General features: G+C 35.8%; 4 protein-coding genes and 2 non-coding genes across 6 annotated transcripts in view; 3 read left to right on the forward strand and 3 right to left on the reverse strand.

The window, feature by feature from the left end:
• LOC115975365 overlaps nt 1-3,243 on the forward strand; it is a 4,294-nt gene extending 1,051 nt beyond the window's left edge. The window contains 2 exon segments of the mRNA XM_031096120.1: nt 474-2,707; nt 2,709-3,243. Coding sequence (XP_030951980.1) covers nt 770-2,707; nt 2,709-2,762 — 1,992 coding nt within the window. The 5' untranslated portion in view covers nt 474-769 and the 3' untranslated portion in view covers nt 2,763-3,243.
• A 2,161-nt stretch (nt 3,244-5,404) lies between these two features.
• LOC115975366 (aluminum-activated malate transporter 9-like) lies at nt 5,405-11,764 on the reverse strand. Its single transcript, XM_031096121.1, has 6 exons — nt 11,275-11,764; nt 10,751-10,891; nt 10,400-10,669; nt 9,700-9,839; nt 9,442-9,588; nt 5,405-6,124 (listed from the first exon to the last, which is right to left on the reverse strand). Exons 1-6 carry the CDS (start codon nt 11,558-11,560, stop codon nt 5,486-5,488), a joined length of 1,623 nt encoding a protein of 540 aa, XP_030951981.1. The 5' UTR covers nt 11,561-11,764; the 3' UTR covers nt 5,405-5,485.
• A 3,459-nt stretch (nt 11,765-15,223) lies between these two features.
• TRNAG-UCC lies at nt 15,224-15,295 on the forward strand. The gene has a single exon. It is a non-coding gene; the product is annotated as a tRNA-Gly (tRNA).
• Nucleotides 15,296-27,568: 12,273 nt separating this feature from the next.
• On the reverse strand, nt 27,569-28,521 carry LOC115975287. Its single transcript, XM_031096011.1, has 3 exons — nt 28,093-28,521; nt 27,901-28,007; nt 27,569-27,827 (listed from the first exon to the last, which is right to left on the reverse strand). The coding sequence occupies exons 1-3, from the start codon at nt 28,331-28,333 to the stop codon at nt 27,792-27,794; spliced, it is 384 nt and encodes a 127-aa protein (XP_030951871.1). The 5' UTR covers nt 28,334-28,521; the 3' UTR covers nt 27,569-27,791.
• Nucleotides 28,522-46,829: 18,308 nt separating this feature from the next.
• LOC115975367 (calcium-dependent protein kinase 1-like) lies at nt 46,830-53,776 on the forward strand. Its single transcript, XM_031096123.1, has 8 exons — nt 46,830-47,660; nt 49,095-49,238; nt 49,526-49,678; nt 50,661-50,776; nt 51,195-51,362; nt 52,372-52,499; nt 52,613-52,712; nt 53,178-53,776. Exons 1-8 carry the CDS (start codon nt 46,988-46,990, stop codon nt 53,259-53,261), a joined length of 1,566 nt encoding a protein of 521 aa, XP_030951983.1. The 5' UTR covers nt 46,830-46,987; the 3' UTR covers nt 53,262-53,776.
• Nucleotides 53,777-57,446: 3,670 nt separating this feature from the next.
• On the reverse strand, nt 57,447-57,554 carry LOC115978443. Its single transcript, XR_004088728.1, has one exon. It is a non-coding gene; the product is annotated as a small nucleolar RNA Z279/snoR105/snoR108 (small nucleolar RNA).
• Nucleotides 57,555-72,089: the final 14,535 nt, after the last annotated feature.

Genomic DNA, 72,089 nt, shown 5'->3' on the forward strand with positions numbered 1-72,089 from the left:
GGCAAAATAGATTATGAGTAATGAGCAACTCAGCCTACTGAGTCTAATGCCTGTATTTATTCTGGGATTTAGGTAATGATGCTTATATGATTTGAAAATTTAGGATTTTTTTTTGGGTTATATTTTTTTTATCAACCAGAAAGAGTTTGAACATATTAGTTTCTGTTGAGATGTTTGTTTTTGGGGTTCTCCTTGGATTTGCGGAGATTCAAGTTAAATGCAGTGTATTCAATACATGTGTTATGATAATTTACTTAGATTTTGTTGGTCGTTTTAAGGAATCTGAAGTTCTCTGATTTTGCTTCCCCTTGAAGTTCTCTGATTTTTTCTTTTAATTATATGGAATTGTAGAATGTTCAGAATTTGACTATCTGAGCCTGGGGAAGGCCAGATTGTATCCTTAAGTAACTGATGTTTATGATAGTGACAATCAGTTACAATTTCTTGAGCTAACAGTTTGATCTAATTTTCAGGATGCTTGACTACCAAAATGTTATTGTGAAGAAGTCAAATATAATCGAATTCACCTTCACTTGTTCCAACTGATCAGTTAATTTCGGGTTATATTTCTACTTCAGGAAATGGATCGGCACGACACATCAGGATTTGTTAGCGGGGGTGGGATGGACTCATTTCGAGACATCTAACCCTAGTTTATCCTAGTTTTGTAGTTAATTTTCTTCATCCCAGAAGACAGGCAGACTGTTCTGTTGCAACTAATATTAGGTTTGGTAGCATTGACTCATTGTAAATATCCATCTATTATTTCATGGCCAGGTTCCAGAACTTAGGGTTCAATTATACTTCAAATGCATTCAAGATTTTGGGAAACCCAGTGCAAGTTGGGGGAGCTGGAGCTGAATATAGTACGGATACCGTTTTACGGCTTGATTTCCCTGGTTCTTCTATTTCTGACATGTCCGCAGCAAAAGGAGTCAAAAGGAAGTGGGGTTTGATGGATGGATCCATGGGCCAGCAAGTTGGCTCTTCATTGTCTCTTGGTCTTGGCCATGCAACAAGTTCCTCAGACAGTAAGGGGAGTTCAGCAACTGCTTGCACCACAATGTCTTCAGCAAAAGAAACAGATGAGGAGTCCTCAATGGATATTGAATTGGACTTCTCACTCCATCTTGGTGGTGAGAAGGTACCCAGTCCAAAAAAACCTTCCACTTCAACTTCAAAAGCTCTGGAATTGCCACTCAAGGTTGACTTAGAGTTAAGTCTCTCCACTGGGCTATCTGAATCCGACATAACTACTGTCTCTCCAGGTTCAACTCCATTTCAAAGGGGCATTGAGATGCCACCAATTGTTGATTTGGCCCAAAATGCGGATGAAGGATCAACATCATGTCGTTGGAAACATGGGCTTATCTTGCCGCCATTGCAGACTTCAATGAACACAGGGGTTAGCTTCTCTATCAACCAGGCTCCCCAAAAAATTGATCCAACTCCTATTCTTCAAGACTTCTCATCTAGTGTATTAACAACACCAAAAAGCTCAGTCACCTGTACTTCTGGGATAACACAGCAGCAACAGCCACAACATCGTAGCAGTAGTTCTAAGACATGTCAAGTTGAGGGATGTGGAAAGGGAGCCCGAGGTGCTTCTGGGCGTTGTATATCTCATGGTGGTGGTAGGAGGTGCCAGCGAGCTGGCTGCCCCAAGGGGGCTGAGGGTCGGACCGTTTACTGCAAGGCTCATGGGGGTGGTCGACGATGTGAACACCTTGGGTGCACAAAGAGCGCTGAAGGGCGCACGGATTTCTGTATTGCCCATGGTGGTGGCCGGAGATGCAGTCGTGACGGGTGCACTCGAGCTGCCAGGGGGAAATCAGGATTGTGCATACGGCATGGTGGTGGCAAGAGATGTCAAAAAGAAAATTGCACAAAAAGTGCAGAAGGCCTCTCAGGTCTTTGCATCTCACATGGAGGTGGCCGCCGATGCCAAGCTACAGGATGCACAAAAGGGGCTCAAGGGAGCACAATGTTTTGCAAGGCACATGGTGGAGGGAAACGGTGTACGTTTCCAGGGTGCACCAAGGGCGCTGAGGGGAGCACGTCTTTCTGTAAGGGCCATGGTGGAGGGAAAAGGTGTGCATTCCAAGGTGGTGGAGTTTGTACAAAGAGTGTGCATGGAGGGACCAACTTCTGTGTGGCACATGGGGGTGGTAAGAGGTGTGCTGTGCCTGAGTGCACGAAGAGTGCAAGGGGAAGGACAGATTATTGTGTTCGTCATGGTGGTGGAAAGAGATGCAAGTTTGAAGGGTGTGGCAAAAGTGCACAAGGCAGTACTGATTTTTGCAAGGCACATGGTGGTGGAAAGAGGTGTTCTTGGGGCCATCCTGGAACAGAATTTGGGAACCAACCTGGTGGTCCTTGTAACTCATTTGCCAGGGGGAAGACAGGTCTCTGTGCTCTTCACAGTGGCCTGGTGCAGGATAAGAGGGTTCATGGAGGTATTAACCTGGGACTTATGGTTCAGGATCCTAAGCTTAGCCAACCAGAGAAGATGAAAGAGGTCATCACTGAGGATATGAATGTCGATGTTGTGAAGATGGGGAGCAGTGTTGTGACTTCGGCAGGGAGAACTGATTTGAATATACCAGCGCCAGTATTTCTTCCAGAAGGTAGGGTGCATGGGGGAAGCCTGATGGCAATGCTGACAGGCAGTTCTGGGATTGGCTCAAGCAGCAGTAAAGGTGTAAGTCGGTGCTTCATCTGAGCCAACGAAAACTTACATGATGCCTCATGGATGGATGTAAGGCCATTTCTCTCCGTCCTCAATATGGTCTTTGGTCATTGGTCAGAGTTGCTCCAGTATATGTCCTTTGCTTTTAGTTTGTTCAGTGGTTTGATAATTAGAAGTAGTTCTCATTCATTGGTTCAAATGGAGAGAACCCGTAAAATGCTTTGACATCCTTCTGTAACAGTTGGGGATATCAAGTTGGGAGATAGTTGGCATTTCGAGTCAGGTCTTTGGTGTTCTTTCCTGTAAATATTTATATTTTCATCTGTCCAGCAGGTTTTGTGAATACAGGTTACTACCTGTAAGTTTGGTCAGTTTGTCAGATGTGGTTGTAATAAAGCTTTTACTGGGATCATATTTCCTGTTGCAGCACTTCTTGGTGGTTTAGTCCAATTGAATTAATTAGCGGTCGGATGCTGCATTGATCCAGCAAGAAGTAGACATCTGAAAATTAGTGTTGGTGCCCCCTAATGTTATTGTTGGTCTGTTTCAATGAAGTCCTTTGATCTGTGCATTTAAATAAAAAATAAAATTTGTTTCTGTATTGCCAATAACTCTTGCATTCAAGGGCAATCCTTGTCCAGCAGGAAGAATTCATTGAGACCTTAAGCTGAATTGTGAGGGTTTAGGTAAATAAATAATATGATACCCTAGTGTTGGTAAAGCCAGAATCGAAATTGCAACAACAAAGGCTACTTATGTTGTGAGAAAAGGGTAAGAACCAAATCATAAGTAATGATTAAAATTGGGGGAATAGTTTTTAAAACCTCACATTTTCTCACTAGTACAAGTATACTTTAGCACTAGTAATAAACTTACAAATATACTTTAGCACAAGTTAAAAACTAAGTAAGTTTAGCAACACGTTTTAAGTGTATGTTTGGATTGCACTGAAAACAGCAGACGTGCGTGTTTGCGTCTTTTTGTGTGGGTCCCGTATACTGTTCATTAGACCAACAAGTACAGATTTCAACAAATTTTTCTTTAAAACTAGATCTCAGGGTACTATTCACACATTTAAAAATTATTTTGCTATAGTGTTTTTAATTTTCAGCAATAAGCAGTATCTAAACAGAACCAATTAAAAAGTTAAATAAGTTGATGACAAACGCACACTAACATCTATGTATATCCCGTATATATGAGGATCTTTCTTTGTCTTTACAAAATTTAATTACATATATATTAAAGAAACGTAACTCAACTCAAACTTGTTAACTTTTCCCCACCTTTTTTGTGAACTTTTAACATGTTACTAAGGACATTTCTTGCTGTAGAATATGTAGAAAACAATGAACGTTACATGTCGGCCAGATTTGTGAGTTGATTTTTATATTGCTTTTTGCATCAAATCACGGGATTTTTTTTCCCTGTACCCTTTTGCGTCAGAACTGCAGTCGTATTAGGAAGGTGACCCTTTTTTTTTTTGATGACCCTTTTTTTTTTTTTATGAACCAGGAAGGTGACCCTTCGGGATGCCCAATGGGCACTAAATGATGAGTATAATTTAGATAAATAATTCTCAAGTAATCTCGAAATACGAAGAATAGTGTATCTTCTTTTGGCATTTATAATGGAGTCTATTTATTAAATTTATGATAAAATTCACCAAATACTTAAGAATTTTCCCATTTACACATAGCCTTCCATAAGTACTCAAGAGTTGGAAGACTTAATATAAGTTAAAACTCAACATTCAGAGGTTCAAATTGTTTCTAAAGATTTCGGCTTTTGCTCAAATTACTGATTACTATCTTGACCTCACATGTTTGTATTGTGTACGGCTTTGCCTTTGGCCCATAATGTTGTGTTTGCCATAATTGTCTTTTGTGCTAGGTGGGCGGCAGTGCACACAAAAACAGATCACATATTCGAGCTAGAGCTCTATGCCTATTACATTACCCAAGTCTAGTTTTTTTTTTTTTTTTGGCAAAGAATTGTAAAATGAGTATTATAGTTAGAGACAAAATAGCTCTATTAATAGTTGGACACAAAATTTCAACTTTTTTCATACGAGCATCAAATTACAATATGCTGTCACAAAACATGTTAAAAAGGAGCTACAGGTTCTTTATAATTTCTGGGCTTTGGTTTGAAAATTTGGAATAAAGCCCAGTGACATACTTATATTTGGGCTTGGGAATATTGAGTTGGTTAAAGGTTCCCAGCTCAAGTCTAAAGGGGCCCATTTTTTTCCACTTGCTCTTATGGTGCTTTTAAGTGTGTGTGTTTTTTTTTATACAAGAATTTAAGTATATATGTGTGTGAAACTCCCTTCTATAGACTTGAATCCTGACCCTTGCCCCCCACACTTCACAAGTACTTATACTTGTAGAGTAACCATCACACCAAGGATATGCGGTGGTAAATGTGTATCTATATATATATATATATATTTTTTTTTTTTTCCGTTGTTGATAAGTTGGATAATTACAATGAGATTTAAATCATATTTTCTCCATTAAAAACATTATGAAATATTAATTGTGGTAATTTAAGTAATGTTATGTTTCATCACTTTAGCTAAATGTTGCATATGAATATCTGATTCCTAAAGAACATAGAATAAATTTAGAACTTTATTTACGGCTCAAGACAATCAAAACACCTTTTTTTTTTTGGAGTCCAAACTCTCTTATCCTGTAAGGGGATTTAATCTTTTTTTTTTTTTTTCATTAGGTTTGTTACATTATTCCCATCCATATCAAAATCTGTATATGTAGACCCCTCTCCATTAATCTACGACACTTCATGCTTGAACTTGGCCATCTTAGAAAGCTTATCAACAACCTCAACCAAGTGATCAACCCTAGCCACAAACTCAATAAGCAAGGAAGTAAAGGTGGCTAGTGACAATGCTGCAGTGCTCTCCAATGCAGCCATCCTGGGCAATAGGTCTGTATTCGAACTTCCCTCTTCTTCAAAAGCATCAACCTCTCTAGATGGCCATGAATGCAGCCTTCTTGAATGCTTCCTCATTGTTTCATGATAAGACTCAGTCCTTGGCAGTGGGAGAGTCCCTAGGGGAATGTTTTGGGTTGTGGGATTTGAATCTTTTTCTTGGTTGTTGCTGTCAAGATTGGCCAACTGGCTTGAGAAGTCATAGGGTGTGGATGACAAACTCAAAGAGAGCTTACTAGGTAATGATGGCCTGGAAAAAGTATCTGGTGTCTCACTAATGGATGTGAGGAGGTAAGAGTGAGTATCTATGGCTCGTTGGAGTTTCTCTGTTGAGCTGTGAACTTTTTTTATTAAAGGGTTTTTTTGGCTTCGTTTCATGACTCGTATGTCTTCGCCTAAGCTCTTTACCAGTTTTGCAGCCTGGTTTGCGGCCTCTCGGATTTCAGACCCGAATGTGCTTCGGAGATTGTACGGTGCCTGAAACCCATGAAGAAGGTGTCTTAATTTTATTAAATAAGACATAATTGACACAAATGTTAGTACAGTTTTGAGCTTTATTAGTGACTACTAACTACAGTCCTTCTTCTTCCTCAAAAAAAAAAACTACAGTCCTTCTGGTTTATTCTCTTCAATGAATAACAACAACAATCAAGTTTTAGTTCCAAAATTTTAAGATTGACTATGAATCTTCAACAAACTAATCAGAGTTCGTCATATCTATTTTTTTTGTCATCTAATTTGTTCTCTTCAGTTTGGAGACAATTAAATAATTTCATGATTATACACATTAGGATGTTTTAATTGGGATTATAATGAACAGTTTCCTCCTAAATTCTGTTATAGGCCTGGCCATTTACTCAACTTGGCTAAGATTGGCTATACTAGAATGCATAGTCAAAAGGTGGTGAACTTTTCACTTTTTAGCAAATTTTTCCATTAATTGAATAGTATGTAATTATGAGATATAGCACAGCATGGCCTTACAACTATGAAGCTTTATATTTCTTTCTTTTTAATGGCCCTTGCATTATATATATAAAACATACATACATACAGATGCGCCCTAGACAATATGTTGGCTCTAACAATCTCTCATGTTTCCTATATCGACCCAATCGACTACCATTTTGAGCTGAAAATTTTGTTCTGGACTCTGTTCTGTTAGAATTCTTTGTCCAAGCAATGCATATATATAGCTACTGTGTCTTTTACAACCACCTATGTGGCAGATCTAGACATTTCTGAGATTATACGGGAGTTCTGCAAATATAATCATGCTAATTTTGTTAATACTCCTACTCCTAGTACGAGTAGTCCTTACATTGCTTGGGTTTCTTCTTCTTTTTTATCATATATATATATATATATATATACACACACACACTTCATAGCCCTCATTATTATTTATTTATTTATTTTCATAATTTAGACATAAATACATTATGTGCACACTATTTATGAAGTTAAAAGAGAATCCTTCATATGTAACTATCCTATATGTTAGCAAAGCCGCCTACGAAGAATATGATAAAAATGTGTTAATAATAGTTTGGTTTGAGGTAATCTTCTAAAATTATGAATCTGGACAGGATTCCTAAACATTCTGATCATGTGTCATTGCAAATAAGTCAAGGGAATTCAGATGAATCCAAATTGTCATAGGCTATTGGATTCCTATTTTGAGGTTAGTGAATTCTATCAAGGTGGGTATCAATATTTCCGTCACTCAAGAAAGTTATTTCTTTTAAAGTGATAACTATACCCGTGTTTAATGCCATACGAACTAAACAAATCCCTAAACGAACTAGTTGGAGGCATATATTCTTGGTATCTATGTTCCCATGCCTACATTTCTAGGAATCGAGGTTTCAAATGCATATTAGATTCTCTAAATCAAACACTGCATTACTTACTTATCTATAACTAAGCAAAAAGAATGATTAAATTTCTGTTTAGTATTATAGTATAAAGATACCAAGGTTACAGTATTAACAAAAAAACCTTGGTAATTTTTTATACCATAGTCATATTTTATTTTGTAATGAACCATGATAAAAATTTGAAAGATAAAATTAAATAATATTTTCAATAATAGATTGAAAAAAAGGAAAAGATAATAGAGAGAGAGAGAGAGAGAGAGAGAGAGATTAAAAATTATTACAACATTTATTCAAAAGGGTGTATGAAGCTTTTGGGTTAAATAAAATTAATTGGAACTCTTTGCTTATACCAAGTTTGAGATGAATTTGATATAATTAGTGAGATTGTTAAAACTATTACTTCATAATTCGGAATAAAAAAAAAATCTCCAAAATAGTTCTGCAAAGCTAGCATAGCTCATGTGGCCTAATATGAGCTATTAAACTATCTCTATTTCCGTTTCTGTATTTAATTTGTATATTTATCCTTCTATATTTTATATAGATATAAATACAGAGATAAATAGATACATATAATTAATTTTTTATTCTTTTGATAAAGGAACTTGCTATGAACCAGGTCATAGGAATCTTCATAGGTATGCATGTTATGTTATGTGGCAATAGTGCAATTGGTATTGAGATTTGAGATTTGAGAACAAAGAATAAATGCCTACTATAATCTTTAAAAAAAAATGGTTTTCCTGGAATGAATAAACGAATAGATTATTCTCTTTTGGCACTTACCCAACGACCCATTATTCCTGTATTCTCTTCCCCTAAAATGAACACCAATTCTTAGAGAACAAACACATCGTATAATTCCAAACTGTTTGATTCCCTGACGTTACCTTCTCCATATCCCTTTGAACTATTCGCTTGCTCTGAAATTCTATATCAATATCTTTGATTTTGCATAGATTCCTTATTTTCTAGAATTTATATATACAAAGTTGTTGAAAAGGTTTTGATTCTGTTGAGTGGTATGTGGATATTCGTATAATTATTGTTGTGATAAAGAATATAGGTCAATTTCTGCCTTTTGCTTTTTCAATTTTATGTAATTTTCAAAATATATATATAGAATTTTGCATTTTATTTCTTTATTTTTAGTTGTTTTAGGATTTTATAGTCAAAACCTAATCTTGGAGGGGCCCAAACTTAATTATGTTAGGTTCAAGTGCTTGCAGTGTAACCAACTTTTCCATATGTATACTTTATTATAGTATTAGAGCTGCCGCTTTTAAAACTGAAAAAGAATGATTATAGTTAATTGAGTAATGCTATGAATAGTATAAATTTTATTATATAAACCTTACAAATTAATTTGTTACAAATCACAAAAAAGTAATTGAATAATACTTATTTATTATATTGTTAAAATGACGTTAATTACATTCATTTTCATGTCAATTTGTAAGTTTTTATAGCAAGATCTATAATAATTTTATCATTTTTTTTAAATTTTTCTAATACTTAGAAATTAATAAAGCCTATAAATAGGCATGTAATTGTAAAACCAAAATAACAATTCTCAATTAAATGAAATTAATTTGGGTTTTTTTTTAAAAAAAAAATTTATATGGTGGAATCTAGAATTTATTCCTAATAATGGATTAAAAAAGTCTTTACTAGTGAACCCAAGAACTCGATGTACTTAAAAAATAAGAAAGTAAAATACAATTGTATTTAAATAAAAATTAAACTTTAAAATATTGCCAAATAATCTGAAAATAAACTCTTTTAAAAAAGAGAGCACTTGCATGCAAATAAGCAGGAATATTTGCACATAATTAACTTAATTTGCATATATATAAATATGCACATTCGATTCTGCACAAGTTTGCTTGCATGCACAGGGAGAGGCAGGAATACCTGAATTTCAGAGTGTAGAACACCATGGAGAGCCATAACCTCATAAGCACAGTATCGTAAAACTGCTCCAACTTTCACGTACTCTGACCATGGATAGAAGAAGTGTCTGAACCTCCCATGTGGTGGCTCCCATTTTGCTGCACCAGCCTTGTAATTGCAACATGCAATAATCATAATTGTTGTTAATACTTGAATTTGATTGAAACTATTTGAAAGAAGGTTAAGAAAATCATGTATTAATTTAAAAATAATTAGTACCAAGGACTCTAGTTTTGCTGCGGAGTTCAGGGTGGTTCTGCATTTCTTGTAAGCAGGTTCATCTGGAAAGTCATCCATTACATTTTTTGTGAATTCTGGATGCTCTGATTCCTCATCTTCTAAATATTTCTTCACACATTCTGAGATAGATGACAATTTTATATCATTTTTATGAATATAAATTACACACATGTTTGAAAATCATGTTGGAAATAAAGGAAGCCGAGTCCAAACCCATTTGGGTTGATATTTGAAATTGCAAGCTTTAAACTTCCACGTATTATTTGATTAGCGTTTTAATTAATTTGTTTTGCACTACAATTCAAAATTCTAAGAGAATCCATGTTGGAAACATGCATGTGGTCGGTGACACTCTCCTAAATTCGTATTTTGTGTAAAGAGAGGAAAAAATATAAATTTTTATTAAAAAAATATAAATATGAATGTCCTAATTTTTTAAAAGAATTATCATTTCCATGTATCCCATGTCATCCTATTGGTATCCATGCTTCCAAGGTTTTGTATTTATAAGGATTCTCATATTAGGGTCTTTATATATACTTTTACACTCGTATTTTTACAATTGTTTATTTATGCTTATTTTCATGTTTTTAAGTGTGGGCAACTGTGGATATTAATGTAAAATAGTGGAGAAAAACGATTATTAGAGAATATTTATGCAGTACTATTACGGTATTACCTTCAAGTGAGTCAGCCACTGCATTGAAACCTTTGACTAGCTCCTGGTGTAACTGCTCTCCTGCCCACATAGGAAAAACAAGCACATTCACAAACACAGCTACAAACCCTCCAATGGCTATTGAGTAGAGGCGATCCATGGAAGTCTTAATTGGGTTTCCCACGCGGTAACCAGAAACGATGATCAAGCAGAAGGTGAAAAGTACGACCCTGAATCCGTACTCATATGGCACAAATGATGGCCATTGTTTTATGAATGATGTAAGAGTCCCTGCATGAAAGTTTAGTTAAAATATTTATTAACAAAGCATTTAATTTTATTAGGTTTGAAGAATTTGGAGAGAATATATACCAATCAGAAAAATGCTGGCGCCAATTATAAAAGGCTCAGCAATCCGGCCAGCACGTATGGCAAACTGAGCAACAATAATAGCCAAAATTCCAGCAAGCAAGCTTCCAAGTGCCCGGTTGAATCCTCGATTGAATGTTGCACCTTAACAAATTCACAACCATACAATAAGCAATGAAAGATTAATTTGTTAAATTACTTTGTGCCTAGAATGACCATTTTTGATCAATTCCTTTTTCTGTTGTTAACGTAGAATTCTTTTTCTTTATCATCAATCATATCACTGTCCGAGACCTAGAATTCTCTTTTATCATCAATCTAATCATGTTTGTTTTATTCCTTTTTCTATTACCAATAATATTTGAAATAAAAATACAGAAATTTTCTTCATACTTTCATAACCAATGTGTTTAGCCAAAAATACATATATTGATGCATGCATGGGTGCATGTAACTTAGGCTTTTCAAAAACTAAGTAGTTTGTTAATGGAAAAAAAACATAGATGTGTATACATGCATATACATACCGACTGTATATTCGAACATGATGGCAACCGTAAGGATAGACCAGATGATGTTGGTGCCAAATACTACATAAGGTGCTTCGAATAGTATAAGCAAAGATACAAGAAGAACAGCTAGGCCAACTTTGAATGAGAATAGCACCCTGTTGCTGTCTTCTTTGCAAAACTCCCATACATCCCAAATCCAGGCCTTACATGAGAAGCCATTCCCACCGGACTTCTTGCCAGCTTTGGTAGCCGATGAAGGGATATTGATCTGAATGCAGCAATTCCCCTTTTTCCCATTCATTCTCCAGTGAGATAATACCTTTTCCAACTCTACTAAAGCCCCTTGCTTCAAATTCTCCGTATTGTCAAGGTGAGAGTTAAATCAGATGAGGGTGATTGGAGCTAGAGGGGTGTGATAAACTGAAGTGTATGGTAGCTGATTTGGGGTGTGAATGTTCTAAGATTGAGGGAATGATTTAAAGGTGAGGTTGGAACTAAGTTGTTGGTGCAACTAGGGGAAGAAAAGTATATGATATACAGAGAAATAGAATAATACGACAATAATAGAAGAGAAAATGAAGCTAAACCCTCAGGATAAGAAGATGCTTAACCTCAATAATGCAGCTGGGATAGAGAATTAGAATCTAGCTAAATCTGCTTTGATCATGCAATTTTCAATCGTCACGTTTGCTCTTCCAAAATATTTTCACCATGCATGTTAATGGTGCATGGTAATAACAGCAATAATAGTGATAGCTTTGTGATAGTGATAATAATTAATGAAACTATTGAGAAATGAGAAATCTTTGTGGTTATTGCTAAGAAGCATACAAGAAAGACTGAAAAATATTAGGATGGGTGGCCAAGAATAATGTCAAACCAAATATGTTTGTAATTGTTGAACTATTTAAACAAAATACTAAAATTAGCCCAAAAGTTATCTTACTTGTTTTAGAATTGAGGTTCCAAGTTGATGATTTGATGCCATTGACATTCAGACTTGATTTATTTATTATACTAATCAGCATATCCAAGCCATTTGGCTACAGCATTATTTCTCATTTTTAGTTAGAGAGTACGGGTAAAGAGATAAGAATTTTTGGGACATAAAGCATGGAACTCCTTAGATAGGGAAAGCCTCTACATTAGGAATATTTCATTTTGACTAAGACTGCTCTCTGCCTCCATCGTTGGTTGTCTATAAGAGATGAACAAGTTGTTTAAATAATCACATTAAAGAATTCTTCTCTCTTAATTTGTCATCATCAGAATTCTCTTTTGGCTGTTCTCCAATTTCTATCCTTATCATATCTATGATTTTAGCATACCATGCATGGTCTCTCTTTTCTCTAATACAAAATTCTAAGGTATCTACCTGTTATACATAATGACTTATATGCTTTTATGTCTTCATCTAGGAGTGCATTTAGGAACAACTTATTCATAGTATTTTATTTGCAAAAATATATTTTTTGTAACTTTTATGTTAAATGTGTGACAAAAAAAATTAAAAACTAGCTTATTTAAAATAAAAATAAAAATCTAAAAGTTAGATTATTAACAAAAAAAAAAAAAAAAAAAACCCAGACATAAAACAAAAAAGCTTTTCCCAAACAGACTACTATTCCTAAAAGATATTCAAATAATCACATTATTCTCATGTAGTTACATTCTTATTCTTAGTATATTATTACAAGTATTAATTTTGATTAGCTTGGTCTTTATATGAAGAGGAACAAATGCCCGGAATTTTCCCATCTATTAATAATTGATAGAATGCACAATTATGCCCGGAATTTTCCCATTTATAAATGATTGATAGATTGCACATTTATATTCTCTTTTATTTATTTATTATTATTTTTTTCTGTTTTACATTTTCATAAGCATTAGTGTGACCAAAAGAATAAAAAAAAAAAAAAGTTATTTTTTGAAGGATTGTTATACAGTAACATGAGATCAGGGTGACTGGGTGAGGAATATATTCGAGGGAAAAAGAGATGATAAATTGAGTGTTTTTCCAAAAGAGAATGAGTTATAATAGAAGTGGTGATTACATAAGGGACAAAACTTTTGACCAAGTGTGACGCTTATGTGGTGCTTAGCTTATGGCTTCCAGTGGAAACCATGATCTCAATAATTTCAAAATCAGTGGTGATGCCAAAAGTGTTATTACGTGGTGGAGCTCAATTGAACATATTTCTGTCAGGATGATTCCATCTAACCCTTTTTTTTGTATGGACCAGGCACGTACGTAGTCTAGTGGTAGGAATTCTTCGAGTTATGATAAATCCTGCGATTAATTAGGTGGAGTCCACGTTATTTATGAGTAGGGTTTAAATGAATTGGCGACCGTAATCACACTCATGAGTTTTTTTTTTTTTTTTAAGCAAAAAAAAAAAAAAAAAAAAAAAAGCATTTTTCCTACGGTTCTGTAATATTGCACTTTAAAAAAAAATTTCGAGTCATTGACATGAATACACATGCATTTCAATTATACTATCATTTAAAAGAGTAAAAAGGAAACCGTAGGAAATCACTTTATATATGGACGAAATAAGAAGCGGATTCTGCCACCTGAGGCTAGCTTTCCCTAGAAAGAAATTAATCTGTCTGCCAAAGAATATGTTCTTACAACTTTCTGGATACATCTTAACTTACCAATATATCTTAAACTCTTCATAATACTTCTATATTTCATTCATTGCATGATTCCTTTGGTGGAAAACCACAATTTGTTTGTTACTATATATGTTTATGTGTGAAAGTAAAATTATTCTTGCTTTTGAAGTTGCGTCAAATTATGGCAGAAAATGAAGTCCACTTCACTTGAAATGAAGATGATTCTATGTATTAGGTTTCCCCATCCCCTCGAGACACCAAATCCATTAAATAAAGAAATCACATTCTTATGTTCAAAAAGAAAGAAAGAAAGAAAATAGAAAAAAGTTGAGTTATGGTTGGTCCCTGTACTACCAGAAAGGATAACATATGTAATAGTATTTTTCTTTTGGCTGCTGAAAAAGCAAAATATCATATCATGATTCTCTTGTTGTAGAACGCAAATCAAGTCAATGCTTCAGCTCACTCGATAGAATTTCTAATGGATGAAGTTCTTAGTTTTTTATTGTAAAAAAAAGGGAAGAAAAACAGAATTTTCAACTCTTTAAGGCAATAGACTTCGACTTAATAAGTTTCATTTTCGCCTTAACGAATATGTGTAACGGCTACTTAAGGTAACATTTTCTCGAGTTAATAATTCCAAAATGGCTCCAATAATTCCAAACTTTTAGGATAAAATTTTTTTCCACTTGAAATATCACAAGCTATAAAACCATAATCTACATATTGTGCAATTGGATGCCCATGTGACTAAAGTTGAATCTCAACGATTCTGAACTCCAAAAACTGCAAGACTTTTTGAGATGCAAATGGTCCACCTCCCACCTTCACCATCATCAATTTAGGTACATGGAATATTATAAGTAGTGACTTTTACAATTCTTTCTAACACTTGCAGCAGCAGATGTCACATGTTTTATATCTTATAACTTATAGTATTTGTTTGGTAATTGAGTAAAATTTTCTTAAATATAGAACAATAATGTAAATCAACTGGGTGATACAAGATGACAAGAAAAACTTATTGGTTGCTTCCCATCACAGTCTCAACCATTTCTTGATGGTCCATTGAAGGATTTTTGTTTTTTGAGAATACATTGAAGGAATTAAATGAAATCCTTATTGAACTATAGCAAGCTAGAAAATTATCAATAAATCAAAGGGGCGTAGTTCCATGCTGCCTCTCAGGTACTCCATGACTTCCTTACTAAAATAAACAGGTCGGAAAAATATTTAAAAGATAAAAAATTTTTTTTAAAAAAAAAAAAAAAGAAGAATTGGAAAGACAGTTAGGATGTGAAAAGATAATAATAAAATGCTTGAAACGATTAAGCATCACCCAGCGTTTGTAGTCCAACGGTTAGGATAATTGCCTTCCAAGCAATAGACCCGGGTTCGACTCCCGGCAAACGCATTTTTACAGTTTTACACTTTTGGTCTACAAGGGCTGTGTGACTCTGAAATTCATCATTCATGCATGTGTGCTTTCATAAATGAATGGGTGGTGAACTCACTGAACTGAAAGAGCAATGACAAACAAAAATGACTTTCTAACCCTTTTTTTTGTGAGAAACAAACTAACCTTCAAACTAGTAAGCAACAATTTAACAAGTTGTATTCAAATTGTTGTTTCAGAATACCTAGACACATTGCTGCAGGCTTGACAGGTTTGTGGGTCATCCCTTCCTTGCTTTCATTTTAGACATAGATTAAGTGAGATGTGAGAAAAAGCATTATGAAATTTTGTTGCCATTCTATTATATGCTGAAAAAAAAAAAATAAAAAAAGCTTGAAATTCAACACTAAGTGCCTGTTTATTTCAGCTTTCCCAACCCAAAAAACACTTTTTGAAACTATAAATATAATATATATGCATTTGGTGGTGTCTAAAAAGCAACTTTTTAGAAAAAGTTGTGTTTTGCAAATGTGAAGAAAATGCGCGTTCTGCCAATGGAGCTGTGAGGAGCATTTTCCAAAAGCCCGTGCGCGTTGATAAATCAAACCGTTGGACTCTAGATGAAGTTACCAAATTGCCCTTCACATTTTATTGAAAACCCAAAAGAGATCAGCTAAGGAAAAAAAATGTTGAAAACCCAGGTTCAATTCAGCTAAGGAAATCACCAAATTGCCCTTCACATTTTATTGAAAACCCAGGTTCAATTCAATAACAAATTTCCAAATTCAAACACAAAAAAATCTACAATAAATTCCCAAATCAGCTTAGGAAAAAAAAAAAAAAAAATCAATCCCTTGTAGTAATAGTTTGAACTTCGTCTCTATGGGCGATTATACAAACTAGAGTAGCAACAACGAAGTCGAAGCCAACGGAAGAGAGATTGTGAGACAAGAGCAGAGGCATGTCATCGTTGAACTCAGTCTCTACGTCGTAGAAGCGGGATTCCTTGTCCCCTGACCTTTCACCTAGCGGCATTTTCTTTGGGTTTCTCAGTCATCGTTGAACTCCGTCATCGTTGATCTTTCTCAATTCTCACTCTCTCCCCTTTGATGAAGTAATAGTTTAAAGGATGTGAAACAGAGCTATAAGTTTGTGTGTTTTGATGGGATAGAGGAAAAGAAACTTGCAAACGAAGTGGTAAGAGAAAAGAGAGAAAGGAAGAAGAAAAAAAGAAAAAGAAAGAGAGCTTTGCACTGGAATGTTCTAAAGGAAGTGGTAGGGAAAAAAAGGGGAAAGAAGGAAAAAAGAAAAGAAAAGAAAAGAGAAGGGTACGTGTGTGAAGGAGAAAAAAAGAGGGGAAAAAAAAGGAGGAAATATGGATGAAAAAAAAGAAAAGAAATAAGGGAAAATAAAATAAAGAATGAGAAATGCTATCACAATATTTTTACAATACTTTCATAATAAATTTTAAGTGATAGGTTATTATTAGTTAATATTGGTGAGAAAAAAATAATTTTTTTAGAAACTTTGAAAGTATTTTTAGAATAATTTTTTAGAAAGTATTTTCACAATACTTTCACAATACTTTATATATACATTGTCCTTTTTGGTAATTTACCACTCAAACCGTCACTTTTATAAGTGTTAGCCAAACACTTAGCTTTTTCAAAAAGCACTTTTTAACAGCTTTTACCAAACATTTAATTTTTTCAAAAGCACTTTTTCATACTACACTTTAAAAACCCCATTTTTTCAAAAAGCCCAATTTTAAAAAACTAAACCAAACTCACCCTAAGTAAAGCCTTTACTTTGAGAGAAGGAAGGATGAGAGGCGCTGTTTATCATAGACTCTCAACTCCACAAGTCAAATGTATTTTTCAATAAGAGCAAGACTTAAGTACAGTACTTAGGTGTTGTTCCTTAAGTTCCTCTTTTAAGATTTTGTCATGTGGATTTTTTCTCATGGGATGAAAGTGTATTTTTAAGTTAGGTAGCCGCATGACTGAATTTTAAAAAGGGAACTTAAGGAACAGTACCTAAGGTACTGTATCTAGCTTTGTCCTTTCAATAATATGAGGTCAATGGTTACTAGAAAGAAAAATCCTATTGTACAATCCTTATTTTTGTACTAATTAATGAAGGGGAAATACTTAATTCTAAAGGAACTTTTATAGGGTGTTTTTAAGTAATTAATTAGAAGGAGAGAAAAAAAAAAAAAAAAAACGGATGAAATGTATTTAGTAAAGTAATCTACCTCTTATTCAAATACTCAATTAAGTTAATGTTTTTGATGCTTAACTTTGACTTGTCAGTTCAGTAAACAGTGTTGGGGAATATGAGATAAACGATAGAAAGAACACAAGAATCGAAAGGTTTAGAGGCACAAATGAATCGTTGTCTTTGAAACAATATTTTCCCCCAGTTAAGACTTTGCTAATTGGTTGTAGGCAAATCTGTGTTCAAGATACAATTTAACAGGAATTCTTCAAGTAACAAATATGAAGAAGAAAAAAAAAGAAGGAGAATATGAAAGCCTTATTTACACACAATGAAGGGGCAAAATGGGCATTTGTCCCTAATTTACAAACTATGCAGCAAAATGTCTCTGTTTTAAAACTATTTAGCAAAATGTTTCTGTTCTTGAAACTCGATTTTAATAAAATCAAGTTACAGGTGGAACTCGACATTAGCAATGTCGAGTTCTATGCATATTTTGCCACTTAAATTTTTTTGAAAATTTAAGTGGAACTCAATATTGCTAATGTCAAGTTTTACTTAAAAATATACATAAAAGTCGATTTTAGGGACCTAAAATCAATTTTTACAAATCGAGTTTCAAAAATAGGGGCATTTTACTAAATAATTTCAAAATATGAGTATTTTGCCACTTAAATTTTCAAAAAAATTTAAGTGAAACTCGACATTGCTAATGTCGAGTTTTACTTAAAAGTATACATAAAAGTCAATTTTAGGGACCTAAAATTGATTTTTACACAGAATTCGATTTTGCTAAAATCGAGTTTAAAAAACAGAGACATTTTGCTAAATAATTTCAAAATATGGATATTTTGCTTCATAGTTTGTAAATTAGAGGCAAACGCTCCCCCCCCCCCCCCCAAAAAATGAAGAGTTACTTTTGGAATGACACTAATGTGTTAGGACATATGTGATTAAAATGTTATGAACATATGTCACTATTTTATGTAATTGACCAATTTTTTGACAAAACGCACTTTACTTGTAATTAGGTAGATCTAGGACGTGTTTAATACTTCAAGAAACATGGTTTCAAGTTCAAGTATTAAAACCATGCAAGTCTGTCTAAGAATCAAGTCAGAAAGTGCAGGATTTTAAAACACGACAGCTAGCATCTATTGAAGTTTAAAAAGGTGTGAAACCCGTGCCTCGACAACTAGCTCGATAAAAAGTTATCTATCGAGGTTTATGAAACTCAGTTTTCTAGGACTGTTTTCATCCAATTCGTGAATGTATGTTTGGGTTTTCTTTTCTCACAACTCTAAACATGTATAAGGATTATTTTAAGGGCCGAAAAAGGTTACAGAAGTTGCACAAGAGCACAATTGCACAAGTGTGAAGAAAAGTGTAACTGGAAACCTAATTTTCCCTAGTTCTTCATTCTCTTCAAGAAGCTGCTGTGTTTTGTATACCATAGAGTTTTGTGACCAAACAACTTCATGATCTTCATCAAGTAATGAATAAAAGAGTTTTGCAGCCAACAACCTTCTCTAGTTGGTGATTGAAGTCGCATACTGGGATCCGCGCAATTGGTTAGTCACATACTGAAAACCGTGCATTGAGAGGAGAGATTGTCACTACAGAATAAGTCCAATTGGGTATTGAGGTAAGGATTCAACTGTAGGTTGGTATAAGGTACTGGGATTCCTTTACTTGTAACCACTTGTTTTGATAATAGTGGATTCTTAGGAGTGGAGACCTTAAAATCACCTGGTGAGATTTTTGCCATGTAGATTTTCCCCATTCGTAAACAAATCACCGTGTCAATTTATTTTTTGCTGCATACCTAGTTTAATTGGTGATTTGTTTATACTACCACGCTTTGCATGTTAATTTGATTAATTAATAAATTTAGCTAATTAATCAATTAATTTATCACAAGAGGTCAATACGTTTTTGGCCTATCATAATGAAAAGTCATTTTAGTTGATACAAGCTCTCAAAAACGTGATTTGGTTATTTCTAGCCATTCGAGGCTAAAAAAAAGACTTATATTCCTCTTTTTTTTTTTTTGGGGGGGAGAACTTAGCAAAAATAGTAGATTATGTAACTGTCTCACTTGATTAAGCTTCATGTTCTCGTTCAAGCAGCATTTGATATCACCATACTCTAACTCTCTACCGTTCTGGGCATTGGGTTTCCCAAATGGCACTTGTGTGTGCATTGTGGCTTCGCTCAAGAAAATTACTAAAACTCTTTTTCCTAATTGTATTCTCTTTTCATTCTTTTACCTCCAAAGTAAGATCACTCATATATATCATTTCCCAAAAGTGCTTTTTTTTTTTTTTTCTTTTTTTTTACATCAATAATTGTGAATGGAGAGATGTGAACTCTAAATGTAGGTGTTTAAGTTACAACTTACAAGGCTTTTGAAAGAGCTAGCCGCAAGTGCGATTGAGTTACTAAGATCCTGATTTTCTACCCAAAAAAAAGGAAATCCACTAAACCAGCCAAATTCATTTGGATTTAATAACCTATGCATGGTTTGATATTTACTTGTAGATAATGCAACGACATTGTAATCAATACATTCCATGCTTCTCTCTCTTTTCCTGGAAATAAATTCTTTGGAGTTTCTACCCGATTATAGGAATCTTATAATATCTTACCTTGTGTTTGGGGTGATGAATTGATAATTTCACAATAATTTTTTATTTATTTATAAATATGGGATTTACATTTTCATTATTTACCAATTTCTTGGTATGGATACAAGATATATACACAAAGAAATTCAACAACCAATTCCTCCTATTAGATTTGCTCTTTAAGCTCCATCCACCATCTCGATTACCCCATGTCCTCATTCCAACCAAAAAAAAAAAAGACGTATTGCAATTACAACGTTGGTTGTTTCAATTATCAAACACCAAGCTACTCCATCAGAGCTGTTCAAAACTACTCAATTCATTGAAAATTTTATTGAATCAAATAATAATAACACCATTACTTAATTTCTGGCTATGTTTTCACCCAGCAACCGATGTCGTCACCACTAGCTCTGTGGCCCTACACATCAAGCCTTACCTAAATAAAATGATACCGCGCGTCGTCTAGGCCTACCATGATAACCTCGCATAATAGCTGGTGTGAAAAATCGCGGCCTCGGGTGAATTGAATATGTGCCTATGGGTCCTGTTAATTTTCTGTTAAAATGTCCAATTCAACTAATGATACTTAACCTTCTAGATTGAGAGCTTTGTACGAAGTTGCTACTTATTTTATTAAGATTAGAAAAATAAGAAAGCCATGATTGAACATCACTTTATTGATCGAATAATTGAATTTAAATTCAGTAGAATAAGAAAAATATATCACATTGGCTTGTGTCCTTGTTACAATCTAATGGAATTATCTAGTGTTTTTTCTTTTCCTTTTTTTAGGGATAAAAGGCTTGAAAAATCAGTTTTAGAAATTATGAAAAAAATAAAAAACTTATAAATCTTTTTATGATAATTAGAGAAGGGAGATTTGAATGTTAGATAGCTTTGTTAGTTACAAAGCTCTAAACAAAAAAATATTTTTATTTAAATACTTTATAGCCGGACATATTCAAACTATCCTAGATTCCAAAGTCACTAGGATCTAAACAACGACATTAATGCTCTGTTCGTTTCAATGTAAATTATTTTCCAATTTTACAATGTTTGTTTTGCAGTAAAATATTTGGTTAGAAGTAAAATATTTTCAGTCAATGAAATCAACCTAAGCAAATTTATGTAAAATATTTTACACTTAGGCTGCGTTTGTTTCAGCTATAAAGAAAGTTGGGAAAATATTTTACACCGTGCTTACTGTTTGGGATGCTCAAAAAATTCAGTCAAAGGGAAAATTAAATCATTTGACTGTAAAATAAGAGGGCTTCAAGTGTAAAATAATTTACACATACAAATTACCTTCAAAAAGAATTTTACAGACTGAAAACAGAAAAGAGGAGAGAGAAAGAGAGAGAGCAATGGTAGTCCAGCCTCCGATCCACCCAAACCCATCGCCAATCAAATCGCGCCACTCAAATCTATTGTCGGTCCGATCGAACCGCTCAAACCCATCGTCGATCTGTTCGTGTTGCCTCAGCTCCTCCGTCGTGCTCAAACCCATCTCTGATGAACCCAACTAAACCCACCCCAATTTCACCACATCCTAGTCCCCGACCCACAGCCTCACCATCATGCCTGCAAGCCCCTCTATCGATGAAAGTAGTTTCTCATCTACTTCACCTTCGTCCTCTCTCTCACTCATCAAGCCCATCCTTCTTCCACCCACGCTGTTGCTGCCTTAATTTTTTTTTTTTTTTTTTTTTTTTTTTTTGTAAAATAACATTTTTGCTTGGGTTTTGGAGGATTGGTAGTTGGGGTGATTCATGGGTTTTAGTAGTGGTGGGTTAGGGGTGAGTTTAAGCGTTGATGGTGGTTGACTAGGGGTGGTGGATCATTTGCTAGGGTGGTTTGTGGGTTTCAATGGTGGTGGATTATGGGTTTTGATAGATGGTTTTGATATTGATTTTAAGATTAATGGGTTTTGATTTTGATTATAATTTTTCAGATTAATTGGTTATGTGGTGGTTGATGGTGGTTGGGTTTGTAGTGGCTGGTGGTGGCTGGGTTTATGGGGGTGATTGTGGTTGTTGGGTTTTATGAAAATAGGTTTTTACATACAATACCAAACACTAAAAATACTTTTCCAACAAATTTTCTAAAGCACAAACAAATAATTGAAAATATTTTCCTTTTCATAAAATATTTTCAATTGAAAATATTTTACACTCGGAAAACATTTTACATATTGGCAAATGTAGCCTTAAAGTTTGGGAAAACCTTTTATATTTGCTCAATCCCTTGCACCCAATACTTATCACTCCCGTAAAATTTACACTCGAAAAACATTTTATATATTGCCAAATACAGCCTTAAAGTTTGGGAAAACATTCTACATTTGCTCAATCCCTCACACCCCGATACTTATCACTCCTGCAATTACTTTCGCGCTAAAACTCTCCCTCTCGTGTATCTCTCCAAAAAAATCCAGCCACCCTCTCAAATTTCTCTCCAAAAAACCCAGCCACCTCTGGTCCCCTCTCCCTCCAATCTCCGTCTCCAAGGTCCAAGGCACCACCGGCCAACTACTGCTTCCGCCGGCGCCGCCCATTGCCAGCAAAACCAGGTACTTTTCTGCCTTTTTAGATTAGATTTCTCCTTTTCTTTTCGTTTTTCTTCATCTCTAACCCTTCTTTGGTTTTCCTTTGGTTCGATTTCTACTCCTTGCTAGAAAAACAACTCCAAGTTTCAGGTTTTATTTTTGATGAATCATAATTTTTTACACATATTTAGTTCTTATCATTTTTCATATGGGTTTTTCGGTGTTGATTTGGTTGTGTGAGATTTATTTATTTTTTTGATGATTTTGACATTGGTTGTTTGATATGAGTTAGGGTTTATGATTTTCAGATCTGGGGTTTTTTTTTGGGGGGTTTTATTTATGTGTGGCATTATGATAATTTGTGATGAACTTATTGTATACTAGTTTATGATATATGTTTGAGATCCAAGATTCCTTGTTAGAATTTGAAGTAGCAGATCTGATATGAATTCAATGCTTGATTCCCTTTGAGGTCGTGTTTGCACTTTGTCTCACAATGGAGTGTATATGTATTGATAGGAGTTCTCGTATACTTGGCCTATTCTCATTGGGAGCTGTGACTTCAACATAAGCAGAAAAAATGCTGATTAGAATTGTGGGACACAGGGACTCGATGATTGTTTAAAACAATTCCCCACAACCATGTTTAACTAATGGCCCTAAAGCACTGTATATTTGTATATGAGATCATAATCATGTTAATCAGTTTATGTAAAAAATACTAATAGTTCTTATCTTGGTCAATTATTTTTGTGTAGTTTTATTTATTTTCCAGAATGCATGCACAAGGGTGTGAAAACTATTGACTACATCAAAATAATGAATATGACAGCACCATTGTTCACTCCTCGGTAAATTCCAGTTGTTGTAGGAATAATAGCAGCTACTGCTCTAGTCTAGTGGGACTTAGCACGCCATGCATAGGTTGTGTCATCACAAACATCGATATAGGCTGGAAAGATTGAAAACATTATCTAAGATAATGCAAATTGTGTGCATGCAGGCAGTATGATAATTTGTGATGAACTTATTGTATACTAGTTTATGATATATGTTTGAGGTCCAAGATTCCTTGTTAGAATTTGAAATAGTAGATTTGATATGAATTCAATGTTTGATTCCCTTTGAGAGGCCATGTTTGCACTTTGTTCCTTGGATTAAAGGCTGTTGTTTATATTTTATACCAACCAAAGCATTAGCTAAAATAATCCAAAATAGGTCATATCAATCAGGTGGGTCTGAGTTAATCCATTGGTTAACTCCATTTAGATTTCTTTTTTATAATGATGTTCACATGTTTTTTATTTTGCTATCTTCTATCCAGCAACAAGGGACATGTTTTGGTTTTGTGGAATTTGAATCTGCCAGTTTGATGCAAAGTGAAATTGAGGTATTGACTTTTCTGTTTTATATTCTTCACCACCTAATTTGTTGTTATGTTGTATATTGGGGATTAAGCTTTTAATCGACAGTAACTTACCTGTCTAAACTACCATTGTACAGTCTAAGCTTCATTCTCACATTTTTCACCAATCAAGGACACACAAAACTTCATCCTCTGTTTTTTGTATGGCTGTCATGATTAACTTTTCGTACTTTGTGGATATGTGTGGTACACATGTTAACTTAATGTTGTGAAGTAACTTATGTGTTTTTGTCTCATGGATTCGGTTATTTTATGTGATGAGAGTCTGGAGTCTTTGACTGCCTGCTAGATGGGCCATGGCTACCTTTGTGCTGTTTTTTTTCATATGGTTGGAATTCACGGTCTGCTGTTTCTTGCAGCTAACAATGACAGAGGGAGATTTTCAAGACGGGCTGGTTATCAAAATGATAGCTTTAGGGGCCATGGAAACTTTAGTGGTGGGAATTTTAGCAGAGGCCGGGGAATTCTAGGATTTTTTTTTTTTGGCTCAAGAGTTTTTAACTTTTTGGTAGTTTTATTTTTATTTTAGTTTCTCAGTTAAATTGGAAAATTTGTAACTATAGTATTTTTGGAATAATTTTTTTGAAAGGTTAATCAGTGATATGCTTAATATAATTGTGTGCTTGTCTCCTTGTTTTGATCAATTGCTTATTGCACAAAATTTTGTGCAATAGCTAATTACACACTTTCTCTGCACAGCTTTCTATAACAAAAGAAGTTTACAAGATGATTTACAAGTTTCAGCTAAAGCTTAAAGAAGTGGTACTATAAGTAGATTAACCTTTTTAACCATTGATGATTTCTCAATGCAATTTATCATAGTATCCCTTAAACAATCATGATCAATGTATATTCATTATTTTGAACTAGTATAAGTAGTTTCAACCTTTTTAGCCATTTGCCTGTCTCTATGTGTTTTTTGGAAGTTAATAAAAAAAAATGTTTTAAATTTTTACCCTTTTTTTTTTTTCCATTTTACATTGTGCCAAACATTAGAAAATATTTTACCTTTACAAATATTTTACATTTAAACAAACAGAGCGTAAGAAAAGCAAATAAAAACAAAACTCAATTGTGAATATAGAGGCAAATAGAAATAGTGCACCGATCTTATGTGGAAACTCCCCTTAGTCAATCTTCACCTAAACATTACTGAGAAAGTATCATTCTCTTCATGTCAGCAACTTATTTGGTGAACCTTTCCAATCAAAATAGGACACATGTAACACCTTAAAGTCATAATACCATCACAAATTTCAATAGCCTGGCCAGCTCTTTTAAGTTTTATTTATCCTGAGTTTTTCAAAATTCAAATTTCATTCTCTGTCTCTTCCAATTCCAACCGATGGTAATCCACTAGATGGTGATGATTTGACAACCGCAAAATGAACCTATATCTTCTCCACTTATACTCTGCCATTTTACAAATACTAAGGTTTTTAACGATTCTGACAAGTTTTTTCTCAGATTTGCTCACCTAAAGGTAATTTGATCCCATCTCTTTTCAATTCGCTTCATTTCGTGATTTTGATTAAAGTATTGTTGAAATTTTTAAGTTTTTTTATAATGGGTATGAAACCCAAGTTGGGTGTGCATGTGTCGATGACCAAGGACAAGCGGGTTGCTAGAGGCAACTCTTTATTCTTCTTTTTTTTGGATTTTGTGAGTTTGGGTTGGTGAATGCCAGAGGCGGTGACCGGTGGGCAATTGATGTTATTTGGGTTACAATATTATGTCTAGCTTTTGCTATGTCATAAAATTTAAGGGAAACACAAAGTTGTTTTACTTACAAATTCATTCAAATTTCATACTCATAATAAAGAGAAAAGGGAATGTGGTATAAAATTTGATTTTGTATTCTCTTGCTTGAATTCTGCTTTTGGACCCCTCGTCACACTTGGTGAACATGATTGCTTCCTTGGTTTTGGACTGGGTTCTGGATTTTGTTGAACTGGATTATTAGTATGAATTTTCCTTTGATTTGTGAATTTTGATGGAGTGGTAGTTGCATTTGTTTGCTTATTACTACTAATATTGGTGGCTAGTTTTTGGTTTACAATTGGTGTTTCTAGTGGTTTTTGTTGATCGAGTTGATGAAATGGTTGGTCTTTGACTTGGGGTAGCAGATCTCAAAGGGGCTTTTGGATTTAGACGTGGAGGATTTGGATTTGGTTTTCCATTGCTTGCCTTTGATGCCTCTGAATTGCCACCTTCAAATTGATTGGTTATATACATATATATCACCCTTTAATCCTAAACTATAGACATAAATATCACCTTTAATTGCTTCCTTCAATTTTGGGTTGAACTAGTGTGTACTCGCTTAAGCTTAATAAAAAGAACTTAATCTTGGAATCATGGTTGAAGTTTAGCATGATTTATTTTTGCTCTAACTAACCTCACTAAAGTCTTTTCTTTTCCCAACCTTTATAGTTTTGAATTTTTGAATTCTGAAAATTTCTCTATTTTGGTTGCTAAACTTTTGATGTTGTCTACTATTGTGTAGGATACTTGCAAGATCTGCATCTAGCTTCAAACATGGACCTGTATGTTGTGACAACACTATTGGTAAAACTACAATTTTCTAGACTAAGTCTAAAGCTCTAGTTGCTCAGAAGCTATCATTGTTTAAAGTCTATTTGTTTAACATAGCTTGAAGACATTAAGAAGAAAATTGTTGGGAAAATTTTTCCCTTTTAGATTTGTTAGAGCAAATCTTTTGTAAATGATTTTTTTTTTTTTCCTTTTTTTTGAGTTAGCAAATGATTTGTTATTATAGCATAGAATGGTTATTCATGTATAGACTTGTGAAATGGCTTCTCATATGTAATACATCCTGCCGAATGGATTTTGTAATGAATAAATTTAACAGCTTTTAAGCAATATAACTTGAGATGTCTATACTTTAAATGTTCTAACTTCTTATACTGGATTTCTATAATGTAGAATGAATTGTGGCCTTTGTCTTTAGCAATTTTCACCTCTTTATATTTTAAAGAGGCATATGAATACAATTGACACTAATATATTTGTGTAAGGATGTAAATTTGACCATATTAAAATGTTGAAAATGACAATGAAGATAAAAACATGAATTGAAAAATGATCTTAAAGCTAGAATGTAGTTATAACTGAAATTCTTTTGTTCATATATCCTGTTTTGGCAGCCAATAAGTATCAATATTCAAGGGAATGCTAGATAAATTTTTGAGAATGATTTGTTATAACTAAAACTTGTGAACTTTGATTGCTAAACCTTTAAGCTATTTGAATAGTTCACAAGTCCATTACAAATGCTTAAATACTATTTGAAAAACTGCTACAATCAAATTACACATAAAGGAAAAGAAAGTGCCAAATTAAACCATAAAACCATAAAGATTGTAGTGAAAGAAATATTCATTCTCACATATATGATAAGTGTATAGTTAGCAACTATAAGTTGAAATAGTTTCATAAGTCAGCTACAAATATTGTCAAAAAGCTATTACAAATTGTGCATAATAATAAAGCGGCTAGAAGCTGTACATAAAGCTATCCAAAAAGCGACTACAAGCTGTGCATAAAGCCATCCAAAAAGCGGCTATAAGCTGTGCATTAAGCCATCCAAAAAGTTGTTTGTCTTAAAAAAAGACTATCCAATATGCTTCACAAAAAACTGTCCAAAAAGTTGTCATAAAAGCTATCCAAGATTCTTCAAAGTCTTGTGTCATCCTTTGATGTGTTAGAGCTCTACATAAAAAATATCATAATTAAAAATAATAATAAATAAAAGAATATGATGAACTTTAGTTATAGAAAGTACTTGATTCGATTGTGGCAAAAAGAAACTTTCTTGAAACATTCTTGTAGTGCTAACCATAGGGTAATCACAACACATCTCAGGTGGAAAAAACAAGGCTGCAGATTCTCCTAAACAAAGAGGAATAGAAACAAAATTAAAATTAATTGATAAAACTAAGAAAACCAATATTTGAATTAATAGAATTGAAATTACCATGCATCATAGAACTAGCTTGTGGAACTTGAGAAGTGGTTGCACCTTTAACTTCTTCTTTTTTCCCCTTTTCCAACAAAACTTTTATTCTTTTGTTGGTTACTCCCTTCGTTCTCACATGTGGTGGATCAAGAATTGATTTATCACCAACTAAGCAAATTTGTAAATCATCATCATTTGTAAGATCTTCTTGATGACTTTCTTTACCAACATTTTCTACCTTATTCATAGCCATAATCATCTATTCAGCCTCCCATGTCATTTCACTCAACTTTTTTTTGACAAATTTGGTCACCTCATTATAGGAAGCAACTTTATCAAAAATATTATACCCCATATGACTTAACTCACTCATTCGCAATGCATGAGTAGATTTCTCATTTAATTGACATGAATTAGCAAAAGTTAACCTCTTCTTTGCATCTCTTCTCCATCTACTTGATATATATTTGTCTGGTATCATGTTCACATTATTCACAAGAAACACCTTTAAAGCATGGCAACATAACAAGCCCAAAGTCTCAAATAAGTTGCAATCACAACAATAGTCAAATTAGATTGGTTAAAATGCACATTATGCACCCTGTTACTATCACCACCAACTAGTGAAAAAGTAAATTCATCATCATGATGGTTAGTTTCAACACAACTCAATCTTGTACCTAAAGAGAACACATCTTCAAACATTTTAAACAAAACAAGAGTATAAATATTAGCAGCATGCTTCAACATACCTCTATACCTGTTAACTTTTGTAAGTACAACATTCTTACAACGTAAATCTTCATTTGTTTTTTCTTGACGCATTTGTGCCACTTTTTCCTCATAAAATTCAATAACTTGAATAAGCAGCAAGGAAGTTTTTATGATTTTATGAAAAACACTATTTGTGCTCTCACTTCATTTTATGGACTTCATTTTTACTGAAAAGAAGTCTACATTAAAACTTGGACACCACTTTTCTCGAACATGGTATAACCTATTAAGCCAATCATTATTTTGTTGCTTATGCTTCTCAATCATTGCACTCCAAGTTGCCTTAAACTCCATTACATTCATATTTCTATATAAGCATTTATTGAAACTTTCATGGAAATCATGATTGCTATAAAGTCTAGAAAGTTTTTTTTTTTTTTTTTTTTTTTTTTTGGCGTTTTGACTAATAGGCCATAAACAAAGTCAATGTCAGGACTTAGGGAAAACCTCCTTAATTGCATTTGCCATTGCTTGGTCTTGATCTGTAAAAATGGATATTGGTTGTTTATCTCCCATCGCAATAAAAAAAGTCTCAAACAACCAAATAAATGACTCAATAGTCTCATTTACTAGAAATGCACAACCAAATAAAATATTGTTCCAGTGATGGTTAATCCCCACAAATTGTGCACAAATTAAGTTATACTTATTGGTTCAATATGTAGTATAAAAAATAACAACATCTCCAAAAGAGTCGTAATCTAATTTTGACCTACCATCTCTCCAAAAGAAATTTGACATTCTACTATCTTGATCTACTTGCATTGAATAGAAAAACATTTGATCTTCACTTTGCATTTTTTTGAAATGATTAATGATACTTTGCCCATCTCTAGCTTCAATTATTTCTTTTCTTACCGTCTGCAAGAAGTTGTGACAATCTCGCCTTAAGAACCCAAGATTATTTGGGCCACCAACTTCCTTTGCTAAAAAGGAGTATGACTTTATTGCTTTATACCCGCACCAACCGTATTGCTAAGTATATTCCCATGTCTACTATGCACCTTTCTACCTGATCGCAAATTACACCTTTCTTCAGAACTTGCAAATTCATGAGTATGTATATTGTTGAAATGTGACACAGTCCAAATATCATTCTTCACATCAAACCGAATCCTAGCAAAACAACCTGTCCTTGTCTCTAAATGATTGTATTTTTTCACATCAAAAGGGTCTTCAAATTCTTTAAAACCTTGTTTAGAACACACAAATTCTCTATGCCTAACAACACCATTTACTGTTCTTCTAGCTGCTTTTCAAATGCTAAACCCCTTCTTTAATGCGTATTCATTATACATGTTATATGCTTATTCTTCGGAACTCACTTGCATTCCCATTTTGATTTCACCACTTTTAACAAAAGTTACATTCTCAATATTTTCTCCTTCATCATTGCCTCCATTCACATCAATGACATTCTCATTTTTTTCTCCATCGTTGTTCTCAGCTACATCAATAACATTTCTTTGAAACTCATTGCATTAGTCTAAGGCAAACAAGAAAAAAAATACAAGCATTGCATAGAAACAATTAGAAAAGACAAAGGGGAGCTTTTAAAAAATTAAAAGAAAAAAAAAAACATATACTAATGCTTCTGTATCTTAGCCATAAACACATAGAGATAGTAAACACACATATACTAATGTTTATATACTCTGTTGAAATCATAGATAGTAAACACACAACACACAACATATAGTAAATACTATGATGCCCAAACAAAGGGAAGGGGGCAATGCGCCTGTATCTCAGCCATAAACACACAACACACTCAATTGGGCATCATACCCATAATCAAAATATTATAATTTCTACCTAACTCAAATACTAATAGAGTATTTACTGTATTTCCTCAAATACCTTTTTTTTTTTTTTAATGTAATATTTCATCAAAACTTATATTACAAATGAGAATGAATTGTTAAAAATTAGTAATTCATACCTATTGATCAAGAATCAAATCCTCCAATTAAAAACAAAGGTCCTGCATAGCAACAATATATAAATTAAAAAACAACCAATGAAATTTTTCAAAATGAATAAAAAATGGAATAGTCACTTAACGAACTTACTATTGGTTCAACAAGGCCCGAATTAGAAATGAAGGAACTGGGTTCCTTTTAGGATGTCATTTGACAAATTGAAAAATAAAATAAAATAAAGCTACAAATAAAAGAAGTGGATGAACTTTGGCAAAGAAATGATACAACACAATAACAAAAAAACCAAAAATGTGACTTCAAAATATCCTCACCATATCTAATCACAATTTTTTTTGTGTGGATTTTGAAATAGAGGTAAGGTGGGTGGTTGAAACAATCGGTCCACCGCCATTCAATCGCAAAAACCTCTACTCCAGTGTTTCACGTTGTTGCCGACAGGCTAGAGCAGTTGTCGGAACTTTTTTGGGTGGAGCGAGATTGCCAGCAGCAGCAGATGTGATTTTCCATCAGTGGCTAGAGGTGTTAGAGAGTTTAGTTCTTGTTTTTGAGAGAGTTGTGTTTCTAAATATTGAAAAAAAAGAAAAGCGTTCGGTGTTTTAGTGACAAAAAAGTGGGAAAAATGGCGGGTTATTGAAAATTTTAAGGGTATTATGGTATTTTTATTTTGCTATACATGTCCAATTTTTAGTGGGTAGTCTCACCAAACAATCTTCTCTCCTCTCCCCTTACTTACTTCTTTTGTGTGTATTAAAATATTTAGTATTTTTTTAAAAAAAATAAAAAAATTGCTGACTTGAATAGAGTGTAACATAGGATACTTCTCAAATATTACCACCTCTCTCTCTTCCATGTAACTGAAGACAACAGGAAACTGCAGTGCACTAACTTCTATAACGTCATCAGACTCATTACCATGCGTCTTCGTGAGTTTCATTATTTGATTAGTCATTCATTATTTTAAGTTGAACTCTTTTTAAAAGATCATTGATTTCTATGACATTTTACATCCGATAGAAGTAAAGGACTCATAATAATTGTAACCTTTTACATCAGTCAAACTACTAAAAAAAAAAAAGAAAAAAAACCAGAAAAATGAACAGTGAATTGTGTTTATAAGTTATAACTATTAAGTTGTCTTCTCATGGTTACTTATGGCAAGTTGGCAACTTTAGAATTGCTTTGACAAAAAGCTTAAGACCACAAATTTTTTCACAACTGTTATGCGGTAGAGTTTGATTAATGAAGGAAAAACAGTGAGTTTATATGTAAGTGATAATTAATTACTCGTAGTCTGTCATATTAGAATTGTGACAAAATAATTGTGGAATAATTTAATCTTAGAACTACTCTTACTTCAACCTTCCTTGACGAGAAATTGTTGGTTTAAGTGATGAATGGAATTGTGAACTTTCAAATTAAAATGATATAGTTATGGTCATGTTAAAAGGTGCCTCATCTATTTAAATAAATTTTATAACGCTTATAAAATAAATAAATTTTATAATATTGTCTACTGAATTTTATAAAAAGTTGATCTACTTTCTATTTAGAGACTATATTTTTTATGGAATATGCTGACGGGCTTTAAGGACAACCCCAGAGAATAAAATGAGTCTCATCTACATTTTGAAGTAACAAAAATAATAAAAGTTAAAAAAATTGGACCCTTTTTAACTTAATGCATTAAGAATTCCACATTAAGAATTCCACTTTAAAACAGTTGCCCTTAGGGAACTAGCATCCGGATGCTAAAAAAAGTTCTATTTTATACCTTAAAAATCTATTTTATCTATTTTACCATCTCATTTTATAACTCAGCCAATATCCCAATTGATGGAACACAAATCCGTCAGTAAAAGTGAGCAGATGGAGTCCTCTGTAGAACGTGAAGATTTGCTTGATGAGGGCCACCGGTGTGGTGCCTGCCACGAAGTCTCCGATGCCAAAGTTAGGATAATAATCAAATACAGTAAAGAAGTCAAGTGTAGTTTCAGAGTATATTTACATATCTCTCTTCTGTTGGTTCTATGAGAGTTTTATACCTGAGGCCTTTGAGGCTAGCCGTTGGGGCTGTAAATGCTCTCTGAAGTAACGTCCCTGGTCCAGTAATGAGGCTTTTAAGAGGCTCCTAACGGTCTGCTTGGTCGATTCAGTAACTGCTCAGGTCATTGATTGACTGCATTGAATGACCCCTGCCTTCGTCAGTGATGACGCTCTCTTCGTTATTTCTGATGACCTCGTCATGGATGATACATTCGTCACTGATGTTATCTTCGTCAGTGGGACGTAGAATCGTCACTCCTGTCAGTTGCCCCCCAGGTTTTGGGGTCGTTGGTGACACGTCATGACGATCATAGAAGATGAAAAGTCTTTTCTTGTGACTCTTGGGGTTCCGTTCCGCTTTTAATGCTTAGTGGCGGCGCTACACGCAATCGTGGCCACGTGGCGTGTGATGATCTGGGGAATTAATGGCATGACCCTTGGGTTTCCCGCTGGTTTTTCAATCGTTCTTGGCCCACATTTAAAACTTCTCCTTTTTGATTTTTCTTCTACTTCTCAGAGAGCAGAGACAGATCAGTTCTTTCAAGGCATTTTCTTGAGACTTCCTTTCTTTTCCAGATTTCTTTGCCCTGTGCTTCTGCTGTTCCACCATTGGAGGTACGTTTCACTTTCTTTTTTCTTTCTTCTTTTTCTTCTTTTACTGTAGCATAATTTCTGATTTGCTATTCCCTTTTGCTTCTATTCTGTTGTTGGTCCTTGTTTTTCTTTTGGGGTTTTTAGTTTCGCACCTTATTTTTCTGCCCTCCGATTTCTGCATTTTCCATGGTTGATAGCTTGGAGGTTAGGATAGCTTGCCCATCGATTTCCTTCCTTTTTGCGCGTCTAGGAGGGTCTCTGGGTACTTAGCCGTTTTTAGAAAATTTCGTGTACGAAGGCAACAGTCTGAGCGTGGTTTTGGGCGAATTGTTGCCCTTGCTCCGTCAGTCGCTCAATTGGTTCGAGGGTTTAGGGGGGAGAGGATTGATGTCTGAGGTTAGGTCTAGTGACCTTGAGACTGGGCTATCGTCCAGTGGTGACCCGGCTGAAGGAGATACAGCCGTCTCTGGCCCTCAAGAGGTTAGGGCTTTTTATGCCCTTAATGAGATTTGTGGTCTAGATGACGAGACCGTAAATAGGTTCAAGGATAGGTTTTAATTTCCGTCTAGGGTTCGTGTTCGTCTACCCAGGGAAGAAGATAGGGCCTGTCACTTTTTCCCAGGCGAAATATGCTTTTATGAGTCAACCTTCACTTGTGGGCTTAGGCTCCCCGTCCACCCGTTCCTGATGGAACTCTTAGATCACTTTGGTATAGCTCCTGGGCAGCTCATGCCTAATTCGTGGAGGATCGTCATCAACTGTATGCAGATATGGTTGGCCTTTAATGGGGATATGATCAGGATAGGTGAGCTCACCTACCTGTATCGTTTGAAAGAGTCTAAGGAGTGGGGGTATTATGAATTAATCCCTTGGGAAAGAAAGACTAGGATCGTCAAGGGATTGCCCTCATCATTCAGGTATTGGAAATCACGCTTTTTCTTTGTGTCTGGGGACGACTTCGAGACTCAATCCAGCAGTGATTGGGGTGATATCCCGAGGTTGCTCCGTCGGTGGGGAACCCCGACCTTAGGTGCGTCAGTATTTCTCCCCGTCGTTTCGATTTTGCCAATTTTGAAGCTCAGGTCTTGCTAACTTCTTTGTTTTTTTTGTTTGGTATAGTTAAGAGACAGCCTGGACTGAAGAACAGGTACAAGGAACGCATAGAGACTGCGATCGGGTACGCTGAGACGATTGAAAGTTGGGACGAACTGGTTGACCCCCGGTCTCTTGCATTTTACAATCTCGGTCCTGACCCTTCTCCTTTCGTTCTTCGTTAGCTTGGTATTGAAGGCAAAAAGAGTAAGTTCTGACTTCGTCAATGTTTGATTCTTCTTTTGTACACTTAAGCAGTTTTTGACTGGCATTTTCTTCTTGCAGAGATGACGACAAAATTCAACAAGGACATGTATGCGAAGATGAGATCAAAGAAGGACGAGCCCCTGTCCAGTCTAGGGAAGAAGGTCGTGCGCGTGACCGGGCAGGGCTCTACTCCTACTCCCCTTAGTACCATCCCTCCCATAGCTCTTGAGATGACGAGAACTGCCTCTCCAACTACGTCAATAGAGGAGATCGTCACTCCAGGCTCAAAAAGGCAGTGCGTGTCTGGTAAAGGGAAGGAGAAGAAGAAGGCTGATGTTTGCTCGTCAACAATATGGGACGATGAGAGGTTGGCTTTGGACAGGGCTCATGAGGTTGTCACCCCAGCGGACCTAAGGGCTCTCTCAGACATGTCTTTGAACGACGTTGCCTCCCGTCATGTTCATAAGCTCGTCCAGGTACGGAGTTCGTCAAATTTTTTTTTTTTTTTAATTTTTTTTACTGACAACTCATAACCTCTTTCCAGGTGTTGGGAGAGAGCCTCCACATTACTACTGAGTATATCACTCAAGAGGCCAAGGTGGCATCTCTGACGACCCGGATGGAGGCCCTGGAGAAAGAGAACTCCGACCTGAAGAAGGACCTGATTACCTCCATGGACGAGGCGACCACTTTGAAGCAGAAGGTTAAAGTGTTAGATGACGACCTCAGGGTTGAACGCCAGTTGACCCACGAGAAGGATGAGCAGCTTCTTTCAGCCAAGGAGAAGCTTGCAACTATTGCTGCCAGGTCGGTGGAGGCTTTCCAGACCACTGACGAGTACAATACTGTACTCTTCAGTTGGTATTTCAAGGGTTTCGAGCTGCTCAGGAGGTATCTCGTCAAGCACCCTTCTGGGGTCAACATGGAGAGTTTAGATTTGGAGGAGGTGGATAAGGAGATGGTTTTGGACGAGGCTGCTCAGTCCTCTGCCCCAGATGGTGATGCTCCAGATCCTGCCACTGATGCCCCTGCCGCTGTGGACGTTTCTGTTGATACCTGACCCTGTTACTTAGAAAAATTTTTGTTGTATTTGGTGGATGCCCTTCTTGTTTTGGGGCCCTTTTTTTTTTTTTTTTTTTTTTTTTTTTTTTAGAACAATCATTTATTTTGAGAACGATGTTAATCACCCAGTGGTTATGGGTTAAAATGAAGCATGCTTACCCCTTTTGGTTGATTTGCACTTGTTCATATCTTTGTTTCTTGCGCTACGTTTATTCGTCAACAATCTGTTAACTGTTCTGACGATCTTGAACGCATTTTGAGTGTTGCTTTGATTTGATGTATGGCTTTTCCCTTCCTCTTTATGTGAATTTGTCGAGAGGACTTTTGCCATTTGTACATAGCCATTTAGCTTTCATAGCGCTGGTTCTTCGTCAGTAACTTACATCCGTCAAGGCGGAATCTTGTTACTTAGTGTTTTCTACCCATTATGTGGGTCGTCAGTAACTTACATCCGTCAAGGCGGAATCTTGTTACTTAGTCTTTCTACCCACTTATATGGTCGTCAGTAACTTACATCCGTCAAGGCGGAATCTTGTTACTTAGTCTTTTACTACTTATGTGGGTCGTCAGTAACTTACATCCGTCAAGGCGGAATCTTGTTACTTCAATTTTTTATTGGCCTTATGGTTGACCAATGCTGCCTGCGCAAAAACATCAGAAGAATAATACTTTTATTAACTTTAATACGAATGCATTCGTGTATTACATTTACTCATGGTATTTCTTTAAGTGTTCAATGTTCCAAGGACGAGGGAGCTTTTGTCCGTCCATAGTTTCCAGGTGGTAACTTCCTTGCCTCGAGTAATGGATGACGCGATAAGGCCCTTCCCATGTAGGGCCCAGCTTCCCTTGAGTGGGGTCTTTAGTCGCTATAGTGACTTTGCGAAGGACGAGGTCCCCTATGTCCAGACGCCTGAGTTTGACCCTCTTGTTGTAGTACTCGGCCATCTTTTTTTGATACTTCGTCATTCTACCGGACGCATTATCTCTTACTTCATCTAGGCAATCCAGGTTGAACCGTAGTCCCTCGTCATTGAGTCCATCTCTGAAAGTTCCTCGTCTGATGCTTGTTACTCCAACTTCTACTGGGATTACTGCCTCTGTGCCATAGGTAAGCCTGAAGGGTGTCTCTCCTGTTGGGGTTCTGGCTGTAGTCCTGTACGCCCACAGGACACTAGGTAGTTCTTCTGGCCAGGCACCTTTTGCTTCGTCCAGCTTGGTTTTGATTATCTTGAGCAGCGTCCTGTTCGTTACTTCCGTCTGTCCGTTTGCCTGAGGATGTCCAGGGGATGAGAACTGATTCTTGATCCCGAGGTCCGAGCAGAAGTCTCTGAAGCCTTGGCTGTCGAACTGCCTCCCATTATCAGATATGATCGTCAAGGGAATCCCGAACCTGCAGATTATGTTTTTCCACACGAAGCTCCGGATCCGAGCCTCAGTGATGGTTGCTAGGGCCTCTGCTTCAACCCATTTTGTGAAATAATCAATAGCAACCAGAAGGAATTTTATCTGACCTTTACCTTGGGGCAGAGGACCGACGATATCGATTCCCCATTGTGCGAACGGCCATGGGGAGGCTATGGTCGTCATTTTCTCCGCTGGGAGCCGCTGCACGTTCCCATACCGCTGGCATCTGTCGCACCTTCTGACGATATCAGCAGCATCTCCCTGCATGGTTGGCCAAAAATACCCCGCTCTTATCACCTTGTGGACTAGGGATCTGGAGCCGGCATGGTTGCCACAGATTCCTCCATGTACCTCTTCTAGGATGTATTTGGCCTCGTCCTCGTCAACGCACTTTAGATAAGGCATAGAGAAGCCTCTCTTGTACAAGACGTCATTCAGGATCGTAAACCTGGCTGCTCTCTTCTTCACCTTTCTGGCTTCGTTAGTATTCTGAGGTAGGTGCCCATCCTGGAGGAAGGATATTATGGGCGTCATCCAGGTGCCTGTGCTCTGGATGGAGAACGCCGCCACCTCTTCAATACTCGGGTGTTTCTGGATCTCTATTGTCATGTCTGTGCTCGCCTTTCCTTCTTCTGACGACGCTAGTTTCGATACTTCGTCGGCCCCAACATTCTGGCTTCTTGGTATCTGGACGAACTCCACTGTGTCGAACTCTTGGGTTAGTTGCCTTGTCAGTTTAAGGTATTTCTGCATCCTCTCTTCCTTTGCCTCGTATTCTCCACTGATCTGTCCGATTATCAGCTTTGAATCACTCTGGATTAGCAAGTTTTTGGCCCCAAGAGCTTTCCCAAGCCTCAAGCCCGTCAATATTCCTTCATACTCGGCTTCGTTATTGGTGGCTGGGAACTTCAGGTGAACCCCATACTTTATCACTTCTCCGTCGGGGGTGGTTATGACGACCCCTACTCCCCCTCTCTTTTGGGCTGACGAACCATCTGTCTGTATTGTCCATTTATCGACTTCGTCAGTAGTTCCATCTTCGTCTGGCAGAGTGAATTCAGCGATGAAGTCAGCCAGAGCTTGTGCCTTGATAGCTGCTCTTGGATGGTACTCGATGTCAAATTGGCTGAGTTCGACTGCCCATTGGACCATTCTCCCTGCGGCTTCTGGTTTGTTCATTGATTTCTTAATTGGTTGATCCGTCATCACGAGGATAGGATTTGACTGGAAATACGGCCTGAGCTTGCGCGAGGCTACTATAAGTGCAAACACAATCTTTTCGATCCTTGGGTACCTGAATTCAGCTCCTTGAAAGGCTTGGCTGACGTAGTACACCGGGAGTTGCTTCTTACATTCTTCTCTGATCAAGGCTGCGCTTACTGCCGAGGCTGATACTGCCAGGTATAAGTATAAGTTCTCCCCTCCTTTGGACGGGCTCAGGAGAGGTGGACTGCTCAGGTATTGCTTCAGCTCCTGGAATGCTGCTTCGCATTCGTCGGTCCAAGCAAAAGCCTGCTTGAGGGTTTTGAAGAAGGGCAGGCATTTGTCTGTGGCCCTAGAGACGAACCTGTTCAGGGCTGCTATCCTTCCTGTAAGTTTTTGTACGTCCTTGACGGTCTTGGGTGAAGCCATGTCGATGATAGCTCGTACCTTCTCTGGATTTGCTTCTATTCCTCTCTGGGACACCATGAATCCCAAGAACTTTCCCGAGGCTACCCCAAAAACACATTTGCTTGGATTCAACTTCATCTGGTGTTTTCTCAGGGTTGCAAAAGTCTCCTCCAGGTCGTCCAGGTGAGCGAGCTCCTCCTTGCTCTTGACGAGCATATCGTCCACGTATACTTCCATGTTCCTGCCAATCTGTTGGCTGAACATTTTGTTTACCAATCTTTGGTACGTAGCTTCAGCATTTTTCAACCCAAAAGGCATCACCTTGTAACAGTAGAGTCCTTGGCTTGTGATGAAGGCAGTCTTCTCCTGGTCTTCTTTAGCCATCTTTATCTAGTTGTACCCTGAGAAGGCGTCCATGAACGTCAGCAGCTTGTGTCCGGCAGTGGAGTCCACGAGCTGGTCTATCCTTGGTAGAGGGAAGCTGTCCTTTGGGCATGCTTTGTTCAGATCGGTGAAGTCTACACACATTCTCCACTTTCCGTTTGCTTTCTTTACCAGGACGACGTTGGCGAGCCATTCTGGATAATATACTTCCCGGATGAATCCAGCCGTCAAGAGTTTGGTTACTTCCTCTGCAACTGCCTGATCTCGTTCTGGAGCGAAGGCTCTTCGTCGTTGCTGAACGGGCTTCCTGCTGGGGTCCACATTCAGCCTATGCTGGATGACTTCTAGAGATATGCCTGGCATGTCCTCGTGACTCCATGCAAAGACATCTAGATTCCCCTTAAGGAATTTTATGAGTCTCGTCCTCATCTCGGGGCTTAGCGTCGTCCCTATCCTGGTCGTCTTGTCCGTATTTCCTTCTACCAACTCTACTGCTTCCAGGGTCTCCATCCCGTCCTCCTCTTTTTCTTCAATCGTCCACGTGTGGTTTTCCTTTTTTGCCAGTACGGCTTGATAGCATTCCCTTGCCAGGACTTGGTCACCCTTCACTTCACCCACGCCGCTGTCTGTTGGGAATTTCACCTTCAAATAGTAGGTTGACGTTGCCGCCTTCCACTTGTTTAGGGTGGTCCTCCCAATGATGACATTGTAGGACGAAGGGCAATCTACCACCAGGAAGTCTACTTGTTTGGTCAACTGCAATGGGTAGGTCCCTGCTGTCACCGTCAGAGTCACTATTCCCCTGGGGTAGACCTTGTCTCCACTGAAGCTGACGAGCGGAGAGTCAAAAGGACGGAGCCTTTTTGGATCTAATCTCAGCTGCTGGAAGGCTGGGAGGTAGATGATATCCGCTGAGCTCCCGTTATCAATAAGGATCCTTCTGGTATTGAACCCTTCTATATTCAGTACTATGACCAGGGGATCGTTGTGAGGCTGCTTTACTCCCCTGGCGTCTTCTTCATTAAAGGACATGTCTTGGTATGTTCGTCGGTGCTTGGACGGAGGCATGGTGTGGACGCTGTTCACCTGTCTGTGGCATGCTTTTTTGAGTGATCTAAATGATCCTCCTGAGGGTGGTCCTTCCGCGATCGTGTTTATCTCCCCGATCACTTTGCGGGGAGGCTGGGACAGATGGTCGTCATCCCGAGTAAAGGATTCATGTTGGGTCCTGTTGTCATCTCTGAACTTGCCATATTCTCCTTTCTTTACATATTTCTGTAACTTTCCTTTCCGTATTAATTCCTCTATTTGTTCCTTCAGGTCTCTGCAATCTTCTGTGTTGTGGCCGTGGTCTCTATGGAACCGGCAATACTTGTTCTTGTCACGGGCGTTGGGGGACGAGTGTAATGGCCTGGGCCATTTGAGATGATGCTCGTCCTTGATCTGCGTGAAAATCTTGTCAACAGGCATAACCAAAGGAGTAAATTTTACCTGACGAGGATTTTTGTCGTCTCTCCTTCTATTCCCATCGTTGTTCCGACGATCTGGTCTGTCCCTCTTTTGCCCTCTGCGGTCGTCTTCCCCCTTGGACTTGTCCCCTAGTCTCTCAGTATCTTTTATGGCAGCTAGGGCATCTTCCGCGTTCATGTACTTTTGTGCCTTCAGGAGCATCTCAGCCATTGTCTTAGGGGGGTTTTTTGCAAGAGAGGCCACAAGGTCTCTGGATCTCAACCCTGCTTTGAAGGTCGTCAGCTGCACCTTGTCATCAGCTTCGTCCACTTCCAGAGTTTCCCGGGTGAATCGCTTGACATATGACCTCAGAGTCTCCTTCTCCCCCTGTCTTATGGTGAGTAAGTAATCTACTGGTCTCCTTGGGCGTTGTCCTCCTATGAAGTGGCGCAAGAAAGCACTACTCAGCTGATCGAAGTTGTCCATGGACGAGTTTGGCAACTTAATAAACCACTCTCTTGCAGCTCCTTTGAGAGTCGTAGGGAAGGAACGACACAATATCTCGTCGGGTGGCTGCTGGAGACCCAGAGTCGTCTTAAAGGTATTAAGATGATCCTGAGGGTCCTTGAGTCCGTCGAAGGGCTCTAATTGAGGCAGGCAAAACTTTGACGGCACGGGGCAATCAAGTACCGCTGCAGTGAAGGGCGAATCTGTGGCCCTTATCATTTTGTCTACGCTCCGGTCCGTCTTTTCTTTGATAGCGCTCCTTAGTTCGTCCATCTCTTTCCTCATTTCCCGAAGAAGATCTGAGTTCTGTTCGTCCGGAGTAGTTGGTCTCCGGGGGATTTCCCTCTGCTGGCTATCCCCCTCTCCCTCCGTGTTACCCTTGGACCGGTTTTCTTCCTGTTGAGCTTGTTGGACCTGCTGGAGCCGCAACTTTATTTCCTGGTTCTGTCTGGTGAGTTCCTCAATGGTGGCTGCAAGGGCTTGAACTTGCTGGGCCAAGGTTGCTGAATCTGGGTGGGATTCCATCTGGATATGGAGAATTGACGGAAGCTACGTTTTCGAATGTGAATCTGAAAAATCGTTTCCCACAGACGGCGCCAAACTGATGGAACACAAATCCGTCAGTAAAAGTGAGCAGATGGAGTCCCCTGTAGAACGTGAAGATTTGCTTGATGAGGGCCACCGGTGTGGTGCCTGCCACGAAGTCTCCGATGCCAAAGTTAGGATAATAATCAAATACAGTAAAGAAGTCAAGTGTAGTTTCAGAGTATATTTACATATCTCTCTTCTGTTGGTTCTATGAGAGTTTTATACCTGAGGCCTTTGAGGCTAGCTGTTGGGGCTGTAAATGCTCTCTGAAGTAACGTCCCTAGTCCAGTAATGAGGCTTTTAAGAGGCTCCTAACGGTCTGCTTGGTCGATTCAGTAACTGCTCAGGTAATTGATTGACTGCATTGAATGACCCCCTGCCTTCGTCAGTGATGACGCTCTCTTCGTTATTTCTGATGACCTCGTCATGGATGATACCTTCGTCACTGATGTTATCTTCGTCAGTGGGACGTAGAATCGTCACTCCTGTCACCAATTTTTATTTTTACATACAACTCATTAAAATAATATAAATTATACTCACAAATAATGTAAACAAACCAATTCTCATTTCTCCTTTATCTATTTTTTATTCTTTCTCTCTCTTCCTTTATCTCTATTTTTTTTCTTTTTCCATTATGCTACTGCTTACCATAGTCTTGCTCTCCTCTTCGTGCTTCCGGCAACAAACCAATCCATACCAAAATCAACAAGCCCAGAAACCAAATCCATCCATACCCAACCTCAACAAAGCATCCAAACCCAAAATAAACATAGACACATACTAAAATCACCCAAAAATAACAAAAAAACCCAAATTAGATGAACCCAAAACCACCAAACCCACCACGATGCCACCGTCGCACCACCACAACAAACCCAGCGCCGCCAACAACCAAATCTAAACCCAACCAAAACTCAAATTCAAACACAAACCACCGTGAAAGCCATACCTTTGACCCAAATCAGATGAACCCAGCTCTACAGTGAAACCGATATCACCGCTGCAACACCACAACAAACCCAACGCCTCCACAAAACCCATACCTATCAAACCCAAGACCCATGGCGAGTTGCTACCCATGGCCCCACAAACCCAGGACCACCCACGGCACCATGACCCCATGTTGATCTGAAGTCCACCTAGCCAAAGCCGTCTTAAGAGAGAGAGAGAGTCTTCATCATGAGAGGAAGATAAGAGAAAGCATGAGAGAAAGAGATGAGAAAAAAGAAAAAAAAGAGAAAGGAGTTTGAAGTGAGGAAGAGAGAGAGTGTTTAAAATTAAAAATATATATTTTCTTTACTTCCTCCTTAACAGCAAGGTTACGGTTGGTACACTAAATATAAATTACATTAGGAATAATAATCTTTATTACTGAGAATAGAAGACATTGTAATGAAATAACTATTTCTATTCATATGTTTGGTTATTACATATGAAAAGCTTGTAAAAGATGATGTATAAGGAAACTTTATATTTTTGGAAATATATTAATTTTAAAACCTATTATATATACTAAGGAATATATATTACATCCATTTTAAAGAGGAATAGCTATTCTTCAATTTAAAGAATAGTCATTCCAATGTAATAACTAATCTATGAATAACTATTACATTACAGGAGCTATTACAGCATACTAAACGAACCCTAAGGTTGCACTGTAGTTAGGATGCAAAAAAAATTTGGATTTACATACCTGGATGTGGAATGATTTTAAGGAAGTTGATATATCAACCGGAGGGTTTTTACACCCCAATGCTAGTGCTCTTAGGCACTAGCAATATCCTATTTTATTAGCTTTTGCAATTTTCCAATTCAAGTGGGACTTAGAACATTTTTAAAAATAAAAAATATATATATCTAACAATTTGGAATAGTGCTGCAATAAATGATCTATAGCAGCAATTGTAGAAACTGCAAGGAAAACCCGCATTTTTTATAGTGAATGGAGGAAGTATTATACTTTTATACATTATAATAAGGTTGATCACCCGCATTTATTCTAATTTTGTGGAAAACACCTACAAATTTTTATGGCCATCGTTATTTGGTAGGATAGAAGAACCTCAAAAAAAAAAAGCATGACAATCATGCACATATGCACCAAAATATTAATGTTCAATGGCAATTATGGCATGACCTAATCAACGGGTGACCAACCCACCCACCCAACCCGATTGTACTCGACCCGATTGCTTCGACGATTGGACATGGGTCCCGACCTTAAAAAACCTGACACTGGTAGGTTGGTTGTGTGTCTCATACTCCAAAACTAGTGAAACACGACTCCACCGAAAAAACATCAAGTTCAGCGATTTTTAAGCTTTCCAGTGACTTTTCTAGCTAGATTTGGCAACTTTTCCAACTAGATCTTGCAGAGATACACCAGATCCGACAAGTTCTTCGCATGATTTGGCGAAAATCTCTCCAAATTCGACGAGATCTCTGTCACATTTGGCTAGGTCTCTTCAGATCTTGGATGGATGTTGCAAGATCTTGCCAAATATGAAGAGATTTTGCCAATTTTTGGAGGTTTTCGGCTTTACCCAAAACCAACTGCTACCCAATATTCACTTAAATCGCCAACTCGATAGTCTTACAGGTCAGTTGCGGGTTTGAAAACTCCCCACTTGATCTGATTGGGTCAGTTGTGAGTTGGACACAAACCTGACCCATGGACAATCCTAACCTAACTTTTGTATTTTTAAAATGTGACTTGTACCTTAATCTGCACATTTAGATGTTTCCAATAGAGACATCCATGGTTCAAATTTCTTTACCCCAACTATCAATATATATATATATATATATATATAAAATATAATATAATATGTGTATCAACTAATGTTTATGAATTAACTAGTTTTAATTTGAACGTAACATTAAGGATACGTTTGGTACATTAAATGAGGATCACGACAAGAATTGTAATCTTTATTACTAGGAATAAAATGTATTGTAATGTAATAACTAAACATATTCATTAATTTGGTTGTGAGTTGTAATATTAGAATGAAATTTAACATTTATTTTAGGAAATTTCTTACTCATACAATTATATCTCCTTAAAAATTGTTATTTTTAAATTTAAGAGAGATATGTACTATTTTTTATGATTTTTTATTTTTATAATTGTTAGATGTAGATGGAAAGTTTTTTTATTTGGAAATATATTAAGTTTTGAAATTATTGCATTTACTAAGAAATGACTAATACAACCTTTTAAAGAGAAATAGTTATTCCTCATTTTGAAGAATAGCTATTCATAAGTAATGATTATTCCTTATAAAAACATAATCAAACTAAAGAATAACTAAACTATAGGAATAACTATTACATTACAGCGTCTATTACCATATACCAAACATGCCTTAAAATTATTTGTTTTCCATTGATAACAATTAGGGGTGTCAATTCGGGTTAGCGTGTCGGGTTCGTGTCGTGTTGAGGTAGAGGTATTCGACTAAATGGCTCAACCCTAACCTAACCCATTTAATAATCGTGTCATGATCCTTTAACCCTAACCCGAACCATTAATAAGGCGGGTTAACTTGACCCAACCCATTTGACATGCTTAATAAACGAGTTGTGTTAGGTTGACACGAATGTAACACAACCCATTTCAACCTACATAATATTAAATATAACATCCATCTAGAAATAATTTTTTTTTACATCTCAAAAGTAGTGCATATACTTCAAGTCTTTAATCCAAATTCAAAATAATATAGTTCAACAAAAATATAACATTCATCTAAAAATAAGTTATTTACACTCTAAAAGAAGTGCACACATTTCAATCCAAAATTCAAAATAACATAGTTTAACAAAAATGAAATATCCTTGGAACTCGCCAAATGCTAAGTATCAATATTGAAAGAATTGGAACAAACAGTAGACTAATCCCTGATTATGACTACGATTATCATCCATAGATTCTTTGTTGATGTCCAAATTCATAACATCTTTGACAAGCTCATTCAATTTCATTTGTGCAAGTTCTATGCCAAAAAAAATATCTAAGTATTAGTAGTTACAAAACATGATCATGCCTCAATAGTTTTAAAAGCAATACCAATCAGATCTAGTTTATAAATTGTCTTAATAAACCCACTTGCAAGATATCCAGACGATGTCCAACACTAATACAAACACCAAAAAAAACACATGGCACAAGACAAAAGCTACAACCGTGGCCTTAATCAACAATTAATATATCTTATATATTAATAATGGCACATGGGTCTAAAGTTTATAGAACAAAAACATTATGCAGAAAAAATTACTGCAGAATTTTGAAACACCAAGAAAACGGTTTTCTTTAATTCTAAAACTCAATAAAGACATGAGAGAGAGAGAGAGAGAGAGAGAGAGAGAGAGAGAGAGAGAGAGAGCAATAATCGGTTTGAGACTGAGCAGTAATCGATTTGAGACTTTGAGTTTGAGAATTGGACGTGAGTCTATCATATAGTAGAGTGAGTAGTACAGTTGAAAAAAAAAAATTAGATATTTGTAAGAAGGTTTAGAGATTTAGGGTTTGTAGGGATTAGAGATCTAGGATTTGTAAAGTTTCAATTTCCAATTATATCCCTTATAAGTTTTTGTAATTACTCACTTTTCTTTTTAAATTTAAAATATATGTTGGATATAAAAGGTATTTGACAAATCTAAAATAAAATAAATATTTATTTGTTATACGAATTAAATGGGTTGTGTTAAATAGGTCATTTCAGGTTGATACAAATAAATTGGTGTGTCAAACGTGTCTATTTCGAGTTACGCGGATTGACTCACTAATGACATGTTTCTTATCGTGTCGCTTTCGAGTCGACCCATTTATAATCCAAACCCATTATGATCTAACTCTAACCCACAAAAACACCTATCGAATTCATGTCATATTTTGTGGGTTAGGTTGAACATTGACACTCCTAATAACAATCCAATTTGTTGTGAAAATCTCAAAATCCGGTAGCTTAATAAACATTTCTTTGACAAAATCGTTGAAAAATTTAACAATTGGTTCCCTGGTTGGTAAAGCAGAAACAGCATTATTAAACGCCCTGACAATGCCCATTTAAGTCATTTAAAGCAAAGCAACCACTCAGACAGGACCCACGTCTACAGCCTGCACATTCGGCAACCCATCATACACAGAAACACACGAATGTCAACACAAAACTCTCACAGACACAGCTCTTTCACTTCAACTCAATAGTCTCCCTCCCATTGACCAAAACACACAAAATATGGGTAACTGCAGTGGCTACCCCTCCGCCCAATCCCAACTCCCCACTGACACCACCACCACCACCGACCACGACGGCCCAACTCACCACCGGGCCCAAAACACCGCCGCCAACAGCAACATCAACATCATCCCACCCACCACCACCCAAACTCCCCCAATAGTGGGCCGGGTCTTGGGCCGGCCCATGGAGGATGTACGGTCTTCATACACATTCGGCCGCGAGCTCGGCCGAGGCCAATTCGGCGTGACCTACTTGGTCACCCACAAGGACACCGGCGAGAAATTCGCGTGCAAGTCAATCGCGACTCGGAAGCTAATCAACAAAGACGACATCGAAGACGTGAAGCGCGAGGTTCAGATCATGCACCATCTCACTGGGCACCGTAACATTGTGGAGCTTAAAGGCGCGTATGAGGATCGGCACTCGGTGAATTTGGTGATGGAGCTGTGTGCCGGTGGAGAGCTTTTTGATCGGATTATTACGAAGGGGCATTATTCGGAGCGAGCGGCGGCCGGGCTTTGTAGGCAGATCGTGACTGTTGTGCATAACTGTCATTCGATGGGAGTGATGCATAGAGACTTGAAGCCTGAGAATTTTTTGTTGCTCAGTAAAGATGAGGATTCGCCTCTTAAGGCTACGGATTTTGGTCTCTCCGTGTTTTTCAAGCCAGGTGAGTTTTTTTTTTTTTTGGTTGCTGAGAAAATGCGGGAGAAATGTCTGAGAGAGAGAGAGAGAGAGAGAGTTTGTTTTGGTTTGGCAGTTATGATCAGTGTGGTTGCTGAGAAAATGTTTGAGAATCTGAAATTGAGGTTTTTATGAGTTTAGGAATTGGATATTGGAATTTGTTGTGAATTTTGAAAACAACGAATACTAGACTAAGTTCAGTTCAGTATGGGTGATCTTTCCTTATTGAATTTGTGAATAATGAGTAAGAGTCGTTGAAAAATGTTTGGTTGTGTTTATTGAAAAAATGTGTCTCATTAGATATGGGAAGGGTTTTTGGTATTGTATATTGTATTCTTTGGGACTAAGAAAATTGAGAAAATGTGTCTCTTTTGCTTTCTGTACATATGTTTTTTTGGCTTCTTCAATCTTCTTGCATGAAATAGTTTTTTGTTAATAAAATTGTCTTACCTATAAAAAAGAAAAAGAAAAAAAAGAATTGAGCATGTTAGATTTTTTTATTTAAGCGTCAAGTAGTAGTTCATCTCAGTATTGGAGCAGGTGGAACTGAGTTTGAAACCTGTCTTCACTCAATTTTGGATCCCACATATCGAATCTTTAACTATTTACCATTCCCAATTAGTTTTGGTCTTTGGGGATGAATAGCAATATAAAACCAAGAAGTTTGGGATTGACAGCAACAATGCAATGGAGGTCGCTATGGTTATAGTGATGACATGTCATAGGATTGATGGTTTATTATAATTCAATAGGATGTGAGTGGAGTAATTGTGGTTATGCCTTGAGGTGGAGAACTAAGATAGTAAGAGCTATGCTTATTGGAGGGGAAATCTTCATGGCTTTACCTTGTTCAAATAATTGCAAATGACAACAATTTTGATGCATTTTAATTCCTTACATGTTTGGTTCTGTCAATCTCATTGTGTACACTTAGGATACAAATCTGCAAGATAAAATTCAGACTAAAGTACACTTTTGGTCCTTAAAGTTTGGCATTTCCATTCACTTCCATTTTCATTTTGGCCTTGCCATCCATTTCTGTTAGTAATCAGGTGACAATTGGCATTATATGGTTGACATGGCTTCAACTTATTTGGCACTTAGCAGTCAAATTACTAACATAATGGATGGAAGTGCCAATATGAAACTGGAATCAAACATGAATGGCCAAAATGAAAATTTTGAAATGTAAAGGGTCAAAATGATAACATCCCCAAACTTCAAGGGCCAACAATGTAGTTTAGTAAAAAATTTAGTTGTTAGCATTGGTCATTATAGTTTTTCTGTTTTAGTATTCACTCACATGATTTGAAAGCATGTGCTATGAAGCTTTGGTCATTACAGGATTTTCTGTTGAAGTTTATTTTGAGGCTTATGTTGATGGATCAGAGCTTCACTGTTTATGTGTGTGTGAGTGCAGGAAATGTATTTAAAGATCTGGTTGGAAGTGCATACTATGTAGCACCTGAGGTGTTGCGCCGGAATTATGGAGCTGAAGCTGATATTTGGAGTGCTGGAGTGATACTATACATTCTGCTTAGTGGAATCCCACCTTTCTGGGGAGGTATGGTTTTTGTCCATAATGAGTAACAAACCCAAAACAAGATGGATTTTATGCTTTGAGTTTCAAATTCCATTTGTGTAGTGTAACATGACCAAACTAATAGATAATGAATGATACGCCAATATTCAGCACAGATGATTGTGTATGGTCCCCACCAAAACAAAAACCTTTGTTGTGAATTTGTAATGATGATTTCAGTTTTAATACCCATTTGCAGATCAGTTTGTAAACAGTTCTTGGAGGCAGTCAACGGTGCATTCTCACTTTACTTTTTCTTGCATGTGCAGAGAATGAACAAGGTATCTTTGATGCTATTCTTCGAGGACATATTGATTTCTCATCTGAACCTTGGCCTTCCATATCGAGTAGTGCCAAAGATCTTGTGAAGAAAATGTTACGAGCTGATCCTAAAGAGTGGCTTTCAGCAGTTGAAGTTCTTAGTAAGTTTTAATTGTAAAAGATTGTCTAGACATGAATTAGGGTTGGGAAAGGAAATATAGTGTGCAATGTTGGTAAAAGCGCGCTTAAGGGTGGCACCAAAGCTCAAGCTCTTTTCACCTCTAAAGCGAGGCACATTCAAAGAAGTGCACCTTTTTGCACTTTTTGAAGCACGCTTTTTATATTTTTCAAAAAAAAAAAAAAAAAATTGTAGCCACAGGATCTTAACACTATTGATATATACCATTGCTTTGGTATATAAATTCAATTAATGGAGTGCTGCTATACACTCATATAAGACCCATTTGGGACCACAATCACTCCTCAGTCCACCATTGATCATATATATTGACTAATTCTTATTTTCTTATACTTATTAAGTGGTTTAATTATTAACTAATATTAGTAATTAGTCATAGCACGTTATGGCTACCGGAGATTCATGAAAGGATATTGACGGAAGTGCTCATATCTAGCTTATCCAAAAAATTAAAATGACTTGACTTGCAATTTTTGGGGGAAAATTGCAAAAGGATGGGCTTATGTAAATGTTATATGAATTATATAAAATGTTTTATTTCAATTTATATGATTTTTCGATCACTTGATTGTTGTATTACCCATTAATAATTATTTAAAAATTATCAAATTATTTTTTAAAAAATGTGTGCTTCACTTCAATCAGCTGTGCACTTGCGCTTTGCTCCTAGGCTCTAGGAGGCCCTTGCACTTAAGTGCGCCCGGCACTTTTACTAACACTGATGGTGTCTTCTCAAATTCTAAGACTATATCAAGTTGTGTATCCCCTTAGAAGTACATGCAAGCATTTTCCTAGCCAACAGAAGGGGAAGAAAGAGAGAAAAGCATTATTGCATTTGTGTTTCCTGGCTTGTTGCTCTATATGTCCTTACTTAAAGATATGCTAAGAATTTCTTGCATTCTATAAATTAGAGATGATTCTCACACACTGAAAATGCAATGCAGATCATCCATGGATGAGAGTAGATGGGGATGCATCTGATAAGCCTCTTGATATTGCCGTTTTAACTAGAATGAAACAATTCAGGGCAATGAACAAGCTCAAAAAAGTAGCTCTAAAGGTGAGAATATCTTTTAACATGATCTTTACAGTCATTGGTAATTTTTACTCATAAAGAAAACAGTCATCCATAACATCTTTTTGATAGGAAAGTACTACTTCATCTTCCCCAAAGAAAAATATATATTTTTTCCCCTCAAAAACCTAACTGGACAATATATTTATGAACAAGAAAAATGTACTTTCTCAAACGGTCAAACTGCATGTGAACATCTCCCGTGGCATGAGCATTTCTACTTCCAATGTTCCCATGGCATGAGCATTTCTACTTCCAACTGATCAGAGTGGAAGAGTACCCCCAACGCAACACCCCCCCCCCCCCCCCCCAAAAAAAAAAAAAAAAAAGAAAAAGAAGAAGGAGAAAAGAAGACATCATCATCCAGTCTTTCATGGTCTGAAAATTTCTTTGTTTTCTACAGGTAATTGCAGAAAATCTTTCTGAAGAAGAAATTATGGGATTGAAGGAAATGTTTAAATCTATGGATACAGATAACAGTGGAACAATCACTTATGAAGAGTTGAAAGCTGGTCTTCCAAAACTGGGTACCAAGCTTTCTGAGTCTGAAGTGAAGCAGTTGATGGAAGCGGTAATATCTCTGGTCTCTTTTATTTTCTGCTTGAGCTTAATGGCACCTTTAATTATTTACCCTCATTCCTATAAAATTACTGTGAATGTTTGGATGGCCGTTATCGTGCTCTTAGAGCCTTAGCCTTTTATCAATTAATATTAAGTCCAAAACTTTCAACTTTTTGGCCACTGATGAGGATGGCATTCTTGGCTCCTGGCATCTTTGCACAGAATCTGGAAACTAGTAGGATTAAAAATTTACTTAAGTCATAAGATGGAGAAATATATTTTGTTGGATGACATCATTATGCATTCTATGTCCATTTTTAGTGACAATAGATGAAAAGTTTCGTGTATAATTCAGAGTATGGTTAACTCATAAAGGCCTTAACCAAATACTTAGGCTTGCTACTGTATTCAATTTTTATACAATTGTGTGTCAGAATATTTTGTTGAATCCTAGGGTATTTTATTTTTTTTCTTATAGCTTGGATGATTGGATCTACATCCATTTGGCATTTCTTCTACGTTTCTGGTACCTTCAAGTAGATGAATCACCTCTTTATCGATTTTGGTGTCCATTTCATGGCTAAACCATTAAAGTTAAATTTATATTTTTCCCTTAGTGCTTTACTAATATATATAAAATTCTCCATTAGTGCTTTGTCTTGATTTCCACAAATGAAATGTATATCCTTTTTTGTCCGTGCCATTGCATCTCATCCAGCTTTTGCATCCTAGTTGTAGTAATCTTCATTTTCAGGGGCATGATTCTTGATTCACTGGCATATTTGATCACACAATACTGCTGAAAATATATTCATTTCATGTATGCCATAATTGTGACCATTTATGAACCTGCATACAAGATGTGGAAATGGCTATTGATTTTATCATTATATTTTCATTTTTAAGAGCTGTTTTATATGTCTGCCTTAAATATATGAAATGCATGTGGAAATCTCATCTTGATGAACGAGTTTCTAGTTCTAGTTCTACTAATATATAGTGCATTATTGCTTTCTCAGGCTGATGTGGATGGAAATGGGACAATTGATTACCTTGAGTTTATAACAGCTACCATGCACATGAATAGAGTGGAAAAAGAGGAACATTTATACAAAGCTTTCGAGTATTTTGACAAGGACAGGAGCGGGTAATCATCCTTTTATTCTTATCTCTAATGTACTTACCACAGTTTCTCATTCCTTATTTTGACGTCAACTAGGTATTTCATCTTGGTTTTCTGTTCCTTGCTTCTAATTTTAGGTACATTACAATGGAAGAGTTAGAGTCTGCGCTTAAGAAGTATAATATGGGAGATGAGAAAACGATTAAGGAGATCATTGCAGAAGTTGACACAGACAACGTATGTTTCTTCTTTCTTTTTTATTCTATCATTTTTCATTGTATCAAATATAATCAGACATTGGAGAATAACATATGTGCATGGATGAAAATAAAGATAAACAATTTGATTAATGGAGTGTGCATCCTGAAAGAGCAAATATATGCCCCTTGACTTCTGATGTGTTCTGACAAGTGTAATCATGGCTGTTAATTTTAATCCAGAAAACACTTGATATGTTACGTTAATGATTATGCTTTTTAAAAGCAATGCATCGATAGGAGATTCTAAATTTTTATAGCACAAGAAGATAAAATTCTTTGCCACAAAAACAAATCCTGTGACTCTCTAAACCCATTTAATTTCGTAACAGCCCAATATTACTTCTCCAAACTGCTTTCACGACTTTATATTCTGTCCCAACAAACTGTAGAAGTCCATAGTTCTTGATGACTAATAGTTCGCAACACCGAAATTGTATTGCAGGATGGAAGAATTAATTATGATGAGTTTGTAGCCATGATGAGGAAAGGCAATCCAGAGTTGGTCACAAACAGACGACGTAAATGAACTCAACAGGATTTTGCCGGGATCAACCACTCTTGGCTGAACTGTTTGTTAATTTATATGGGTTGTGTTACGATTCAGATCACATGTTTAATCTCAATATGGCCACCTCAGATTGCAACAAAGCCCTTGCTATCTGAAATTGATAATGTATTGCTTGTGGCTACTCTTCACTTGAAGATATGGGCTAGATTGCTGTCAATTTGTGGGATAGTTTAACTGTTTGATCTGAGATTTCTTCACCCATTAGACGCTTGAATGTGTTGGTAAATACAAAATCAAGAACTCACGTGCCCATGAGGAAAAGGAAGAGAGGAGAAAAATGAGTACCAGTGCTGTTTTCATACTTATTTCTGAAAAATTAACCATTTGTCCTGTAGTAGTGAAGTCTGAAATTACAGGAACGTGATTGATGCGATTTATATATTATTGGAGATGTTGCTTAAACAGAGTTTGGACTGTTGGGTAATATCTTTATCACATTTGTGCATATACTTTTTGCAGATCAGTTCTCAATAGTTCTTGTAATTGCAATTTTAGTGGTTGATTTGGTGTAGAATCCTTCAAATCAAGGGGAAACGGAGTTAAGAGCATTCATATTTGGCTCTTCAAAAGCCATTAAAAGCCGAAATAGAGAGTACTGAGCATAAAATCATTCCTACATATCCGACTCTTTATCATTGTACGATTATTCTATGTTTGGTAAAATGAGGAAAATCGATGTAAACCATTTTTGCATCATAGAAAATAGGGATGGAAGTGAGAAGGTGCAAAAGTGGTAATGGAGTGGGATATTCTATGGCTTGGTAAAGTGGATAAGTCGAAGGAAATGATAGGTATGGAGTTGAGTGTACGTCCTTATTCAGATGGGCCTACTGACCTTCATTGCCCCAAATATGGGTGGAAAAGTGAGATTGCAATATGCACCAAAGGAGGATATTTGTGTTGTTCCCCACATGGTTAATCAAATTTCTTCTGCTTTTTGAACTTAAAAAAAAAAAAAAAAAATTGTTGCACCTTAACAATGAAAAATTTATATAATTTTTTTTTGTTATCAAAATATGGTTAGAAGGTTCTCAATCTACATCTAGTTGAAGGAATGTGAAAATAAATTGAAATTTTAAATTATATAAAAATTTAAACTAGGTGAACTACAAAATTTTTGGCATAACAATATAAAACAAAGAAAAATAACACTCATTTTCTATATTTTTCTTTAATTCTATCTATCTGACCAAACACCTATCATAGAAAATAATAATATTTTTTTTCCTTTATCTTACTTTTTAATAATTTCTATATTTTGTTTCCTCCTACTTTTTATATCATCTTACCATCCTATTTTTATATCATCTTACCAAATAGAGCCTAAAAATTCTTTTATTGGAATCTTTACACCATAAAAATCTCCAAAAGACCAGAAAAATCCTTATAGATAAATACAATTTAGGCGAAAATGCACTTTTGGTCCCTACATTTTGGGCCGATTCTCGATTTGGTCCCTAAATTGATTTCACTCCTAGATCAGTCCCTAATTTCAAAAAATCATTTTTATTTTGGTCCCTAACAGAAAAATCTGAGGTGGCAAACGGAATACACTACGTGCACAATAAATGCTGACGTTGCTAATAAAATAATATTAAAAAAAATTATTTGTCATTTTTAAATGCCACGTCAGCATTTAAATTAATAAAAAATTCAGGTCAGAAAATTAAAATAAATAATTTAATAATATTAAAAAAAAAAAAAAAAACAAACGTTGAAATTTTTTTTTCTTTTCATTATTTTCGGAAGAACAAGGGTAACATGTTCTTCATGTTCTTCGGGTTGCCTAGAAAATTAAAATAATCTAAGATTTTCTTTTCTTTTCTTTTCTTGTATTTTCTTATCAAATAAACATGCAAAAATTCATACAAAAGCTCTATCCTCCACCGAAACCTCCAACATGAAAAAATCATCAAATCCACATTAAAAAACGAACCCAAAAAAATCATCAAACCTCCAATCCAGAAAAATCATCAAACCCACCACAACCAACGAATCCAAACCAATCAACAACAACCACTGCTTGGGGTTCACAACGCCACAGCCACCAATCTTAGAGAAAACCCACTATCATCAACCAAAGCCAAAATCATCAACGGACCCAACTTGATGTGAACCCTGTCAAGAATAACAAGACCCAACCCGTCAAGAATAACGAGACCCAACAACGAAAGGGAACCCAAGATCGTTCTATGGACAGATTCAAATGGGAGACCTCGACCTGTTGTTTATGACAAACAAGAACCTCGGTATAAGGAAGACTCCGCAAACGGTGGTGAAAACTCCATTTGATAAGTCGAGATGAACGCCACGGGAATGCCCGATAAGTTCCAGTAGTTCTTCAAAGAACCAAAGAGAATAAACCTCACAAGTTTTATCAATAATGTCTGAAAAACGTTTACAGACTTAGATGACTATTTAAGGACTCCTTAAAACTTGACAGACAAGAAAATATATTCTAAAATAACTCCTAATTGATACCTAACCATATTAGGAATAAAGTTTGACTTAAAAAGCATTAAATGCACCTAAAAACAAGGAAATAAATCACCTAAACCTAGAATAACGTTTTTTACATAGACCCAAAATATTTCATGCCAATTCTTAGCCTGGATTGAATCCTTCTAGAACTTGAATCAAGGTGACGATTTTTTGTTGCCCACGTGGATCATGCTCAATGGGCCTCCACGAATTTTCTTGAGCCCATAACCCTTGGATGAGTCCGTTAAGCACATCCTTGAACTTCTTTGTTTGTGCTCTCGTAACCGGCCCAATTGGTACTTGAACGAGATCTTTCAAAGCAGTGCCTTGATCTCCATCACAACTGACCAAAGGAAGACCAAAAACAAAAAAACCAGTCGACCCACACCAACAACAAACCCACCACAACCAACTAAACCAAACCAATTCACAACCACCATTGCTTGGAGTTCACAACACCACAGCCATTGACCACCAATCCATTTTTCACAACACCCACCGGCAAGACTCCAAAATTTTCCCATTATTTTCTCCGCATCAAGACCCCATGGTCTCCATAATCAAAACCTCAAAGATCAACCCTTGATTTGCTCACCGATGGTTGAGATCAGGTGTAAGGTTTTGAGCGGAGATGAGATTTTTGGACTAGAGAAAGCTTAGGTTAGATTGGCGGTGCGTGGTGGAGAAGAAGGCCAACCTTGTGAGCTCCGACCATGGAGCTATAGTGGAGAGAATTTTGAGATCAGAGGGAGATTCCGTCCATGGAGGCTAAAGAGAGAAAGGGAAAGGGGGAGAGAGAGAATTAGAGATAGATAAAGTTGGTTAGGGTTTTTTTAAAAATCTGATGACTTACACTTTAAAGAAAAAAAAAAAGAATAAGAATTAAATAGATAATGATTTTTGTTTTTTTAAGAAATAATTTTAATTAAATTAGATTTAAGGTTTTTTTCAAATTTATTTTTTTATTAATTTAAATATTGATGTGGCATTTTAAGTGCTAATATGGCATTTAAAAAATGACAAATAAAATTTTTTAATATTATTTTATTAGCCACGTCAGTATTTACTATGCACACAGTGTATTCCGTTTGCCACCTCAGATTTTTTTGTTACTGGCTTGACAGCAGGGACCAAAATAAAAATGATTTTTTTGAAATTAGGGATTGACCTATGAGCGAAATCAACTTAGGGACCAAATCAAGAATCAACCCAAAATGTAGGGACCAAACCAAAAGTGCATTTTCGCCTACAATTTAATTTAATGAACATATTATTTTTTCATGAATTTTTTTGGTACTGAAATACTCTTAGAACTTAACACAATAATGGGTTTTTTTTTTTTTTTTGGGGGGGGGGGGGGGGTGTGGTTCTCTTAAGTTTATTTTAAAAAAAAAGTTAATTGAGATTTATTGAGGATTTCCACCATAATGGTTTTTAAGCTAAAAGACAAAACTTTGCTTTATGTAGTTAGCTATAGGGTAAAACTATGCTTTATGTAACTCCATATGGTTACATCATGCTTTAAGTAACTTCATATGAGTTCAAACACATCAGACACCATGTTGAAACTCAAAAAATAGAAACGACTTTGCGTTGTGTGTAACTTCATAAAATTTACACCATTTTGACACTGATTCAAAAACTTTGATTTATTTTGAAGTTGGGATCAGATTGGTTAAGATTAGAGTGCCCGTTTGTCGTAACCAGGCTTTGGGGAGGATACCCATCTCGCATTTTTGTATTGCGGGAGCCAACCACTCATCACTTCCCGTTAACTGCCTGAAGGATCATGGTTTGCATATTTGTTCAATTTTCTTTCTTAAAGAAGCGATTTCCACACATTCCAATATTAGCTTTCGATGTGGGATTAGATTACCTTACAAATTCCTCTCTTTTAGTCCCTCTAAAACAGCCCCATCAAATGAATCAATCCATCATCCTCATCCAGATTGTGAGCTCAAGACTAGTTCAACCATCTGTAAATACAACCGTGACTTTCGTGTTCATTGAAGCATCAATGCCACAATCATATATATACTAAATAAAATACTGGGACTCAAGAAAAGGTAGAGGACTAAACTACTGGAAGATTAAGTCCTCTAACCAAGAAATTAACAATATAATTTTAAGGACAATATATGCTTAAATCCTTTATGAGATACCTATCGTTCTTTATTGAAATTCTGGTTCATATCTAGAACTCTCAATTATAAGGTGATCATCAAAATAAATGTCAAAAATATAAGTGAAGAATATTTATCTCAATCATTATTCTGGCCTCAAAAATCTTCGTAACTTCAAAAATATAAGTTTGAAAATATGCCATAAAAAGAAAATTAAAAACACAAATCATTCACTATGATCTCAACTAGGAACTAGGATGGAAGGAAAACTAAAGAGAAAAGAAAAAAATAAAATAAAAGGGGCAAACTGACCAAATGTGCCACAGTGGTCCACAATGGGGCACAGGTTGTAAGGGTAAAAACAAAAAAAATTAAAATACAATTAACAACGGTACCCTTGACGTTTGGGCTAATACCAACTAAGTTGAAAACTTTTCAAAATTGACCAAATTGATCCCTAAACCATTATTCATTTTTCTCATCTCTTTTACAATAATTATGGACTAAGTTGATCAATTTTGAAAAATTTTAGACATGGTTGGCATTGCTACAATTTGAATCCTTGATTATTATGTATGTAACTAAAATAAAGAAGTGAGTTTTAGTTAACTAAATTGGTAAAATTTTTGATAATTGAATAAGAAATCTGAACTTTCTGAAGTTCAATTTCTGTATACACAAAAAATTGATTGATATCAAATTTGATGATAAAAAAATATTATTAGGAGCGGATGTATAAGTTGAAACGCTGAAAATATGTGTAAACTTTATTGGTGTCATAGAAAATGGGAAGGGTGGAAGTGAGAAGGTGCAAAAGTCGTCATGGAATGGGATATTCTATGGAATGGAATATTGGAAAATTCGAAGGAAATGGGAGATATGGGTGTGTTTGGATAGAACTTATTTTGCTGAAACTGAAAGCTGAAAACTGAAAACACTGTAGCAAAATAATTTTTAAATGTGTGAATAGTGATGTGGGACCCATTTTTAATGAAAAAATTGATAAAAAATGAAATTTGTGAGTCTGTGAACAGTGCATATGTGCACTGTTCACTGCAGAAAGTCAACATTTGCGATTACTGTTCATTGAACAGTAACCGTAATACTCCAAAACGCGTGAAAAAAAAAGAAAAAAAAAAGAAACAAAACGCAACTTGGAAACGCAGTCTTGGAATCCAAACACACACATGGAGTTGAGTGTCCTCATTCATACGGGCCTACAGTACTGACTCATTCATTCCACCAAACATGGGTGGAAAAGTGAGCAGAAATTGCAATATGCACCAAGGAGGATATAAAAGTCTTCTGCCCTACATAGTTAATTATATTTCTTCTAATATTGGATTTTTTTTTGGCTGCAGCTTAACAATTTTTTTTTTTTTTTTGAGAAAGGAATACTTGCTATATTATTAATCATGAATTAGGAAGTGCAATTAAACTGAAAATATAAATCATATAAATAGGTGATTAATTTATTGAAGATAATAATATAATTTAAATAAAAAATATGACTTTTCAAAGAAATATCACAAAATAATTAATGAACAAGTGAAATATACCTATGAATGTTTATATCTTATACAAATTGATATGATAGTAATTATAATATTCTCTATTAAACAAAGAAAAGTGACACTCATTTTCTAAGTGTTTCTTTTCTTTCTATCCGACCAAGCACAAAATAATAATTTTTTTTTCTTTCTATCCTCTTACTTTTATATCATTCTTACCAAATAGAGCCTGAAAATTCTTTCATGTGAATCTTTACACCAAAAAATCGTAAAATGATAAGATAATCTTAATAGATGATGAATACAATTTAATGAACATATTATTTTTTTCATGAATTTTTTGGTACTAAAATACTCTTACACTTCACAGAAAGGGTTTTCTGGTGTGAAATTAAGTTTTAAATGTAACTTTTTTGGGTTTCTCTTAATTTTAGGTAATAGAGACTTACTGAGGATTTCCACTGTAATTTAAAACTCAATTTCACACTAGAAAACCCTTTATGTGATTATTCAATCAAACTTTTGCGGGTTCTAAGACTTAATGTCGAACATTATAATTTAATTAATTATTATGTAATTATTCCAAAAAATTAAAATTAAAAGAGAGATAATTTTTGGATGTAAAATAACCTTGAGTGAAATCACCATTTTTTTTTTTTAAGAACCTGGGAAGCAAGAGTTTTATTTCATGAGGTCAGTAATATCAATGTGATTCTGTGAATTATGTTAATTTTACAATGCACTGTAGGATTTCCTCAAGCCACACTAGTGGCACTCTCAATGTGCTGAGTTTGTTGAGCTAGAGCATGCATGGTCTAGTGCTACATTGTTTTCTTGTCTTCTAACATCCTTGAATTCTTTCCATCGTTATCATTTTGATAGCATCGTCAAGAACATGTCCATATGCACACCCCTTCCTAGGTTTTTCTTATGAGAAAATAACTTGGCAATACCACGAAACCACATTGTGTATCTAGATCTCTACAAATTTAGCCATTATTAAATGTTTGGTTTTTACTAAAACTCCTTCCTGCAATTTTCCTAGTAGCAAACAGCAAAACTAGATATTCATAGATTGATCTAGCCAAGTCGTGGGAAGCAAACATGAACCTCGTTATCGTTGTGACTAATTCAAAGGTGAACACAGCCTAAGTATGCAAAAGTTCATTATTGTTTTTGTTTTTTTGGATAAGTGAACACCATGATGCATGGCTAGACTAAACTAATGGACGTCGACATTAAAATTACTTAGCAACTGGTTGGGCATGCATAGCGACTTGTTCACCAGGCTGGCACAAGTTGAGAGAGTCTTCAAATTCCACAGTATGAATGGAAGAAAACAGAGGGAAAACAAAAAATAAATAAAACAATGCCAATAGTAACATGACATAGGAAACAAACTTGTCATAGGAAGAATTTTATTTCTAAGTTTTCAGATTTTCTAAAATAGAAAATTATTAATTCCTTGATTTTAATCATTTTTAAAGCTTTCTTTTCTTAAAGCATGTGGACAACCGTACGTCTTGCATATGAACCTCTAGATGAAGGAGGAATCCCGCATTGGCACATATTAACTAAAATTTGTTTAAGAATTTTTTCTTCTTAGAATATAAGTTTGATGAAACATTTGATTGTAAGTCTGATGTAGACAATGAATACTTGCAAAGATGTTGATTATTCTTTGATAATTAGTGTGTATCTTGATCGCAACATGGAATTTGGTTCATATTAATGAAGCACATTATGAATGATTGTTATCCTCAATTCGTGTTGTTATAATAATTGTGAGGTATAATATATATATATATATATATATATATATATATATATATATAACTCCCACTATTAGAATATTTGAGAAAAAACTCTACGTATATTGCACCATGCCTAAAACTGTACAAAAAAACTACTTTTATATAGACAGACATATATGAGTAATGTATAAGAAAAGAGAAAGTCAATACCACAAAAATTTTCACAACTTCTTGCCACAACTTTGATGTAGCAGGGTGTAAATAGTGGAGAAAAAATGATGAGTCTATGTAAAAGTGACAGTCAACTAATCACAATCTACTTTATAAGATGGTTGTGGTAAAAATTATGACTTTTTATATGGTACTAAAATCATATGTAAGTAAAAGAGTAGGCTATAAGTTCAAAGAGTATTGGGCTTGTCTTTTTAACACCCCTGTTTAGGTTGACCGACCTCAAGCCTTGCCAAGCTATAGTCCAGCTTGATCATTCTGAACATGTTCATGTTGAGTTGCGTGTGGAGGGGTTTGGCCGAGGTAAGTAGTTGGTTACATTCGTATCAAGTTTATCAAACTTATTATCCCTAAGTTGTAAAACAAAAATAGATAGAAGTTCACTGTCAGTTAAATTTCAACCTACTATTCTTCAACGTTCTATATTTAATTTAAGGTCTTTTAGAGTTTTGTCCGTGTATTAACCCTTTAAATATTACGAGTTCAATAAGCATTTAAGGGTAAAAAAAACTCAAGTCTAAGGATCCCAAATCCGGTATCTAAACTGAACCTTGCATATTATTTCATTCATATATATACATGCTGATCACTACAAGAAATTTGGCCTTTAGCGACGGCATATAGTCGTCGCTAATGCTTTAAATATCGTCGCTAATTATATTGATGACCAAAAATGTCATCGCTTTGGTTACAAAAAAGTTTTTTAGCGACGATATTAATGTCGTCGCAAATACAATACTATTAACGACAACAAAATTGTCGCTAATAGTGACAGTTGTCATCATAAATAACTTGAAATCCCAAGACGAAATGTCGTCGCTACTATCTCATTAGTAGTGACAAATTTTTTTGTCGTCGCTAGTAGATTATTATTAATGACGACATGTTTGTGGTCATTGATATATCATTACTAGCGACGACGCTTGTTGTCGTCACAGATAACGATATATAAGTGACAACAAACATGTCATCACTAAAAATTGCATATTAGTGATGATATTGTTTGTCGTTACTAATGATATGATAAAATATTAGCGATGACATTGTCGTCGCTAATAATATTTTACATTTTTTTTAAAATTTTTCTCTAAAATTTACATTCTGAATTTTACATGGGTACCTGTTGGGTAATAACAAAGCACAATCCTATGCACATAAAAAATTTTCAATCACAAATACTCATAGAAGCATAACAACTGCTCAATCAATAACTACTAATAAGGGAAAATAATACCCAAGTTCAATATCACATACATAATAAAAGCTCCAATCTATTCACTCAAATACTAATCAAATGATAACGAATTCCTCATGAAGATATGCAATCAAGCTAAAACTTGTTGCAATGAACAAAACACAAAACAAGAGCCAACAAGGAACAAGACAAAGAATAAAAAGAAAAGAAAAGTAACCGCTAAAATTCTATATCCAATTTTCTCAATATTTCCAAACTAGTCTCCTTTTAAAAAGTACTCCATAACTCAAATTAAATTAAGACCCTTTTTACAATTCACCAATTAGTTACACCCAAAACACACAAAAACTCCAAAAATTATTCAAAACCCATGAAACTCTAAGACACAGAGACCCACAACTAAACCATGAAACAGTTGCTAATTTTCAAAGATATCCACAACTTGTTTACCAAAATTAAGGAATACCCAGAAGGTAAAATGAAGAGAGATCATCAAAAGTGCCTCAATTTAACACAACTAGGAAAGATGTGAACTTTGACACTCCCCAAAGTTGAAGTGTCAGACTTTGAGTTTAGTTTCTTCTTCTATAAAAAATAAAAATAAAAACTTTGTTTCTTTCACATAGTGTCTGGTAAACGCCTTGGACTTACAAGTTGAACAAAAGAGTGAAGTCGTGCCTTTTTCAGATCACGTTTGTGCCTTCAAGACGAACCACCACTGGTACTTTCAGCATAACCTTCAAAACAAGTATAAGATAAAGAGTTATAACCAAAAGGTGTATAAAATTAAGCACATGGGTTACTTCTAACCCTTCCACAAAAAAACTATCTCAAGCATTAACTTAAAACGATTTTAATTTTTAGAAAGATGAGATAACGGGTCTATGCAGATTTTTATACTCCCTCTCCAAATTGAGAGTCCCACTTTGGGAATTTAACAATAAAGTGAAAATGATAAATGGTCAAAAATATACCTCAAAAGCTAAAAATATACTCAGATTTTCTTTTCTTTTTTTAAATGATTCATTTTTTCCCTCCAAAAAGATTAATTCAAGAAGGTTCTAATTTTTAACTTTACTATTCAAAATGCTACATTTAGGGAAGGCAGGGCGGGGTGAATATTCTTCGTTGGAAAGATTAGGGGCAGGTTCATGGTTTACTTTATACCACAGGTTTGCAGTACAGGTGTACTTTCAAATGCTAAGAGAAAAATGCAATACATGAAAAGCAACTCACATATATTTTGAGTAAAACTTAATCACGAAGAGTGCAATGAAATGTTAATTCTAGTAAATTATGGTCGCAATCAAACGGTAGGATTTAGAGAAAGGTGTGGTCAAAGTTTAGTTAAAGTTTGTCAAACCCGATCAAACTTAATAGATGGTCCCAAGACCACTGGACTTGGTGAAATTCATATTTGAATCTTGATTATTAGGATTGAAGAGTATGGTGACATATTGGTGTTGATGAAATTTGAGAACAATTGGATGGTCAGATTGAGAGAACATAATCATATACGTACACAACATATATCCATCACGTGCCATTCTTAGATTTGAAATCTAACCGTTGGATTCGAAGAGTGCAATGAAAAGTTAATTCTAGTAAATTATGGTCACAATCAAACGATTGGATTTAGAGAAATGTGCTGTCAAAGTTTAGTTAAAGTTGGTCAAACCCGGTCAAACTTATTAGATGGTCTCAAGACAACTGGACTTGGTGAAATTCATATTCGAATATTGATCATTAGGATTGAATAGTATGGTGACATATTGGTGTTGGTGAAATTTGAGAACAATTTGATAGTCAGATTGAGAGAACATAGTCATACAGGTACACAACATATATCCATCACGTGTCATCCTTAGATTTCAAATCTAACTGTTGGATTCGAAGAGTGCAATGAAAGGTTAATTCTAGTAAATTATGGTCACAATCAAACGGTTGGATTTAGAGAAATGTGTGGTCAAAGTTTAGTTAAAGTTGGTCAAACCCGGTCAAACTTAATAGATGGTCCTGAGACAACTGGACTTATTGAAATTCATATTCGAATCTTGATCATTGGGATTGAATAGTATGGTGACATATTGAAGTGGTGAAATTTGAGAATAATTAGATGGTCAGATTGAGAGAACATAGCTATACAGGTACACAACACATGTCCATCACGCACTATCCTTAGATTTTAAATCTAATTGTTGGATTCGAAGAGTGCAATGAAATGTTAATTCTAGTAAATTATGGTCACAATCAAACGGTTGGATTTAGAGAAATATGCGGTCAAAGTTTAGTTAAAGTTGGTCAAACCCGGTCAAACTTAATAGATGGTCCCGAGACCACTGGACTTGGTGAAATTCATATTCAAAACTTGATCATTAGGATTGAATAGTATGGTGACATATTGGTGTTGATGAAATTTGAGAACAATTTGATAGTTAGATTGAGAGAACATAGTTATACAGGTACACAACATATATCCATCACGCGTCATCCTTAGATTTGAAATCTAACCATTGGATTTGAAGATTGTAATGAAAGATTAATTCTGGTAAATTATATTCACAATTAAACGGCTGGATTTAGAGAAAGAGGCGATCAAAGTTTAGTTAAAGTTGGTCAAACCCAGTTAAACTTAATAGATGGTCCTTTGACCATTGGACTTGGTGAAATTTATATTCAAATCTTGATCATTAGGATTGAAGGGTATGGTGACATATTGGTGTTGGTGAAATTTGAGACCAATTCAATGGTCAAATTAAGAGAACATAGCCATATAGATACACAACACAAATCCATCTCACACCGTACTTAAATTTGAAATCTAACCGTTGGATTTGAAGAGTGTAATGAAATGTTAATTTAGTAAATTATGGTCATAATCAAACTGTTAGATTTAGAGAAAGGCACAGTTAATGTTTAGTTAAAGTTGGTCAAACCCGATCAAACTTAATAGATGATCTCGAGACCACTAGACTTTGTGAAATTAGGTTTAGGAGGAAGGTTTTCAGTGGATTATTGGGTATTGGAATAGTTGTTAGAAAATGTTAATAAAGAAATAATTTCGAAATGTGATGAACATCTTGTTAACATTGACTTAGATAAAATTGATTAGGCAAAATGATGAAATAATTTATTATTTTGGCTCATATATCACGTATTATCACTTTTGATTTTAATTAATTTGAATATGTATGTTATAAATATATTTTAATTTGATTTATTTGCTTACTTTTGGTAAATATCATTACATAATTGATGATTGAATTGGTTATTAGTTGAATATATTGTGAATTTATAATGAATATACCTTTCATGTATTTATAATGAATTTATTAGTTTGGTAAATATTGACTAATACCTTTCTTATGACACATGATACAGAAAAATAAAAAATTGATTCCCGATACGATTCACATTTTGATAACTATGAGAATTAGTCAGTATTTTGAGTGGAATCAGAACTTTCTCTATTTTTATTATTTTATCGATTTCAAGTTTCAAATGGGTAACATTATGATTTGAGAGTATATTGAAGCAACAAGCCCTCCATTGTCTCATATTTTCTTTTTTCTTTTTTCTTTTTTTCTTTTTTAACGGATTTGAAAGTTTTAAATTACTTTGGAGGCTTCAAGTTTATTTTGGTCATTATATAAGTTTAGGGGTATTTTGGTCATTTTGACGAGGTTAATGGTATTTTAATCATTTCAAACATTTTAAAGGAATTTATGTCATTTTTAATATTTTAAGAAGCATTTGGAGGATTTGATAAAAAAAAAAAAAAATTCATATTATATCAAAATTGTTTTGGCCACATATTAGTGACGACAATCTTTGTCTTCATTAAAAGATCCCTTATAGCGACGACCTAATTCATTGCTAATATAAAATCTGCTTCCCTCCAATAATTCCCACCACTTTTTGAGAGTGAAAATTTTACCCTCCATTATATTTAGGTAGATATATTTGCGACGACATGTTATGTCATCGCTAATAGCATTCTAATAGCGACCACCAATGTGTCATCACTGATAAGTAAAGCATATATATAATATATTTACTATATATTTTTGGCCACATATCTGTGACGAAATATAAGGTCGTCACTAAAGATGATTATTAGAGATGATAGATGTTGTCATTAAAATAAACCTTATTTTAGCGACATAAATGTTGTCACAACAAAATTTATTGTCATTGCTAAAAGCTTCCCTCCATGTTTCCAAAAGTAAATAAAATTCCCTCCATGGCATTAGCGATGACTTATTAGTGACTACCTTAGTGTCGTCGCTACAATACACTCATTAGCGATGACCATATATTTTCGTCGCTAATGTATGCCTAATAGTGACGACATTTTGGTCGTCGCTAAAACATTGGTCGAAAAAGACCAAAATTCTTGTAGGAGCAGCCTAGTGGTAAATTTCAACGCCAGATTGAAGAAGCCACGCATAACCTTTGCTACATAACTTCAATAGAAAATCCTTTATTACAGTTACAAAGAAATGTGAAAATAGCAACATTATTTAGAAAGATGGAAAGCAATAGCCGAAAAGGAGTACCATATAGACCTTAATACATTCTTTTGTTTGTCACCAAATTCCGTATTCAGTACTAACAAAGTTGAAGCATATATTTAACATTAATCATTCATTGCTCCTCTTTTAACAAAGAAGTGCATGGCAACCATAAAGCACAACTCCACTGAAGCCTAAAGACAAGCCAATGCTTGCATAAGCCAAAACCTAGCGCCACCACTTTTTACATGGGTCTGGCTTGGCTCTGAATGGTTGAACTCCTTCTCGGTTAAGTTGCCCTCCAGGCGGGACTTGTACGACTTCAGCCATCGTCACCCCTTCATTTGATCTCATGACATCAAGGTCTACCGAGTTTTGGTCAAAATGTTCTATGCAACTCAAAATTTTTTCGATAGTGAAGTAAAATGCAAAGAGGTTGGGGTTGGTAGCAAGCAAGGAGAGGACAAAGGGAATCCACCAGTGATGACATTTGATAGACCTGGCTGTGGCACTTGTTGAGAGAATGACGCCTTGGAACACAAAGTATAAGTTGGTGAGCTGAAAAGCTTTTGCTTCTAGTGCTTGGATTCGCTTTTCTTGTTTCTCATTGATTTGTTTGAGTTTCTTTATCTCACTTTGGTCAGGATTATTGTTGTCCCTGGCAGTTGGTCTCAACTGCTTATGTTAACTCTCTCTCTTATCAGAATGTAAAGCATGGTGAGCATGAGAAGCATAAAGTCTTGACAGAATCAGCAACAAGGCAAAACTGCAGAATTGAAGAAAGAAAAGACAAGCAAGAGTTAAACAACAAGTAGCTTAAGATGTTAAAGCTGTATGTAGTTTTAGTGTGTATTTATCAGTTCTAGAAGTTAGTTAAGACACGTGAGAATAGTAGTTACTATGTGGATTCACAGGTGTAGAGTTGTTAGTTAGTTCTTAAGCTACTCTGATTGTATATAATGTGTACATTTTTCTTTTGGTTGAATATACAATTGAGGAAGTTCTTTTCCCTGTTTTCTGATATGGTATCAGAGCAATTTCCCAATTTTTCTTAGGGTTTTGCACTTTTTCACAATTTTCTCGAGAAAATTTTTATCTTCTTCCTAAGAAAACTCTTTTCTTCTTTTTAATAATGGTTTCCACTGCTACTACAAATGGCTCTACATCAGAGAGTGTGGCTCTACATCAGAGAGTGTGCCTGCTTCTTCTTCGCAGGATTCACCAATAAATGATCTCCTATTCTTGCACCACGCAGAGAGTCCAAGCATAGTTCTTGTCACATAGCCCCTGACTAGAGGAGAAAACTACTCAACATGAGCTCGAGCTGTGAGGAAAGCTTTGCTTACCAAGAATAAATTGGGTTTCATTGATGGTACACTTACGCTCTCTTCACCATTAGTGTTTTCTCCCTCAGCTGTGCAAGCTTGGATCAGATGTGACAACATGGTTGGCACTTGGTTAACCAATTTAGTCTCACCCAAGCTTCAATCAAGCATTATCTATGAAGACACTGCTTTAGAGATTTGGAATGATCTGAGGAATAGGTTTGCTCAAACAAATGGACCAAGGGTCTTCAATCTTCAAAATGAGTTTTCTGAGCTTCATCAAGGTGAGGTGACTATCACAGATTTCTTTACTCAATTAAAGGCACTTTGGGATTAATTACAGAATCTAAGTCCTTTTCCTTCTTGCACTTGTGGCAAATGTGTATGTAATATAAACTAACGACTTAATGATTTGCAAGTAAGAGAGTCAGTAATGAAATTCTTAATGGGATTGAATGAATCATTCTCCCAAGTTAGGACCCAAGTTTTGCTTATGGATCCAATTCCATCCCTTAGTAAGGTTTACTCTTTGTTGATTTAAGAAGAAACACAAAGATCAGTCACCAATCCAACTGTTGTTATGGTTGATTCTACTGCTCTAGTTGCTAAGATGCCAAGTGTCAATGCAAATCTTGGTAATAATCTTGCTGGTAATAGTCCTAGTGGTAAGGGTAAAAAGAAACCAGTTTGTACTCATTGTGGAAAAAGTGGTCACACAACAGATAAATGTTATAGGCTACATGGTTTCCCACCTGGGTTCAAGTTCAAGAATAAGACTGCAATGGCTCGTTTGGTCTGCATCCCTCATACACAGGCAACAAGCACTGGCAACTCAGTTTTTACTCTTGAGCAATGTCAGTCGCTTCTTGCTTTGATTGCTCCTTCTTCTCCACTTGTTTCTGCAGTACAAGGAAGAGAAACACCTCTGACAAATGTAACCAATGTAGTGTCTTCTAACACCATGACATGTATCGACTTTTCTCATTCTGTTTTCTCTGCCAAGGTAGTGAACAGAAGAGCTTTTAATTTAGATACTTGGGTCATAAATATTGGAGCTACTGACCACATTGTGTGTTCAGTAAGTGTGTTATTTGCTATTACTCTATTACTAATGCCATTGTTGAATTGCCTAATGGGGAAACCGCTTTAGTCACACACATGGGCACTATTGTTTTTTCATCATCTCTCACTCTTACTAATGTTTTGTGTGTGCCTCCCTTTACTTTTAATCTTTTATCTATCAACACCTTTACCCTTACTAAAACACAAGCTTACTGCCTTTTTCTTTCTACTCTTTGTTTTGCTTAGGATCTTGCCTCTTGGAGAACGATTGGAGTGGGTCAACAAGTTGATGGATTATACTTGTTACAATCTGGTAATCTTCAGTAGACATCTTCAACTGCTGTAGCTGACTTTTTGACCATCCACAAGGTTAATTTAGCTTTCAATTTTGTTTTAGCTGCTACTACTTCTAATTGTAATCTTTCATCTCTTTGGCACTATAGATTAGGTCACCCCTCAAATTATAGATTATAATCTTTGTCCCATGTTTTTCCTTTCTTACAGAATTCATGTAATAATACTTGTGATGTATGTCTTCTGAACAAAAATGTTTGCCATTTCCTTTTAATAATCACATGAGTAGTTCAGCTTTTGATCTTTTACATATGGATGTTTGGGGACCTTACTCCACACCTACCTTAGATGGTTGCAAATATTTTTTGACCATTGTTGATGATGCCACTAGAGCAACTTGGGTTTATTTGATGAAAACCAAGTCTGCTGTTCAATCTCTTATTATTTCTTTTCATGCCATGGTTACCACTAATTTAATGTCAAAATCAAACAAATCAGGACTGACAATGCTTTAGAGTGTCTTATGCCTAACTTCTTTAGCTCTAATGGTATCATACATCAACAAACATGTGTGTACACTCCACAACAGAATCCTATTGTGGAGAGAAAGCATCAACTTCTCTTTTCTATTGCTAGGGCTTTGCAATTTCAGTCCAATGTTCGCATTCAATTTTGGGGGGAGTGTGTTTTAACTGCAACCTATTTGATTAATAGGTTACCTTCTCCCTTATTGAATAATAAGACTCCTTTTGAACTCTCGTTTCAAAAACCACATTATAGTATGACCATTTAGGGGTCATTGGTTGTGAGTGTTTTGCATCCACTATTGCAGCAACTAGAACTAAGTTTGATCCTAGGTCTAGAAGGTATAAAGTTTTTGATTTGTCTTCTCATTCTGTCCTCATTTCAAGGGATGTCACCTTTCATGAATCTATTTTTTCTTACAAAACTTCCATTTCTAATTCCACTCCACCTATTGAATCTTATATTCCTTTGCCTTGTACTTCTTCTCTTCCCTTTGATGATATTATTTCTCCTTCTTCTCATTCTACTATTCCAACTTCTGTTTCTTCTAATCTGGAAGACACCATTCTTCAAATCCATCATGAGCTTGATGATGATTTTCTGCATGATGTTCTTGTTAAGCCTCTAGAGCCTCTTGTTGATCCTATTCCCATTAGACAATCCACTAGAGCTCATAAAAGGCCTTCCTATCTTCAAGATTACCATTGTAACATGGTTGTTTCATCTCCCACTGCTTCTGTTCTCCAATCAGGTACTTCTCACCCCTTGTCTTCTTACCTTTCATATCATTCCCTCTCTTCTTCCTATAAAACCTTTTGTTGTTCTATATCTTCCATTGTTGAACCTACCCACTATTATCAAGAAGTTACTGACCCTAAATGGTAGGATGCAATGGTTGCTGAAATAGCAACTCTAGTGGCCAATAACACCTGGACCTTGGCTACCCTACCTGCTGGCAAGAAGCCTATAGGATGTAAACGGGTTTACAAGGTCAAATACAATTCTGATGGCTCTGTGGAAAGGTATAAGGCACGGCTTGTTGCCAAGGGTTTTACTGAGAAAGAGGGTGTTGATTACATTGAAACATTCTCAGCAATAGCCAAGATGGTTTCTGTTAAATGTCTATTGGCAATGGCTGCAGTCAAGGGATGGTTTCTTGCTCAACTTGATGTCAACAATACTTTTCTCCATGGGAATTTTATTGAGGAGGTTTATATGGCTATTCCACCAGGGTTTCATAGCCAAGGGGAGCAGGTTTGTAGGTTAAACAAGTCTCTTTATGGACTTAAGCAAGCCTCTAGGCAGTGGTTTGCTAAGTTCTCTACAACCTTAATTCAAGACTTGGGTTTTACCCAATCTAAGGCTAATTATTCTCTGTTTACTGGGCAGAAGGATAAATCTTTCTTACTCATATTGGTTTATGTGGATGATGTGTTAGTAATTAGTGACAACAAAGATGAAATAGCAAAATTCAAGTTATTACAAGAACAAAGGTTCAAATTGAAGGATTTAGGAGACTCAAAATATTTTCTTGGACTTTGAAGTTGCTAGATCAAACCAAGGTTTAGCTTTATGTCAGAGGAAATATGTTCTTGAGCTGCTGAATGATGCAGGATATCTAGGGTGTAAGCCAGCAAAGACACTAATGGAGCAAAATCTTAAGTTGAGTAAGTATGAGGGAGAGGAACTTAAGGATCCTAGTTTGTATAGAAGGATGATTGGCAGATTGTTGTATTTGACTATTACCAGACCAGACATTACTTATGAAGTT

The sequence above is a fragment of the Quercus lobata genome, chromosome 2 (assembly GCF_001633185.2).
Source record: "Quercus lobata isolate SW786 chromosome 2, ValleyOak3.0 Primary Assembly, whole genome shotgun sequence".
Lineage (NCBI taxonomy): Eukaryota > Viridiplantae > Streptophyta > Magnoliopsida > Fagales > Fagaceae > Quercus > Quercus lobata.

Excerpts from the sequence above, each read along its gene's own strand:
- LOC115975367 (XM_031096123.1), top strand. The coding sequence starts at position 46,988 with ATGGGTAACTGCAGTGGCTACCCCTCCGCCCAATCCCAACTCCCCACT. Across the intron at positions 49,239-49,525 it reads AATCCCACCTTTCTGGGGAG|AGAATGAACAAGGTATCTTT; the intron begins GTATGGTTTTTG and ends TTGCATGTGCAG. Across the intron at positions 50,777-51,194 it reads TCAAAAAAGTAGCTCTAAAG|GTAATTGCAGAAAATCTTTC; the intron begins GTGAGAATATCT and ends TGTTTTCTACAG.
- LOC115975287 (XM_031096011.1), bottom strand. The coding sequence starts at position 28,333 with ATGATTATGGCTATGAATAAGGTAGAAAATGTTGGTAAAGAAAGTCAT. Across the intron at positions 28,008-28,092 it reads AGCTAGTTCTATGATGCATG|GAGAATCTGCAGCCTTGTTT; the intron begins GTAATTTCAATT and ends CTCTTTGTTTAG. Across the intron at positions 27,828-27,900 it reads TTTTGCCACAATCGAATCAA|AGCTCTAACACATCAAAGGA; the intron begins GTACTTTCTATA and ends TTTTTTATGTAG.
- LOC115975366 (XM_031096121.1), bottom strand. The coding sequence starts at position 11,560 with ATGAATGGGAAAAAGGGGAATTGCTGCATTCAGATCAATATCCCTTCA. Across the intron at positions 10,892-11,274 it reads CATGTTCGAATATACAGTCG|GTGCAACATTCAATCGAGGA; the intron begins GTATGTATATGC and ends GAATTTGTTAAG. Across the intron at positions 9,589-9,699 it reads CAGCAAAACTAGAGTCCTTG|GCTGGTGCAGCAAAATGGGA; the intron begins GTACTAATTATT and ends TGCAATTACAAG.